The sequence below is a fragment of the Pterocles gutturalis genome, unplaced genomic scaffold (assembly GCF_000699245.1).
Source record: "Pterocles gutturalis isolate BGI_N339 unplaced genomic scaffold, ASM69924v1 scaffold7264, whole genome shotgun sequence".
Taxonomy (NCBI): Eukaryota; Metazoa; Chordata; class Aves; order Pterocliformes; family Pteroclidae; genus Pterocles; species Pterocles gutturalis.
The window spans coordinates 72446-136535 of NW_010130603.1; the positions used below are offsets into that span (position 1 = coordinate 72446).

A 64090-nucleotide genomic window follows, 5' to 3' on the forward strand; every position below is an offset into this window, starting at 1 on the left:
TTACAGTATTAGTCAAATCAGCTTTGTTTTTCAGGGGGATGAAAGCAAGTGATATAATTCACAAATAGTGGGTTTTAGTGGGTGGTAGTATTACACAGAGGTTTTCAAGCTCTTTTTTCTTGTGTGAGCAAATTTTCTTCCTTGGAGAGACATCCTGTGTAATAGCTGTTGAAGGGTCACACAAGGTTTGTTTTTCCCAAGCTCCCAGTCAGAGTGAGCTGGCCAAAGGTTTGGGCTTCGGATGGAGAGGCAGAGCTGCTCCTTTGGGCCACGGCACTGCTGTGGATCTGAGGCTGTGGAAGAAGGGGCTGCTCCGCTTGCTGGTTGCTGCCCTCATTTCAGGACCATCTATTCAGCTTTCCACATCACTGACTATTCCTCCACTGGGACATAGACAGCCTAAAGCTTTTTCCACTGTGCTTTCCAAAGACGAACACCAGTGTCTTTTGTAGAGAACTTCATCCCAGTTTCACCTCCAAGGACAGCTCTAAATTATTAAGACTAGCATACAGCAGAAGTTTTACAGAATATCCCGTTTTTCCTCCTCATTAGCCTGCCAACCTGAGCTCTCAGACTGTGCTAAGGTCAAGGAACACCTTGTGAGAGGAGCAACATAAGATAAAAATGCTCACACATGTGACAGTCTCTGTATTCCCCAAGACTTCTGAGACACAGGAGAACTAGACAGCATGTGACTATGTTGCTGGTGGATCTGTTTTTGATACTTGGCTGTGAGGCATGTAATAGCGGGGTATCGATATAAGCTATAATCTAATGGATGGAGAGCTTTATTTCTGCACCTCTCTAAGCTGGGTCAGTTAGGTAGCCTGGTGTTTTGTAATCCCGTTTTACTTAATTAAAGTATTCCTCTTGGCTGGGTGGAAAGATGTGTTACCCTGTTACTAACACATGATGAAAGGAGGCAGACATCATTAGTGTACGAGTCCTTCCTCAGACCCCATCAGAGCTGGGGCCTCTGTAGTTCCTCTGAAACAGAATTAACATACTTCTCATGGAAATGTTTTTCTCTCATACTCATCTGCATAGATTTCCCCATCACAAATATTAAACAGTTTGGTTATTCACAATGTGCCTAGACTTTTGTAAAGGTTCATTTACAAATGAACCCCTGCTGTTAGGTCAAGGAAGGTTTACTTTAGCACTTGCAGTTCCTATAATCCTGAGTTGTTAATGAATTGATCAACTTTTCATCATCTTTAGCATGAGAGATGCTTTTCATGATCTCGACCCTTACTCCTGAAGAGCAAGATTGCACTGGGGTCCTCTCATAAGTTGTCTTGGGTTTGTGCCACTGGAGGAGGGAGTGCATCTGGCAGTACATCTGCAACCAGTCCCTGCTGACATCCTGGGATGGGTCTGCCCAGGCTCACTCCTCCCCTTCGTACAGAGCTTGACATATCTGGTACCCCACTGCCAGACAACCTCAGAACATACTTCTCTCTCCAAGGGAGGCTGAGTCACTTTTTCAGTGTCTTCATCTTGTGTTATCTCATTGCTAACCCGATGGAAGAGGATGCAGTCTCTTTTCAAACTACTTATGGCTCTCTGGAAGAATCTGCTGAAGAGCCTTGATCTGAGCAAGCCGGAAGGTCTCATCTAGGCGCAGAGATCAAAACCAGCCTTCTCCAGACCAATGACCCTGAAGTTTTCTTTACAAAGGACATGAAAACTAAGATGGTAACTGAGATAAATGTTGATGAGTGCATGTGACAGATCTGTTCCTCAAGGCTTTGCAAGAAGGCAGCAAGGAAGCGCTGAAGGCCCCCGGGCCAGCTCCATAGTTGGCTGATCGGCTGAAAGTCAGTTATATTTCTTTTCTGCTATTCTACATCACTTTGTGTTATACATTATTGGACATATCCTCTGGTAGACCCTCTCAAAGCAACTGAATAACTCAACACTTAACAAGGATACTTTAATTTTCTTGTTTAAGTTCTAAGACCTTTTTGTTGGCAACGATGACCCCCACACTTGTGGTGAAATAGGGGCAATAACAGCTTTGTGGAACCTGCTCTGGAGATCTGTTCTGTAAGGAATGATGAATATATGACAGAGGAGTGGGGCCTATTTTATCCTTTATCAATGTGCAGTGTAATGAAAACTTCCTTTCTGTATTTGTGTTATCTTTTAAATTAAGCATGTTTTATGCCTATGCACAACTCCTGTGCTGCAGGAATGATTCTTGTTTCCAAATGCCCTTGCTCACAGGGAACTTTTTTTTTTCTTCTATCTGTATATTTTACATGAAGATGTACAAAATAGAAGTTATCTTCTTCTGTATGTAGGAATTCATTTAGTAAGATACGTCTCTTCTGTGTATAAGAGCACAGCAGAGTGTAGCAGAAACACTTGCCCGCGGGAGTTTGAGGGTGCAACAATCATAAGCAAAGCAGATTATCTCAGATGTGTTGCCTCTCTATCACCCCCTAACACTGACATAGTCCAGTCACAGCAGTGTGCATATAAGAGGTTGAATAATGCATCTGAAGGGTCTCTTGAGCATTTGTTCTTTTCAGTTGTCTTTCAGGTGGTATCCACCCCATCATGACATCAACTTGAAAATTTCCTAATACAAAAGGTAAAACTCACTGACAAGGAAAAATTTCAAAACTGTTGCTCTTGTTAGAGTCACAGATCTGATATTTCCATGGAGAATTCACCAAATCTGTGACAGCATCACTGTCTTTGTAAAAAGTTCATACACATTCCACATAATTGCTCTTTTTTGAGGCAACCCTTAACTAAAGGGAGGTAATTATAATTCTGTAACATTTCAGATGAGAAGCTACATTTGACCAAACTGTATAAACCATAAACAAAATTACTTTTTCTATTAATTAAAGACAGCTGATGACTGGTTTGTGAGAAAAAAAATTCTGACATATTCTCATGAATAACACAATCATGTTTATAACTTATTTTTAAGGTGAACTCACAAGCCTTCATGTATAGGGGCAAGGACTGTCAAACGGCATTCACAAGAACAGAGCAGGTTTTAAAGGGATGCTCTTAAAATAAAAATCTATATAGAATACTGGGAAAATTTCCCCCCCATATATGGCCTAGCTTTAAATGAGTTTGCGGCTTTGGTAATGATCTGAAGAAGCCGCTCTACTCTCTTTGCTGTTCAGCACATCCTGTTATTACTGGAGCAGCAGAGACACAGTGGCACAAAGGCAAAGCACTGCCTGAGAAGAGCAGCTTGAGAACGGCTATGATTAATGAACAGACAAATATAAATATGATTGTCTGCTTTTTAAGACGGAACAGTCATGATATGGTTGTTAAAACAGCCCTGCTTTAAGTAGACAACTATAGCACCTGAGCTCATATTTTAAATGAGAAGCTGAAGGTAGCCATCAAAAGGGAAGCAAGCAAAACACTGACTTTTACTGTGTGGGCTGCTCTGAAGGCTCCTCAGGCAGGAAAGGCTAAATAAAGCTGCCCTGAATTCAGAATTTGCTGTCCTTCTCAAACCAGAGCAGGTCTTAGTGTATTGCACAGTAATAGCTACTTGAGGTTTCCAGCTTCAGCCAGGAGAGAGCAGGGGAGATGGCAGGTCACCCCCCAGCCCCTCCTTGCAAAAGGATAATGTCCACAGGTTTCCTGCCAAAAGAAGTAGGCATGAGCGTGGCATTCTTTGACTGGAAAGCAGTCCCACAGAGACTAAGGGAAACAACTATGCAGAAACAAGTTTCAAAAGGACAACAAAAAACAGTTTTTCTGGCACCTCTCTGAGAACCTAACAAATAAAAGCCTGAACATCTCAGCTTCTACTTATTTGTGGTAACAAATCAGGCACCAGTGATGGTAGGAGACTCGCCCTGTAGGTTAAGCTCTGCTCTGTTCTTTTTTGTAGCCTGTCCAAAGCAATCCAGGACCACAGTCCTACTCCAAACACCAGCAGCTCCCCACTGAGCAGGGGTGACACTTTAGGAGTGCAGAATCAGCAAAAGGGCTCCCCTGCCATTTCCCTCCCTGTCCCTCCTCTCTGCTGACAGTACCAGAGGAGAAGAAGGTGTCTCTAGAGAAATGGGGACACTGCCAGTATCAATACATTTACCATTAACTCAATAACAGACACACAAAGCTACTCTAGCTTGGGATAATGTGACATTTTTTACATGAAGGCAACAGTAATCAGCCTGATTTACGCCCTGTGTAAATCCCTCAAACCCTGTTTATTCCTTATTTAAATAAATGAACCACTGATTCAATGAGTAGCTCCTTCATTTCAGGTATCTTTATCTCCTCCTGGCCCTTTTCATGCCTTGTGAAAAAGAAGTTGAGGCAGCTCTGATTTGATATCAGAATTAGCTTTTCTTACACCCTCTTTTTTCTTGAGCAACACGGTGAGTTGTGAGGTGGTTGTCTTCTGGAAGAACTGGCCAATTTTCGTTTGGTTTTCTTCCACTCTCATTCCCAGAGGAACTGTGGTAGAAGAATGACATGAATCACCAAACTCCATACTCACCTCCTGTGGCTTTGCTCTTTAAAATTCCTACAATCTTCTTGTGAAATGGCAAACTCTCAAAGATATATTTGCTGCTCAGTTTTTCCAAGGTTTGGCAAAATTAAGTTTTTTGCAGCTCACGTTTATAACTGACCTGCACAAATATCTTTTAGGGAGAACTTGAGCAAGGCATGAATGGTGCTGCAGGGCTCTCAGCTTTTATTTGCTTTTTCAGTGATTCAGAATAAGACAACAGAATCAAGCCTATTGTTTGACTACTCATGTATTTATTTGTGGTTTTAACACGCAAAACCAGTATAACAATTATAGAGGTTAGAAAAAAATATAGCACTGAAAAAAGTATTCATGCAGAATGAGGCTTCTACTTGAACTATCGTCCACAATCACCAGTTAGTCGATTTGTCCCAATATTTATAGTTCATCATTACAACTGCCAAAACTGGCAACCACCTAGATTGTTGTCTCAATTAAGGACAGTAAACAGATTGTCCCATTTTTTAAAATGAAAAAATCTAAAACGTAATACTTCACAGTTTAACATGTTTATTCATTTAAACGAGCTAAAAAATAGTGGTGTGACATCTGCTTGAGAGACAGTGGTACCTAACATTTTGGCTGTCTCCCCACCAATTTGGTTGTGATTAAGGGGGGATAAAAAAGAGTAGAGGATTCTGTCAATTAAATGCATTGATGAACTACAAAAATATTCTTCCCCTCTTGGAAAAGTGTTGAAATACATCTACAAAAAAACACATTACAACAAACTAAGAGGATGATGGGGAAAAGTGTTGCAAAATATCTCCATCGAGTCTTGCAGGGAAAAATATTGTAAGCATAAGATCACAGATAATCTTTGCCAGTTTATTCATCTCATGGCTTCATTTCCCAAAGTGCAGGCATAATCCACTACAAAATCTTTCAAGAAGCAGTTCCAACACCACATTTCTGCTGTCTTATTGATGTGCCATATTGTTATTTTCTTAGTCATAAGCACCGCTAATTATTATGCTACTGTAAGTAAAACTTGAAATGTGATCAAGATCTGTAGTATCCTGTTTGTTGGCACTCTGACTTGCCTAGTCTGTATTTCAAGTACAGTTCTTTGCTGAGAATTGTCCTGAATGCACTTGACCTTCACCAACTGTCTCAGTTGTGCCTTATAGGCACAATCCCATATCAGAGCAAAATGAATCATCATTTATACCGGGAGCTGCTAGCAACATTTTCCTCCCTGGCAGGGCAGCATTCAAAACTTGGCCCTAAATCAGCAGATAAGCCTCTTCCATGGTAACGATTTTAATGGAAATGGGATGAGCAGTTTTATAGGACATTCACTGCACCTTCATTTAGTAGGGTTGTTTAAAAATTGTTTTCAAACACAACTTTTAGGTCAACTGCTCTAGATGACATCTAAGCAAACATGAGTTTGTTCATGTTGTGGATGTTGCAGATACATGTTGCGGCATCATCTCGCAGTCTACGTGTTGCCCCTGATAAAGCTGGTCTGATACGTGGAAGGAGCTACAACAGATCCTGAATCACATGATGTCTATGTGGTATGCAACACTGAACTTTAAATAAAGCATTCTTCAAGAAAAGTTTAAATATATCTCTAGGGTCTATTAGGGAAATGCTTAACATGCCTCCTAAGCTTCCAATAAAATATATTTATGGACTCTAGGAAGTAGAGTTAAAGCCTTTCCTTGGCAATGTTCACCAGCAACACGAGTAAAACTACTATATTGAGGCTTCTGACATGAGATGGTCTATATGCTGATTTTGCTTTTGTAGGATCAAAGAGGCAAGGAAAAATACTGAGAAAAGATTTACTGAGACAAATCACTGCTGGAAGACTGTCGTGCATTCCTAGCCAGAGACTCTTCCAGACAGGACTTCCCCAGCATGAGGACCCAGTATAGGCATCTCCTCCACAACCTTTGCTGGAAAGAAATTCAGTTTATTTCACAAGCAGAGGGCAACAACAATATTGATGTCTACCCTTTCCCAGAGGTGAATATCCTTCAAAAAACCTGCCCTCTAAAGCCAGGTTTGCTCTGTAAATGGTTTGATCAGCAATCTTTCTTTGAAACAAGAATATAAAAGTATTAGTTTTATAATAAAGTCAATCTGTCTGAACTTGATGAAGCTACATGGAACAACTTTGTCTGCAGAAAGAGATCAGCTCTATTGGTACTGGGTGGGATACCAAGGGAAGTTCTCTTTATTGTCTTTTAAGTATTCATAGGCTACACTTAGTCTTAATAAGTTTAGGGGTTAGAACTGCCTAGAATAATCCAGATATTCTACATGGTGAGTATCACTGCTCACATTTGAACATTGTGCTGTTTAGATTGCTTTAATGCCCTTTCAGATGTGTATAATTGTGTCCAACATCAATAAGAGCACCGAAATAGTAAAAATACATTTATTAATAAAATAGACACTAAGCAACTCATACAAAGATAGGTGGTCCAAAAATCAAGAGGCATATTTCAATCTCAGATATAATTAAGGGTAAAATAAACCACATTTTCAAGATTAAAATCTCTCTACTTTAAAATACCAGGCATGGACAATGTATCTCTCTAGAAAGCAGAAATTACTTCAGGTCAGATTCTGATTTCCCCTTGGAGTAAATCAGTTGTAATTACAGTGAATTTAGGCAAATCATAGATTAGGAAACGCAGAATCAGACCTCATTGCTAATATTGTTGTGCTTGTGACTTTTAGACAACCAAGGATGTATAATCTGATGAAAAGTGGGGGCTTTTAGCTTTAAAAAACTATTGACGTAGTCCCATTTGAAACTATTGTACTGATAAGAGAAAAAGCAGATTTGCTGCAATATTTACCATATATTTCCATGTAAGTTGAACAGAAGTCTACCCAGTTTATCTAAGAAAAAGGAAATTTTCTTGTTACATGAGAATGTCTTCAATGTAAATGAAAAGGCCTAATCTAAATGAAGCCAACAGACAAACCAAAAACTATGGCACCTATGGGCAATATGGACTCATAAGTCACAAATCAGGGAAGCTGCTTCAGTCACACATATAGGCGCTTGGGATTTTGTCTATGAGTCATAATTAAGGGAAATGTAATCTTCTTGTTCTAGGAACTTCATGTTCATAAATTTGACAGTAAGAATAGGTTGCTTTTTAATGTAACCGATTCAGAAGCAGGTTACGAGACAACCTGCACGAAGGGGATGACTACACAACCTTCTCAGGCCGCACATCACCCAGAGGGCTATGTGCAGACATAAAGAAAGCAATCCTTCCAGCATTTTATGGAACAAGAAAATTGCTCACGCAAAGTGACAGGAGAGGTCTGCAGCTTCTGTGACATGTGGTGTGGCACTGGTGAAGTGAAAGGCATGTCACATGCAAGGAGACAGCTTGTGATATGCTTTTCCCTCTACTGAAAGTCGGGCCATGTGTCAGATAATGCTTCACCATAAATGCAACATGTTGCTAAGCGCCTGGTCATGAGTGCAAGTATTAGCGGACTATAAGTCATATGAATGCATCAATGTTAGGATTTTGTGTCTGTAACAGTCATAATTAGAAAATGAGAAATATTTGCACATATATGTTTATGCTTCTCTTTCATTTTCTTCTCGGAAGACTGTTGTACTCTGGATTTCTAGAGGAGTTGTTTTGCGTTGCATAAAGTGAACGAGGAATATGACAGATAAGAAGTGGGTCCTTAGGGACTCATAATGTATATGGTCAGTTACTGTATGGTTTAAAAATTAACTGTATTGATCTAAGTTCCTTAAGTGGTGATAATGGGACTTTGTCAATCTAAAATAAATATATTTTCCATTATAATATTTGCTATGATTTGTATCCCTTTGTCTTAAAAATCTCTATAAGAAATTTCAGTCAAGCATTTCTGGAACAAGACAGTAAATATCTCAACTGCAATTAAACCTAACATTCAGCCCTGAAGTTGGTATCAAAGATAAAGCCAAGCTAGTTTGCTAACAGAATTTCAGAATTATGATAACTTTTCTGGAAGTCAGTCTTCCTAACTTCCTTGACACATTCAGCACCAATGCTTTTCTGGGTATCAAAGTGAATCCAAACTAGAGAAAGACTGACCACATTTTCAAAAGGATCAAAACTGAACCTGTACAACCACAAGCTCAGTAATATGCCAAAGCCAAAGCAGAACAGGATAAAGCCAGAATTTTACAGCTCCCTGCAGCTGCTTTGACATACCAACTTCTTCAAGTGGCTTGTGGTTATCAAAGAGATCAGAAATGCTATCTACAGTGCATATTCTGAAAGGTACTTTGCAAGAACTGAAGAACGGCATGGAGCAAAGATTTTCCCAATTATTAGTACGCATGAAGAAAAAGGTTTCTTAATACTTACAACATCTCATGTTAGTTTGATGATTAAAATGACTGTATAACCAGAAAGCCTTTTTTTTTTTTTTTAACAACATCCCCTTAATAGGTAGAGTAAGTTGATACCACAACCACTAGGAAGAGTATAATTAAAATACGATTTTGACTTTATATTAATAATAGAGCAATACACTAATTAAAACCAACATCGACTGAACTTTCTATTTACACTAGTTCAGACAGCACAGGAGGCAAAGAACTGTGTTTCAGAGGCATATGTGAATGTTAGAGCTTCTGTCATCCAGGTGCCATTTCTGACAGAACACATGTGTGCTGAACAGTTGGCAAAAGAATGAAAAAGATTACTGCAGATATATGGGCATACAGAATCTGGGATGACATAAAATTAAGTCCATATAGGAAGTGACAGACTGCTTCGAAAAAAGATATTTTTTTCCTACAATTTCTTCCATCTCCATGCCCGCGCATGTGCGCACATGCACAAGAAAGATTAAAAGGGAGAAAGGGTGAGGGTTTTTTTTGATATATTTTAAATACAAATCAAGGAAAGACTTTTTATTTGGTATTTCTGCTTTCTTTTGGGATAGGAAAAGGAAACTAATTTGGTTACTAGGAAGCTTTGATTCCTAAATTTAGTCAAGGCAGACTCTCCTCCTGTGAAGCTGGCATCAATACCCATGATAACAATAGCACCTGTCTTTTGACATCAAAGTTCTCTGCCTGAGAAAAAAATAATGTAAACAATAAACTTCCATGCATTGTACTGCTCCTCCGGGCTTTGGTGTTAACCAAATACACTTACTGGGCATAACTGTTCTTTTATTTTGGAGATCTGGAATGTAAAAGTGACGGACGTATTGCAAAACTTTCTTATGAATTTGGACTGCAAGAAACGGAATGATTTACTGTCTCACAGTGGAGGGACAGTGTGTTCCTACGTAGTCTTGTTGAAACTGATGAAATCTTGATGATAGATTCATTGCATCTGCTAGTTTTCATCTGGATCCAGATCAAGGTCAACTTCATTGGAAATGTTAAGATAAAAGAAAGCATAGAAAGCCAACAAGAATACCAGTATAGCTGCAAGGACAAGGGCAACTTCCTGTAAAAATAAGAGAAAAAAAAAATAAAACAAAACCTTTTAGAAATAGGACCATGTTTTCAGATAAATCAGGAATAAATATCATTTCCCTTCTATCATGCACATCAAAATAACATCAGACACATACAATTTCATAGGGCATTGATACTTTAATGATTTCTTTTTTGTGGTTACCATTTCAGAATGTTATAAAATCCATTCACTTTAATAAAGATTTTGGTGAGTTTGATATATTGCCAGAAGTAGGATATTTGGCTTAAAGATCTTTTGTCTGACCTAGAAAGAGGAGCTTTATGTCCTTTTATTATGCTATTCCTTCTTTCTTAAAAGAAAAGACAGAATTCACAAACCACAGTTTTGAACACAAATTTAAGTTATGAATTTACACTGTGAATTTTGATGTTTTCTAGCAATATGTTACTGCTTTTTGCCAACATATTTGTAATTTTTTAATGAAGCAAACACAGTATGGTGGAAGTCAATGAAAATTGCTACCTCTACCTCCCAACCTCCTGGTATGCATTACAATATGGAGCTACAAAATCCTTCAGAATTGGATGGAACTTTTCTTCCTTCCCCTCTGCAATAAGGCAAAAAGCATAACAATTTGCACTTGCGCTTGTTTCTCTTCCCATAAAATACTGCAACTTGCTGCATCTTCCTTAATTAACATAAAAGAGTCTTCCAAAGTATACATGATTTATAGCAGCTTTCAGAAGCAGAAAAATGTTTTTGTACTACACGTCATACTCATTATGTGACTGCCTATCATCATATTCTGTCTTAAGGCTGGACTCTGTTAAGCTCCAACTTTAGATCTCAGATATAATAAATCCTAGTATAATCACCCTCTTTACAACACTACCTTTTTCAAAGTCACAGTAATTCACTTTTAAAAGTTTTTATTTTCCTGGAAAGTACAGCACACTTACTACAGCATTGACTCTCATTTTGCTAGACAATGAAAGACGAAACATAAATTTGAGAAACATCCTTACGTTCCCTCAGCTCACAGGAAGTGCCACTAACAGCACACGCTGCTCCATTCCTTATCCTCATGATGTGTTTTTAAAATCATGCACTGAGTGCTCAAAAAGAACAAGTGAGTTTGTGTCCCCCAAACCCATTTTCCCTCTATGAAAAATAGCAACAACCTCCCCTCCAAATCTCAGCTTCATGTTAACCTACAAACTACCCATATCAGAACAGTCCAGCTGTATACTCAAAAGGAGAGAAAAATTGTTCAGCAACTTTATAACAACTGATCTGAATAGGTACAGAAGACGCCATATCAAATCTACTCTGTCAGTGGGACTGAAAGGAGGTGCCTACACCACACCTAGACAACCAGACACCCTTTACCATCCAAGAAGAGAAACTGACACTCTTTGGTGTAAGATCCATTGTGTCCTCTAAAAGAGGTCAGATGAATTCTTCCTAAAAATGCCTATTTCTCCCCTTAGACTAGAAGGGGAGTGGAGATGATATCTCTGGTGTGGAGTCCTGCACTTTAGGATAAATTTTATCCAGTATCTCTAGATTGGTGGTGGCTTTGTGACAAACTTTGTGCATCCATTGCCATGAAGGAGTTAAAACTATGTCAGCTTCATTTTTTAAAGTCTAGCCCATAATCTGGCATTCTTCTATAGAACAGCATTTCATTTGCATTTACATGAATGCATTATATAGTTTATCAGAATGTTGGATCAATAATTCAACATATGCCATCTAATAAACTTTGAAATACTACTGCCTAGTTGGTGTATGCTCTACAGGAGTCTTTGTTCTATAGAAACCTTTGCTTTACATTTTACACAGATGATTAATTGAGATGTACTTAAAATTTATTTTAGCACATTAAAATTGCTCCTGTAAATTTCCTGAGGCTGTTTGCTACAGATTTCAACTTAATTTTCCTCTTAGAATTATATCATCCTCTGAACCTCATCCTCCTGATTTCATCTGATTTGATTAAAAAAAAAAAGAGTACATCTAATTCACTAATATATTAAAGGAAAGTGATTTTTGCTTTGTTGCAGTTGCAACACGTCAGTATCTCACAAAAGGGCATGGCAGCATCAGACAGGTTTCATTTATTTCCTTGTATCCACAGCTGTGCTCCCAGACCCATCTGGCCACACAGCTACTAATCTTAAGAGGATGTAATAAACAAGTGACATACAACTGCAAGCTCCATCTGCTCGGGAGAGTGGACAACAAACCCATACAATGCAGGCACCGTTCACACTTGACACAGAGAGCAAATTCATTCCAGTATTAAAAAGTTTTTTCCCTTGTTTGGACTCCACCCTCGCCATGCTTTCTGCTTTGCAATAGTTCACCTTTCCTCTCCCTCCTCCCCAGTCTCCCTTTTGAAATTCTGTGGTAGCAGCAGCGAAATTCTGGGGACTGTTTCCACTAACGATTTGTTTTCTAGGAAGTGGAACTGGGAAAATCTTCATTTTTATTCTCAGGCTGCCCAGTAACTACTTTGACTGGAGTAATTCTTTAATTCCTCTGCCTAAGTTTTACAGTGAATAACACTGAGATAACTGTACTACTTTCCTTACACAGGCAGAAGGAACTGGGTGGCTAGATTTATTAGCCTTGGGAATGAAAAGCCTTATTGAAATTCCAGGTTTAAGAACTATGCAAGTATCTTAATTTTGAGTTACTGAAGAAGGCAGAGTAACAAAACCCTGAAATAAACGGCCTAACAAAGGACACTCGGCTCTCAGCTAGGGATATGCAGTCTCTTAAGAACCGCATCCAGTTTATGAACTTTTATAAACATAAATTTTGCAACATAAATAGCAAATGAGCTGCTACACCACTATACTGTCTTTGCAACAACAGTATATATTGTCATTTTAATTTGTTTTATACTTATCAGGCTTTGCTATTTGTATTTTAAGCCATGCATAGAAATGAAATGTTAAAATACTCCCCGCTCGGCATATATAGCTCCCTTTCTCTTGCACTTTATGGATCATCCCCATCATCCCTCTGCGAAATCCATTTACTCAGAGGATTTCACCATGAATAATTAACTAACATAGAAAAAGTCCTATAGAAATAAACTTAAAATGATCACAGCACTTTTTCTCCTTTTTTTCTTTTATAACATGGTACAGAACACTAGGAAGTAACATCCCTGCTCTCAAATTTCAAAGTCAAGTCAAAGAAGCCTTTAAAAGGAACAGAATTTTCTATTATATTCTCTTATATTTAGAATAATGTCTGTAGAATCCTACTGATTTCAGCTTGGCTAAGTTTTTCAGAAACTTTTCCATAAAGGAAACACATGTCTTTACAGCATAATGTCGATTTAATTCTCCTATCATTTTTTGTCAGTTTTATATGTCTCATGCCAAAATCCTTGGATAATGTCCTCAGATTCACCCTCATGGAGCGAGTTGTAGAGTTGGGATCTAAATGAGATTAATCAGGAGATGAAAAAATGGGGGACTAGTTGAGGAAAAAATGTTGGCTATAATAACACAAATCTGGACACTATGTATGGTAGCTCATATCCTACACATAGAGAAATATCACACTCTCAGGAAATTTTATATTTTTTAATATTTTTTCCTCCAAGGAGAACCGTACTTTTTTTTATCTGAAACCAGCTTAAAAATAGGTGAAAGAGTACCACAAATTGCTGTATTTGAAATGCTATACTATCACTAGCTATTTCTGGAAAGAGATGAAAAGAAAATCACGCTGACCAAGGATACCTGTAGAAGTAAAACAAACATACATGGACTTGACAATGAACTTTTTAATCTCATTTAATTCCTAACTGGAAGACTTTATCTGGACATTCACTGAGACCATTTTTTAGAGTTTCAACAAAACCATATTGAAAAATGGATGCTTACTTCCTTAATGCAGGTCATTCTACATCTAATACAAGGTAACAAAAATAATTTACTAATTTATCAGTAGTTTTTTATGTTATAAATTTTTTACTGTTAAAATTTTCAGATGGAACAAAGATCATTATGGTCTCAAATAATGAGAACAAACTAATCATGAACAAAGCAGAGAGTTATCTAAAAGGCCTGGCTATATGAAAAAAAAAAAGCAACAGGATTCATCTGAATATAGCTAAATGCAAGACAATACATACAGGTATCAAAGATGTGGAAACTACTTACAAAGAGGGGGACTCTGCCTTGAAAAAATGTGACTCTAAGAAGGTCTTTGGATTTAAGGGGTAACCACTCCCTCAGTGTGATCTCTGCATGTGCAAAGGCAGGCAGATTTCCAGTAGGGAGATGACTGGTATCCATTTTATCATAGACAAGATTAAGAGGTAGCTTGGTTACAGCATATAACTATATATGCCATATACCTGTATTTAAGTAAGGCACCTCACAGTATGGGGACCTTCCGTCTCGTTTACAAGACCACCTGAAGGTCCAGCTGCAGTTAGATTAGATGAGTCTTGAAATATGATGCCATTTCCTAGGAGTAAGAACGACTGAACATGCCAGTTACCTCAGGGGAAATATGGATTTCCATGGCTGTGAGTCTTTTATGGCCAGATCTCTCAAAAAACTGTACATTTTTATTTCGCTTTTGGGAAGAATACTTCAACTTGGGCTTGTGTGAAAAGGAGGTCCTGGCTGGCAGCCTCGAAGTTGGTGAACTCAGCCCTCCAGACTCTTCTCTTCAGGGCCGTGGGAAGACTGGGATTGCTTACACGGTCAGTGCTGCATCCTGAAAGCCTGAAGTACCACACTGTTAAAAGTGATTACACCTCATGCTTCAGCACTTCAGACTTTTCTATAGGATCAGACATTTCCTCCTCTTTCAGGAAATTTCCCTCTAATTGTATTGATCTCATTTCTGGGATTTGAGGTTTTGTCGTTGTCAGCTATCATTTGAAGTGTTAGAGATTGGTCATAAGTAGAGACCAAAGCCTGAGAAAGATGGACTATTGCTCTGACGATGGTACAGAAAATCCTCCTAAGCTCCTGCCTGGTGCATCTTGTTCACATCCTCAAAGCCACCATGATTACTGTACTTATGTGTACAGATCAAGCCAGGGTCAGACGGGAGCAAACTGATTTTGGTTTTCTCTTTGTACGTTGTTTTTCCCTTCTTTTCCATTTCAAGGTCAGGGATCAAAGTCTGACTGCTGGGATCACTGGGAATATCACACTTTGTTCACTGGTGGCACATTAAGCTGCCCTGCTCTTGATGTGAGGCATATAAGATGGTTTGAAGACGTAATATTTTGGTCGTTATGAAGTGCTTGGACTTCCTAGAAAGTATTTGGAAGAAATTTTATGATCTGTAACATCTAGAAGGGCCAGATCAAATGATTTAATAGTCCCTTGTGGCCTCAATTTCTGCAAAGCTATGAAACTATATTCCCAACTTATCTTGGCAAATGTAGTTCACTACCTTAGTAGATCATGAACAGTGTGAAATCAGAGAATACTGTTTGCCAAAATACACTAGGAATGCCTTGTTATCTGTTCATACATAACTTGTTCCAGATGAGATAAACTCTTAATAGTGAGCTAGCAACACAACAGATGAAGTAGATATGCAAAAGAATGACAGCCAGTAAGCTCTCACTTTTTTAGGAAACATTTTTTCCTTAGCTCAATCAATGTACTATGTTGCTAATAATTCTCTATGGAGTGGTATTCTGCAGTCAATTATGTCTTTGCAAGTGGGTGTAAAATACTACTGTTCAGATTTGTGTTTGCCTTTCAACAAGGGAGAAGGCATCTACCCACAGACCACTGATCCATTCTTGCAGCCTGTGAAAAACATCTCTCCGCAAGAACTCCCATTACTTTCGGGCTCTGCATACCAAACCCTAGCTATCTGGGGCTGAAGTTCCACATTCCTCAAACTATTTTCTGCTTGCCACCCCCCTGCTGGCACCTCTTTCCTACCCATTGAGAGCAGAGTTAGCATGGATGGTGCAGACACTCATTGCTGCTTCACCTGGTTAGGACGAGCAGGTGGGCTTCCACCAGCACGAACCCCCTTCAGGGGGACAATAAAACAACCACACAGAGAAGGTTCAGAGACTCCCTTTCTGGTACTGCTACAAATAATTTTGTCTTATCCAAACACCAGGAGACATACAACATACTGCTTTCTCTCTGAGTTGCTTCTTGAGACAAGGGTCCTTCTTTTCCAAGAGACACCATATATTTTGGCACTGTCTGCATTAGCATCATGTATACAAATAGAGACAGCACAACAGCTCTGCCACAATATTTAATTTTTAAACACGTTTAAAGAGCAAACATTATACTCTGAGTACCAGCATGGTCACCCTGTTTCAACTAAGTTTTGATAGTTACTAGTGCTTAGCTGTTTCTCTGACATTATCAAGAGGGATAAAATCTCTCATTGGGGAAATTAAAAAGTACTAAATGGCAGAAACTTTGTTACTTTAAACCTTGCATTAAAATGACAAGGCAATCAAAGTTTGACAAGACAAGCTAATTAGTATGCCAGCAATGAAATGTGAAGGATCTCCAGGGGATTGGTTCTGAAGAGTTTTATGTCATTTATAGGGCCTTTTTTTTTTTTTTAAGCTAATGTTGCCAGCTCTCATGGTGGAATACACAACAGTGGAATTTCATTATCTTCACAGAAATTAAGAACTAAAATGCCTTTACTATTTTCCCGTCCTCTTCCTGTCATGTGTGCCCCCCACCTTACCCATACTACACCAAGTCTTAGTTTACAGCTGTGAATATACCCTCTTCAGGACACTAGTGCAAAACAACTCTAGAGGTATCAATGAGCACTAAAAACCATATCGTTCTAAGTGTCAGTATGGTAACAGAATCGGGGTCTACATCATATAAGAAGACTAAAATCCCAGCCTTTGGAAAGTTAATCATGCCACCTATCACCATCAGAAAACTTCGCTAATATGAAGCGACAACTGTGATGTATTTTCCCGAAGGAAGAGCTCAGGCACACTGAAAAGCTCTGAATATTAGGAAACAATTAAAAGAATGCACACTTAAGCCTCAAAATAGTTTCTTGAATGTACATAACCTGATGGGACCTCAACACTGCTGACTCTTCTGACAGTCAGAGACATGAGGAACAGTTTAACACCCTGCTGTCCCAGCAAGCGGGAGACGTCAAGAAATTCTTATTTCAAAATTTATCCAGAAGACAACAGAGAAGTATCTGGGATAGGTGTGGTGGACGAATGTAAGAAGATTGCTCTTGGACAGCAGGAGGAACTTAACAATGGACTGAGTAAAACAAGCCCTGCCTGAGACATGGGGAGAGGTTACGGGGTCTCACAAAAGGGACACAGAAGCCGTGTCCCTAAGCAGCCTCTCCTGGGGTCGGGAGGGCGATTTCCCTGCAGACACTCCAGGTGCATCCACTGCCCACGGTGAAGCTCTGCTGAGCTGGAGGGATAGAGGAGGGTGAAGAGCTGTCACTGCAAGACGGGACGAGGCGTAGGTTTATTCTGAGATAGAAATACGCCTTGCTTCCATGCTGAGCACTGCAGGGTCTGTCAGCAGAAGTGCAGGGATTGCCCATGTTCTGATGGAAGTATTGCAACATTTAGTAAGCCTGAGGTTGTTGGCATTAAGCAGACTCAGTGAGAAGGATGCATACAAAGGCCCTGCTCTCCTTCCCCCACAAGTATATCCTCAGATTACCTTCCCTTTTGCTTCAGTTCTGTCAGCTTTTCTCAGCAATTAGGAAGCAAAGCAAATGACTGTGATCTGTTTGGGGATCATCCAGAATCATATTGTAAAGTCCAGGCATGCAAAAAAAGGTTAGAGCCAGAAGACTATATTTTAAAGAATTTTGGGGTTTTTTTTAAAGGCAGAATTGCAAACCTGAGACACTGCACACTGCAACTAGGAGAAGCCCAGAAACACAGCATCCCACAATCTGGAGAGCACGTGTGCACCTTGATGGCAAAACTCATTCTTACCTAGAACTCAGCTGGTCTGCTATAACATGCAGGAACATATTTGCACAAAATAAACTGTTCTTGATTTCTTTATTCACTAATAATTGATTCTTCATTATGTGCATGATTACACATATGCTTTCCTAATCTCCCTTATTTTTAAGCAAGAATTACTTAAGACAAAAAGGAAACAAAATAGGTTTTGAAGGACCAAGGTTCATATTTTTCTCATTTGTGAAAGACACGCAAAAAAAGGTGCACATTTTAAAAAACTGGGCTGTACGGTAAAAGTCTGCAAGTAGAACATCACTTTTAAAAGGTCATGTCATTGAAAGTAAAATTAAAAGAAAAAGTAAAATTTAATAAGAAAGGAAGGAAAAAACATTGAACTCAAAAGGTTAATAATCTATCCTTTAAACAAAAAAAGGCAATCTACTTTTTCTCATTAAAACCTGACACACAGCACTAACTGAGGAGATTATGTTGTGAAAACATACTGCATCGCACGGTAATGCTTGATCGAGATCAGCAATCAGGAGCAAAAAGAAAGCACTGTTTCGTGATTATAATAGCAAATTCTGGAAGACAACCAAATACATCATCTGGCAGCTCAACAGCTGTTACAGCTTGGTAGTAATACCTTGGCATTTGCTATAAGCTATAACTTGAAAAAATTGATTTCTCATCTGCCAGAAACAAGAAAATGTTCTCCTTTTAACATTTCTGCAAGTCTCCTTTTAACATTTCTGCAAGTTTCTTTCACTAGACTACCCAGGTATTTGATCCATTTTTTTATTTTGCTTGGTTTTTACCCTTGCTGCTAAGCTAATTGTGTATCGATCTGATTCATAAATAAGTTTGAAGGAGAAACACTGGCTGTAACTTAAGTAAACAATGTGTGGTCATATAAATACTGTTTTGATGCTACACTGCGTAGTAGATAGCACAACATATTCCTCATTGGCCTCCCTGCTCGTATTCACAGCTGTGATCAACTAGTCATTATCATACTTCATACCTGCCTGAAAAAGGGACATTTCCAAAAGAAAGTTCAGTACCTTTCCGTCTGGTTCATTGTTAGTTAAGCCTTCTGTTTTCCAAGTCAGAGGCAGTACACAAGGATGTACACTGAGACAACAATGCTGAGAATTTAAATTACTTAACAAATCCAGTCTTTAAATTACTCCTGGGCATAGGACAGGAAGAGGAAGAAGATATTTATTGCAATTTTTATAACTATATGAAATCATTAAAGTATTTGTTCTGTGTGTAGAGAGGCTCCCTCAGAAGATCAATGTTCTAAGCATCCAGTACTTTATTGACTTAAAGTAAGTACGCATCATAACAAGGACTTGAACTACTTAAAATCTTATAGCATTTCAACTATTCTAGTTATTTTAGGGTTAAGTAAAAGCAATCCATCATAAATATTTTAGATTCTGGCATTCCACTTAGATTTTGAAGTGTCATAAACAATATATCTCAGAAATCAATATTCACACAGTGCATCTATGGGGAAAAGAAACAACACAAACACAAAGGTGGTACGAGCTATCAAACAGATCTCTACCTTTACGCCTACTGCAGTTTTCTTGGCCTCTGCTTTTAATCTTGTAGCTCTTAACATAGGCCTGGTTTTCTTATAATCTTGTTTTCCTAGAGTAAAAAATCACATTTAATGAAAATGGTGCAAAAAGAAGACGAAAAAGAATGTCAGCAATTATCTCAGTTGAAGAGTCAGACCTAACATTTGGAAAACAACCCAGAGCCCAGCACTTCACTATAAGTGCTCTATAAGACAGGGGCCTGATCTGTGGAACAATGGTCCTTAACACAGACAGTGACAGCAACAAGCAAGAGTGACAAATCAGCATAGAACCCAGTCCTCCAGGGAGACATCAAAAGACACATATGGATAGCCATCCACTGGTACAATTTTATTAAATTGTTCATTAAGCATCAGACAGTAAATAAGTAGATTAAAGGTAGATGACGTTTTCCCCTCACATTTCAATCAAAACAAAATTTTCATTATAGTTTTTTTTTGGTTAGTCATCACTAATGCATATATAAATGTTTAATACAGGACATTATGGTGAGTGTAAATGTTTCATCATTCTGAACTGGAACATTATTTGCCAGTAACAGAACTCAGAGATGTGCAGGTCAGCCCAAGTAACTGCTAATAAAACCACTGCTTCACATGATCTGCTTGTAGAAACGTGTTACACAGTTTCTTCAAGAAGTGCCTTAGGTGGACTTTTCAATAAAAAGTTATGGGGACCATCTCTTGCAGCCACAAATAGTGCAACCAAGTTCTTGATTACTGTGAGTACATATGACCTGAGTTCAGAGGAGGACGTGCAAGTACTTGGAAATGGCATAAATCATTTGCCTCAACTTAATAATAAAGCATAAAACACTTGGTATCTCTCAGGGATATTTTTGCTGTCTGAAGCGACTGTTACTACTGTACTATGTGCTATTAACCATAGCTTCCTTAAGTCAACAGAAGTCAAGGTACGAAAGGAGGAGAAGGAAAAGAGGAATCTGTGAAGAAACTGCTCAGAGGGGTAGAGCCTCAGTACAACCACTTTCAAAAAAGTCCTTTCCGTTTTTCCCCCCTAATGCATACATGCCTTTTGCCTATTTCCAAAGCTGAGCTACAATGCTCAAAGCAGAAGTCTTTGGCCATTTTTAACCCCTAATTTTACCTAGTTTTACATTTAGCTTTCATCATTGTTACATTCAAATAATTTAACCTTTCCTCTAAAACTTTGCCCAGTAGTTTTGTGCATGCAACACTCCCATGTGTTCAACCAGATGTGGTCTTACATTGATAACCAACAGTGCAATTTTCTCATTTTATGGTGACCTTCAAAACTGGGATATTACAATGCAGTGGTGAAATTCTGAAACGTGAATTGGAAAAGAAAGGTCTTCTCCAGTGATATACTAGATTCACGGAAACACACCACTGCCTTTGTCAGTCTTTCTATCACTCTGCTCATATTCAATACAGAGCTCTTCTCTGTAGCATATTGTGGCTGCTGAACTCGCATTACGAATTTGCTTTCATTGTATAATCTCTCCTCAGCCCTGGGGATTATATATTGTGAAGGTCTCTGTATTATCCCTTGGTCAGATATTATTCATAAAAGACCTGAAATAACTTAGAAAATACTCCGTGACAAAAGGAAAAATAACTGAAACCATATATTTTGGGAAAAATAAAAGGCATATATCCAAGGAACGTTCTTAGAAGAAGAGAGTAAAGAAAAGATGACAGAGTAACTATTTATGTCTGATGCTCCAATATATTAATCCAGTCAATGTATCTTATTTGCAGGACAGGACCACTTCAGCATTATTCTTCAGAAGTCAATGATATCTGATAATAGGATGCATCAGGAGCACAGTAATTTTTTTGAACAGTTAGGGAAAAAAAAGCAGGAACCACCAAAATGGCTAAGTCATGAGATGAAGCCAGACAGAAAGTGAATGTGTTTCTCCTCCCTAAAGTACTGCAGTTGTACTTTTGCTATGAAATAGTTAAAGAGCTGTCAGAATTTCCATTATAAATGGCAGGAGTTTACAATGCATAAAAATTCACTCCAGGCTGAAATTTGGCATAGATATAACCTAGCATTGAATTTTTTTGTTTGTTTGTTGGGAGGCAACTTTCAATAAAGTGATCCAGATGTTCTTACTTACTTGTGAACAAACTACAGAGATTTATCCATCTGAGATGTTTTAAGCATGAAAAACACCTTAGTTTAGAAGTATACAACTGACAAATATTAGGTTCAATTTCAGTTCTCATAGTTCAGGTTTGCTGTTCTCTCATCTGCGATAAATAAAGCAGGACAGTCAGAGGTTTCCCTTCCCGTGATGCAACGGCATTAGATAATGAAAACTTTGTAAATTAGATAATGTAAGGCCTATTAGGAATGAGAAACAACTCAGCTACTGAAACCCATCTCTCCTTCCTCGCATTGCCCATTCTCCCTCCTCTTCTCCAAGGCTCAGCTGTGAAGGTGACACAAGCAGGGGTAAACATTGCACAGGAGACCCAGCCTATGAACTAGATCTATGGGTAGGACCAAATCTACTTCTAGAAAAGGGAAAGGTTATTGGTGTTCTTTCCCTCGGTTTCAAGCACTTTGGTACTATTTATTGCAGTATCGTGGCTATCACAGAATCATAGAATGGCTAAGACTAGACTCTACTTATCTAGAGAATACTTCCAGATTTATATTAAATCTGATATGAACAACTAAACCCCCCTATATAACAAATAGACTATTTTAAAAATGACTCTAGAGCTGGTAATTCTCCAAATCTATGCACCTGCCATTAATTTACCACTCTGCTTGCTAAATGTGATAGCCGAAAGGAAAAAAAAAAAAAAAAACATGGTAGGGAAACAGTCTGAGTCTACCAAGTGCAAAAGTTTAAAAAAGGGAACTGTGGAGTCCTTTGTAATGAAAACCAGATTCAGCAATTGTACTAAAAGACTCTTAAAACATCTGAACTTTCTGAGGCTTTGGGAAAGACATCTGCACTACAGGACTATAAAGAACTATGAAATGCAAAGCCACTACCACGTGAATACTGATCATTACCACCTGGAAAACAAGCAGAAATAAATAATACAGACTCCCTATGTTCTTTTGGGTCTGTAAATTCAACCGGTTGGAATACATATCTTCACACTCACAATGTCTTCTAGTTTTATCTCACTTGTCCTGCAAGCTTTCTTGTACATTATCTGTCAGAGTCATCAGCTTAAGCTGTTTCTTCTTCACAGGAACTGACCATGAAAGCCATTGAAGACAGACCCATCAGACAAAGCCCCATTTGTCTGCTTTGCCCAAAGCCTATTCAAGACAGACACTGAGTTTTCCTGAGGGAACATATGAAGGAGAAGGAGCCAAAAAGACAGAATTGGAAAATTTCCAGACTAAATCTTACTTTTTGTATTACTTAAGCAAAATCTCTTCCTCTTCTACTTCTCATTATTGGTACCAATTCTTTATCTCATCTCTTCTCTCAAACTCCAGTGTTGCCTTTCCTTAACTTTTTTTTTTTTAATAACTACCCCAATTTCTTTTCTTTTTTTTTTTTTTTTTTTTTTTTTTAATTTACCACTTCTTTCTTTACAACTTTTCCCAAGTCCATAAGTTTCTTTCCATTTTTGGGGTAAAAGATCTAGTCCATGATAAGGCATCTTTCTAACTGCTGCAGCCCTGCTTGTCCTGCCTCCTGCCAGTCCCTCCCAAGACCAGGTGCAAAAATTACCCACCTTTCCATTTCAGGGTCTGAAGAGGCCTTTGCCCTTCGAAAGCTCTCCAGAGCTTATCTTCCATCCCACCCCTTCCTTCCATCATTCTTGCATGGTTTTTACCAGTCCTTTGGTGGCAAAGTGACCTCAGCAGTAGCTGAAGTGAGTTGTGCCCTGTTTACAGATCCTGCTTTGAAAACTTTCCACAGGTAGAAATGAAGACTATTCTACTAGCTGTAGAATTAGAAAAGGGTGAGGGTAAAGGTGAAATATAAACTTTTTGAGCGACTAAACACAGCTGTACTGTGAAAAATGCCAAAGTGCCTCCTTCAGAGCAAATATTAGGGATTCATACAATATGCAACATAATTTCTCCTCCTCTAACTAGGATTAAAAATCTACAGATTTCACAAGAATTTCTATGACTGACTGATCTCTACTCACAAAGGAAACTGAAATCCCATATTATCTTCTATTCAATAATTTTAATAACAGGTTGGAGATGACCTGGCCTGGTATATTCAGTATTCTTTTTAACTAAACCTCAAATGACACCATGCTTAACAGAAAACTTAAACTAAATAATACGTATGTGCTAGAGAAGTTCATTAATCTCTGGGCGATTATTTTTTTTTTTTTTTAACTCTACAGAAATACTGTGACATTCCCAGGAAATACTGTGACATTCCCAGGTAGTATAGGTAACTCTGTACTTCTGTATACATACCAAGCTCTGTTACACATGTAACTGAGAATGCAACATGCTGAGCACTATATTTAAGAAAACTGCCTACATTTAAGATACAACCTGAACAAATCTATAGAATAATTTCACAAGAAAAAAAAAAAATCAAGATTCCCAGCCCTTCTAGATATTTACTCTTTCATTCTAACAATAGCTCATTACTGGAATTGAATAACAGACTGAAGACTGCCTCTCTGCTTTTCAATTCATCAGGCTTAAGCAGAAACAGAACTGCATCTTTGGCCTTTGTTGATGCTGCTGTCCAAGCTTATTATCATATGAATATCTAGTTATTGTTTTATAAATGTTCACATTTCGGGAGCTCCCTGCTTTCTTTTCTCTCAGTAGACTTTACAATATCCACCTTCATTATCATCATGTGGCAGCATTGCTCTTTGCCTGCATTTGCTACTTTAAAAATTAATGCACTGCTATTTTCTGAATACTGTACTGCGTAAGCTGCTTATGAGTACATTATGCTATCAAGCAAGCACATGCAGAAAAGCTTCCTGAACTGTTATTCTTTCAATGAAAATACAGCTGGTTCTGCTTCAAAAGCACTTCTTTTCACCTGCAAATGGACTAGCTCTACACTTATTCCTCAATTCATTGTCTTTTATTTGTGTCTGCAAATCTTTAATTGCCTTTAATTAGAAAAAAGTAAATTCAGTGCTTTAATCTTGCAAATACATTCAATCATAATTCTGTTTGGGATGAATACCAAGTTCTATTCACTGACTGATCTTTATAACAAAGGTATATAAATTTATTGTCCGTTTATATAGACCACACCAATTAAGCCACAATGAAAAAGCAAATAGATAAGAGTCAAAATATTTGAAATGAGAAAAGTGCAATCTAAATTTAATTACTCAGACAAATTATTTGAAGATGAGTTATTTACAGCATGCCAAAAAACCTGACAGATAGCAAAATTTGTTAATCAACATTACAGATTTAAAATTCCTTTCAACACTTGCACTATAATTTGTAGCAACCAACAAACTGCTGTCCTGAATCTTTCTGTGCTGGTATTATAATCACAATCAAAACATTAGTAAGACATTTTCCATACAGTAGGAATCCATTTCATATGTTAAAGTATCGTTTAAGGTGTAATAGAACTACTGTCAAACTGGAAGTGTGCAATCACACACCTAGTTCAGCTGAAGTCAATGTTCTTATTGTGATTATTGATTCAAATGCAGCAAAGGTTCCAGGAACCCTCCACAAAACCCCACAGAACAAACACAGAACAAGAAAATGGTGTTCTGGTCTTTCCAGGGTTTCCACAGTCTGACTTCAAGCATCACCTCCTTGCCCTACTGTCACAGGAGGGCTGGCAGGCGTGAAGGTCCAAGATGAAGGAAGGCTCAGTCTACACTATTTTCCACAACCTCCTTCCATGCAAGTCATAGAAGGTCATAACCATCGCACCTGGCTTCAGTTTAGGTGATTGCTCGTTTAGGTCTGTCTTTACTTCCCATAGAGAGCCTTCTCCAATGAGTGAGTGACAGCAGTCTAGGACAGCCTCGGGTGCTCCCTGGCAGCACCTAGGTTAGTGTTGTCAACAACCTACAGTTGTTCAGCACCCATGTCAGGCGGGCTGGTTTCACCTCTAAGGTTAAGCAGGATGAATCTAAGCCAAAGAAACTAGATCTAAAGGACAAGTGGAAAAGAAGAATGGGTTTCCTACATGATTTTATCTGGACTCTTGGGACATTTGCAGACATGGCCCACTTACCTTTGCAGTAATTATCTTAGGTGTTACTATAGAGAGAACATCACAGAGCCATGAAGGGACTGGAAAATGCATTTAAAATCACACCTTAGCTGGTGGTCCCTGATGAATTCCACCCTTGCTCAGCTATGCTGTGACAGTTCCCAAGCCAGTCAGCTATACCTGTACTACAGAGCACTGTTGTGAAGATGGAACATAATCATAACATTGCTTCTTCAGAACCGTTCCTGTGTGCCAGCTATGGTCCCTGGGGCTTTAAGCTACAGACTCATAGGACAGTTTAGGTTAGAAGGGACTTCTGGAGGTCATCTGGTCCAACCCTCCACTCACAACAGAGCCAACTTCTAAACTGGATCCAACTGGAAACTTATCTCCAGTTGCTCCAGGAGCTAGTGTAGCTAAGCTTGTCTAGCTGAGTTTTGAGTATTTCCAAAGGTGGAGATTCCACAATCTGTCTGAGCAACTTTTTACAACATTTGACCATCCTTCTGGTAAAAACATTTTTCTCCTATCTAATTGGAATTCCCATGTTCTAACTTGTCTCTTGTCCTACTATTGTGTACCTCTGAGAAAAGCTAGGCTTCACTCTGTCCGTAGCCTCCTATTAAACATTTGTAGACAGCAATAACATCTCAGCTGAGCCTTCTCTTCTTAGAGCTGAACAAACCAGCTCTCTCAGCCTCTCCTCGTACACACTGTGCTCCAGATGGTCATCTTGGCCCTTCACCGGACTCACTCTAGTATATCCATGTCCTCCTCCTAGTGTTTTTGAGGATGAGCACCACACTTGCCTTTTTCCATTCATCAGGGAACACCTTCCTGGAACCAGCTAAATGGCTGACAGCTCAAATCAGTTTGTACTTTCAACAATTCCATAACTTCACAGTAGTTTGATTTTTGATAGAAGTATTTTTTTCCTATGTGCCCTGGGACTCCTCAAAAGTGGGCTCTATCATCTCATACACAGGAGAAGAATTTTTCTTTATGTGCCTTTATTAATGCCAGTAAGTTCGGGGTCTAGCATGGGGAAAGAAGTGTTTTCTCAAGGGCTTTGTAACATCACCCAGATCCATAAAGGTACTTAGGCACCTAGCTTCTAAGATGCATGTACAGAAATATGTGATTAAACATATTTGAGAGATTTTAAACAAGTCACTGTATGTTCATAACAGAATTTCAATTCAGTGAAACTCTGTGAAAGTCTCCTCACACAGGACACATCTCAAACACGCGTAACACTGTAACTCATCCATAACACTATACTTCTAAAACTGGAAATAACTGTTTATTTAGGATGTTAGAGGAATCTCAGGAAAACAAAATTCCACAGGAATTTCAGGCCCAACCTCAGGTAAAATCAGGTATCAAATCACACATCAGTAACAGTGTTATAATCTATGTTTGAGAATTGGCGACAGAACTCCAGCACACGTCTACGGAAACAAGACCAGGCTCTCAAGTATTTATTATTGGGTTTTGTGCTCTTAGTGTCACACAGAATTCAGTGACCATTCTTTTCCTGAGAAGCAGAAGTGAGATCTTCTCATTTTTAATTGCTGTGACTCCAAATGGAGTTTTTGGAGTCTTAGGTTAACGGGAACATTTTGATATGTCTTATACATACTCAAGAGTATGTCTGTACTCAGAAAAGGCATGAAAACCCCCCACAGCCTCTCTCTTTTTTATTCAGGTTTAATGGCAGCTCAAATCACTGACCATTTTTCAATCTTGAGAGACGGAACAGCTTGACACTAATAATACATTTGCAAAGGACACATCATCATTTAACACAACATTAAGTGCTCAGGGACAACTTTCTACCGTAGACACAATGTGCTTTGAGCTCAGGGTTGACATTTAATGCTACAAAGATAATCCAACCAGTCATTCATGAGGGGTAAATTAATTTTGAAGCAACTATATTTCAGCTTTAAGCCAACAAGAAGGATGCATTAAAATGAATAAGTTCCTTTTATGCTACATGCAAGATTTAAAAAAAACTCAAAATATAAAGCATACTTAAGTATACCAAAATATACCCATTTTATTATTGTATCTTTCCCTGATTCCAAAACAGAAGTCTGGTAATATTTGCTAAATATAATATTCTGACTGGAAACAGAATCCCTTAGAAAATCCCTCAGAATTTGCTATGAGTTGTCATGAAAAGCAGCACTTCATTAAAGAAATGCTTTACATTTAAAATTTGTATTAGACATACATTGATTGTAACGAGTAATTAAGAACATATATAAATTAGCACCTTTTCTGATACTTATTTTACAGAATATTTTTCAATCTATATAAGCAGTTAAGAAAAGAAATTCAGAAAACTAGCTTTTAGTAACGTACAAAACAAAAAATAACATTAATAATTTATATCAGCTAATCAGTCAGGTAATTCCATTGTTTTCAATACCTGCAGAATATACTCAATTAACTGCAAGACCATAATAAACGATCTGAAGAACAACACTAAAAATATTGATGGTTACTAGATGCTATTTGATGGGCAGTCCTTTTTCACCTCTTTCAGTGCTAAATCATCTTTTACAATCTTTTGCTTAAGCGCAACAGGTGCATGCCTACAGCCATTAAAAAGTCATAGCTCCATGTAAAAGGAGTATCTACAACACACACGACGGCAGTTCTGCAATTAACCTTTCCAACAATCTCTTTAACATTTCATACTCAAACAGACAACTATGAAAACATTAAATACCTTTCTTAAGAAGAAATTAACACAATTAATTTGACACAGACAACTGAGTGGGTGTTTCACTTCTTGTTCATCTATACAACATACACATGCATTAATGTGCACATGCAGCTTTGAGCACATTTTAAACACTTTGCTATGGAACAACTACTAGCAGTTGCACTTTCATATAAACAACCATGTTTTACATAAATTCTAAAAATGAGAAAAGCAAAACAAAAACACTACTGCTTAAGAGTGAAGTACCCAACATTAATGCAATTAAAAGCCATATCTTCATCAAACATTTGATTAGATTATTTTTGGACAACGGAAACTATCATCCTATTTCTTTGATGATGAGAGGTGTGAAAAAGGCAAGAGGGGCACATTCATCACACAAGAAGCCTTTCTGCCTTACTGAGACAGACTGTGCCCAGCCCCAACTTGGCTCACACTGATTTTATTAACTTTTTTGGCTGCAAATAGAGTAAAATGTAATCTACCGTGAAATAAGTTGAAACAGACTTATGGAAATAGCTTTCTAGGAAGACAGAGGCAGCATGCAGCACCACTGTTCCAGAGGTGTGCAAGTCCTGAGAGTCCTCTTCAGGTCTTTGCCATCTCAGTCCCTAAAAGACTGTTTTTTTAATATATCCCATTTGAAGATATACTCATAGCTCACTTAATAAGGGAAAAAGCTGAACAGAAGGGGATACGTCAGATAAAAGCTAAGTAGCAAAGACAAGAGAAAGAGAGATCATTGTCACAGATACCAACCTGAAGATCACATCCAGAAATCTTGTTCCAGACAGGGACCACAGAGTTACAGAAAAACAGATCCTTAAAAATGGAGATGGCACAGCCTCATAGCTTTCCCCCGCTGCTTCACTAGGTTTATCATGAAAAGTTTCCTCATGCCCAATATCTAACTTAAATCTCTCTTATTGAACTCTTAGTACATTACTTTTTGCCATATCAACCATAGACTTGGAGGACAGTTGATTTATTCCCTTCTTCTTTCCATAAGGTTTTTATATATTTAATGACTGCCATTATATCTCAAGTTTTCTGCTCTCCAGATTGAACCAGTCCTTCAGTCACAGTTGTTTAGTCTTTGTTTTTTGGGATCCTCTTGCTTTCCTCTGGACTTTTTTTTTCTATCTTTGTACAAAACTGAACACATCACTTGATCTGAAACCTTATTGGTATCTTTTATATACTTTCTCCCTACATATTCGATCACAGTCTGCCTGTAAATCTGCTCACTGTTACAAACCCTTTCTCTGCAATCATTGCCTAAGCATTTCTTACCCATATTCAGTCTGTAGGTTGATTATTTCTACCAAAGTTAAGAATCTTTCCCTTTTCTTTGTTGGCTTATATTCTGTTTCCCAAGCCATTTCATTAATTTCTAAAATTCAGTTTGAATTTTAATCTTAAACTCTTACCTCTTTACTGCCTCCCATATTGGTATAATCTGCAAACTAAATTCATCATCCTACTTGCAATTAAAATATTGGGTCCAGGACAGACCACTATGGACACCTCATTACACCTTTACAAACAGACAATAAACCATTAACAGCTACCGAGGACAGCTTTTGTACCAATTTGATACCCATCTTGCAACAGCTCCATATTCATGGATCTCTAGTTTGTTTACCAGAATACATTGTCAAAAAATCTTGACAGGGTCAATACATACGGCACCTCTTCCTCTTCCCCATCAATAAGGTTTGCTACTCTGCCAGAGAAGAGACAAGGACTTGACAAATCATGTTGACCGTTGCTTACCTCCTTGTTGTACTGTAGGTGCTTACAAGACACTGTCTGTCCCTGTCCTGAAGAGCTTACTGTGAAGGATGAGGAAACTGCCTTCAATAATTTATGAATATTATATGTCCCATCTGTTTGCTTGTTATTGTGATGTTGGCTTTATAATTACTAGAGGTTAGCTCCAATAAAAGCTAGCCTGTGCTTAGGCAGGAAGGTAGGAAAATGCTACTAATCGTTCTCCACTGAGAGCACTTAAAGACAATAAAAGAAAATATAGAGACTGATGACCACGTCATCCAATTCAATTGCCCACAATAAGGCATATCCATGTAACAGATGTCCCAGAAAACATCTCTCTTCTTCTTATCCCTGCAGCTAAATAGCCAGAAATTTCTCCCGTTGTCTTACATAAGTTACTTTCTTTTGACCTAAGGAGAACAGGAGCAACCGAGGTCAAAGATTCCCTACGAGGCTGTTTTTTTTGGAAAAAAACCAAACACACATATAAATTATTTTAAGACAATGATCAAAAGGAAAGCAATACTCCCTTCCCTCTTTCCATTCTGAAGAAAACCCCCTCAAACAGCCCTAGTCTATCTGAACCAGAAAGAAACTTTTCCAGACCATGTCTCTGGCGATAAGTTTAACCTCTTGAGCACATAAACAGAACCAAACCAACCACTGCCTGAAAAATGTTTTCAGTCCCAGTAATTTGAAATTCATTCCCAATTACTCTGATGTATATCATGCTATTGCCAGATAACATCACTGAGTCATTCACAACAGTGACTGCTGAACAAGCATCGCAACATCACCAAGTACTGTAACAATAATATTAAACCTTATGGATAAAGGGTCAATGGTGTTTCAGGAGGGAAGGATCTCTTTCCTTCTGCTGTATTTAACCCCACACTATCTGGTGGGGATGTGACAGTGGGACTGTGGCACCACACGGATCTGGAATCATTCCTTCTCCTGTCGGCCTGCTTCTCCACAAGCACCCTCCAAGGAGCCACCGACCTCCACAACCACACCTGACCAGCCATGCTGTTGTGAGGCTCTGCTTAGAGGAGGGATGGGGACAGCTAGACCAGGAAGGGAAGGACACAACCTGTCACCCATAGCTTCCTTTTCCCCAGCTGGAACAGAGAGGACTTGGGGGTGGCACGGAAAACTTGAGCCACTCGGGGAACAGACGAGGCCATATGAAACAGAGTACAGGACTTCTGCTGCAGATACCACATCACATCCATTTCTAACAGCTTCACAGTTTTCTGTTCTCACATACAATAAGATGGCAGTATTTGAACGGTATTAGCACATCACCCAACATTAAATAATATATCCAATTTAATGAAAATCAAAAAAGCCTTGTGGCAAACAAAGAATGTGGACAAAGTCACACGATGAACCAGAGCCAGAGCCTCAGGGACAGTGCAGCTCAGGGTAAGCTAGGGTCACTTCTCTCTAATGCCTGTCTTGTTCACCTGAAATCCCTTTTAACATCAGCCTGCATCCTTGCTGCCAAGATTAAAAACATTCTTTGCTTCAGATTGACTCACTGTTAATTCGCCACCGGTCACAACTTGGTAAAGAAAAGCTTCCCAACTCTCAACCACACAGAGCCTGGACTGGAGCTAGATCTTGTGGGTAATGGATTAATTTATGGATTGAGTCCAAGTATGGGATTCATGGTGTTCACCTAGGTGCAGAGAAGCTGCAAGAGCTTAGGGGGACACCCTGTGAACGATCACCCATATCACACCCCAAGGATGACGACACAGTCTAAAGAGTGTGGGAAGGAACAAAAGACCTCTGGGTGAAGAGACTTGCATGAGGTCAGGCACCAGAAGAATGGCACAACTGTTATCCTGGATATCTTAACTCCTGATCCAGTGTCCTATCCAGTGGATAATGCTTTTCTCAGAACTGAAAATAAATTGGATGCTGTCTACCAAGATGCAGTAATTCCTTACCAGTAAGTCATATCATTCTAGACTGTATAGTACAAGACCATCCCAAAATAGAAGTTGTAATTTATTAATTCTGCCTAAGTAAAAGGTTTCCGGTAATACTATCAGCATTTGCAGTTCTCACTTCAATGAAGCATATTGCAAAGGATGCTTTGTCAGACCTATATATCACTGCCATTCCAGGAGTCAATGTACTGACAGTCTTAGCAGAGGTGGATGTTACAGGATCCTGTGAAAGTGATTATATAAGATGGAAAAGCAGGTTTTTGGAGTCTCACTCCAGCAATGCAGAAATCAGAGGCTTTTAATGGAATTAGCGGAGAAGGGAACATCTCTTGTACACATCACCATTATCCCTTGAGATCCTAAAATTACTTGTGAGGAATAATCTCTCCAACTCACTCATAATTTTAGCACTCCTAAGAACTACACATCTTCAGTTCAACCATAATTTAAACTTCTTTCCTTCGACAGCAACACCACCTGACAGGTCTTAACTAAAAGTGAATGACAGCAATAGCAGCTTACTTAAAAGTGTGAAGGAAATGCATATTTATGAGCACCCAGAGTAATGGTTTATGGACCTCAGAACTAAAGGTGTAATAATGTCTTGAAGGCACATTAGGAGTCACACTTTTACATTCAAAAACCAAACTGGGCTACAGCCAGTGATGAGATCCATGTTTATGTTAAGATAATAGGATAGAGGAGCCTGGCTAACTTTAAAATTTTTATTTTTTATTTATTTTATTAAAATTTTTATTTTTCCAAGCATATTATTCCATCCTTTTCCCTTTCTGAAGGCTCACAGAAAAGTAACTATGTGCACGTCCACATAATGTATTAAAACATCCAAAATAATGGCATCTTACTCCTGACTTCAGGACTGGACTTGCTGCCTTCAGGTGAACGTCTGGTATCGTTCACAAATATTGCAATCTTCAATATACAACGAAGAATAGCTAGGCTTTACTTCACACCGTCTCCTTAGGCACAAAATTTGTCAAGTAACTTAAATGCTGTACATTTCCAATCACCTTGCCATCAGAGAGATGATAACAAGTTTATCTGAGACCTTTTGATTTATTTCATCATTTGCACCAGCATCACTGCTCTGTCAATGTTTCAATGAGTAAATTTTCAGTAATAGCCTTATTTTGAACATGACCATATTATAAACAATTTAAACAGTGAAAGACCTGTATTAGGGCAATTTATTCAAAGAAATAAGGATTGCTCTCAGCATCATTTTTTTTCCCAAAACTTTATTCCATGGGATGATATTTTAAGTATGTTGCCTCTTGTAGGAAACACACAAAAGCTGGGAAGACTGCTGAGGAAAATAGTTTACCATCTGGAAAACTGATCTGTTAGAGCAGATAAAGCATGGGAAAGCATGGAACTGTTTTCTGTTCCTGAATCTTCCATAAAATTACTGTATGACCTTGGGAAATCTCCTTTCCTTGCAAGACTTTGGTCAAAAACTGAGATCCTGGTCTAATCATGTTAACAGAAGTGAAAAAACCACTCATGACTGTAATCTATTAGAGATGATTCTCTGATGGCATATATTAATTTCTTTTTAAAGATTTTTAAATTACATTTACAAATATAATGAGAAACAATTAAAAAGTACCTGAAAAAATAACCAAATCTGCTACTGACCCTTAAAGTCAATTTCTTAATCATTAAAAATGCATGTTAAATATTTATAAATCTATGTATAAAGCAATTACAGTTTCTGGAATTAAAAGCATACAAAATTAATCAGAATTAAACAGAAAACTAACTTTTAGCTATGCCTGTTCCCTCACAAACTGTTTATATGGCTCACAAAGGTCCTATGTAATCCCACACCCCACTCTCTCTTCCCTTGCTGAAGAAGAGTCCCTTAGTGTGGTCTAGCATGTGATACAGAACACAGATCTTCAACCATCACCATTAGGTGACGAGCGACTTGGTCCTAGTTCAAGTGCATCTCCTGCAGGAGAATCCTGATGTGCAGCATCGGCAGAGAAAATTCCCCACCTCCCATGACGGTGGGGTCCCAACAGACAGCACAGGTATTGCTCAGGACAGATGAGAGAGGTTATTTGTAAACTACCTGAACAGTTCTCTGTTAACATTTCTTGCTCTGAGTCCATTCTTTAAACATATCAGAAAGGACACATTTATTATACACAGCATGCAGAGTGAAAAAGTTTTTAGAGTCATTTTTCAGTTCCTCACAACCTCCAGGTTTGTCTCAGATTTGGAGTAAATAGTTTTTCTTAATGTCTGCTTTCACAGATAGATGTAAAAACACAGAAGTAAACAAAGCCAGTAACAACGCAGTCCTTATGACAGGCACACCTTTCCAAGAAAAAAGTCAGTGGATGTGATTATGCCAAGTTCTAAAAATTCAGCAATGGGATTTTGCATATGCAGAATAAGGGATAATAAATTATTAAGACAAAATTACTGCAACTAACGTTTGAGTGAAACATGCATGAAATGGAGATTTACATCAAGTTAATTCTTAGTTCTTCTGGTCACTGAAAAACAAAGGTTAATGTTATGATCAAAATGTGTCCTTTTTTCCCTCATCTCTTTTTTTTTCAGCCTGGACGTTCAGCATGAATTTCATATTCTCTTCAACACAGCAGAAAAAGCCTGGGAAATTCAACATCATGTTTTCAGTTCTTCTGAAATCGATTTTGGTGAAAATACTCAGTATTAATTTTTCCACAAGTAAAACTACAGTCAGAAAGTTATGGTAATCCTTCCAAATGTATTTTCTAGCTATAAATATCTCGGAAAGCTGCTCCACTTCACAGTGAAACTTTGTCCATATGGAACATATGACTAGGAAGGACTTGGTGAACTACTGAAATCCAGTTCTCTGCTAGTGAGGGCACTCCTTGCATTCAGTTTTGTTCAAAAAAGATCATAGAAAAGATCAGTTGGAAAACAAGTTAGAGTTTTGGGGTTTTTTTGGTCTTTAGCACTACAATTAGGACATTACTCAAGAAGCTCAGTCTCCTATTGGTAGAAAACTACCTTCTAATTTCCAGCTGTTTATGGACAATTAATACACAAACTGGATTTATATGGACTGTTTTCTCTCCCAAGTGTTTACTCCAGAAACATTCACTGAAAGGAACCATATTTGTCTTAGTTCGTGTTCAGCTGTGCTAAACAAGGCTCTTGTTGGTCACCCCAGTGGTTCTTTCAGCATCTCTTTCACTTTTGATTTATCTCTTACACATGGATGAGCGAAGCACACTCAGTACTTGAAACACACTGTCTCTAGTGCCTTATTTAATGGCTTTAATATTTCCTATCTCTAAATATATACAAGAATAAACCACTCTTTTTTTCATGACCGTACTTTGGGTGATCATCAGAAACAAGGAAACCTTTCCTCTAAGATTTCCAGCTGATGAATTGACAGCATTGACATTGAGCTAGCTGGTCATCAAACTAAAGACACAAGCCAGATTTTAGGATGCTGATGCAACCCACCCTGACATTCTCACATAGTGGTGTATGAGAATTAGCGCATCATTAGTTTTCTGCCCATGCAAAGGAGCATACTGAGCAGCTCTAAGAACCTTTTCTGTGGTAGGACTCTGTAACGATACCACTCTAAGCAAATATTCCCAGCATTTGAAAGACAAATGAGAATACTGGCAGAGAATGTCAGAATCATTCAGGATGGAAGGGAGAACAACTTCTCTGGGCAACCTGTACTGGTGTTTAGCCTCCTTTATAATGAAACTTTTCCAAAAATTATTACTAAGTTAGCAACATGCACTGTTCTTTGATAGTATTTTAACAACAGACAACAAACAAAGAGGGAGGAAACATAATAAGCCTTTCCAGTATCTAAATGTTATTCATTTTATCTTCACACTTACAGATTGGATTTTGCTCCAAGTTACAAGGATGAGAATCTGAAATAACTTTGCTAAATTCAGCAGTGTGATACCTGTCCCAAATCTCCACCACCACAAAATCCAACCTTCCTACTTACGGGCTCTTGACTGTAGGAAGTGTTTCTCTTCGGACTAAAAATTACCTGAAAAGGTAGCTGGATACAGCAAAAAAGTTAGCACTGTACTATACTTTTTAATTTCTCTTTTTGCATCAGTGATATAAGCAAGACGGGGAAGACAACTCTCTGTGGACTATATTTTTTCTGCTTTTGCCACAGCCAAAATATTTTATTCTCCCTCTCTGAAGAGTGCACGAAAGCACTTCCCTCTTTGTCCTTTTCATGACAATTACTCACTAGAATTCGATATTTTCTATACACAAACACAACACGTCGCATTTGCTTTTTCCATTAAGCCATTTGGACTGAAAATCATCCATGGAATACATGCTATGGGGTCTGTGCTTTTCCAAGCTGCCTACCAAGATACATGGAGCCTCCTGTGTTACAGACATGAGGCTGATTTTCTTGTCACTCTACCAATCGTTTCCATCTGGTATTGTACTTAACAGGTTGATTTTCTGAGACACTTCACACTATGAAGTATGTTAGGGATTGTACCTTCAGTTCTATTTGATTTGCAATTTATTCAATGTTTCTCCCTGTGCCGTTCATTCTAGTCATTCTAGTTTGCGCAGTCCCCAACTATTCCAGAAAAGACTGCAGCCTATCTTTTCTGGAAAAGTATTTCTTCAGAGATAAACCCACTAGTCACTTCACTCTATTTCTTTCTATGTTCAGTAGGCAAAATACACTGTACTATACCTGAACATTATGTGACACCCATCTACAAGAAGGGCCGTAAGGAGGACCCTGTCAGTGTAGAAGGGCATTCAGGTTTTGCTGTGCCTTCCACATGTATGGACACCATAATTGTTCACTACAGACAGTGTAAAATACCTCTAAAAATACATGGATTTAAACTACTGTAGTTATTATTCATAAAGTAATTCAGATAGTAGGACTGATCTGACCTACAGATGCCACCAGACTGAAATAAAAAGTGTTTCTAAGAAGTTGGGGGAAGCCTACAAAGGAAGTGAATCCTTCTTACACTTCCTAATCTGTTCAATCTGCATGTTATATGGAACAAAGACACTTTCTAGACTCAGTCAAGGTATGGTTTGGCTTTGCAATATGTTCAACAGCAATACTGGCTTATGGCAGTTGTTGGCCTGAGTTTTGCCACATACTGGAGAGCCTGCAGCATGCCGTCCTGCTCTTTGATGCATATTAGCTCAGTATGTGCATGCAGCCAGATGATGAAGCAGATCAGGGAGTTGATTTAATTGAAAAACTGCCCAGCACATCTTTTTTTCAAGCTGGATCAAAATGGCACACAAACAGCTGTGCCATCCCAGAGGATGGTACGGTGACATTGTGACATGGTGACAGGAACAAGTAGAGAGAAGTAGGTGTTGCGAAAGGTCACCTTGTAATGTCAAACTGTACCCTCTGGCTATCTGGTTGCAAGTGTACCAATATATTCTGCAACATCAACAGGAACTGGAATTCGATGGTCTGCACCCTCCAATTGTTACAACAGTCCTTGGCACAATTTGTGCCCAGAGTAGCCCTCTCCCAAGCAATTCCTACACATGGCTCAAGAGCTAACATGGGCCTGGAGCAATTTTCAATAAGCAGTTTGCAAGAAGACACTCTGTTTTGGGGATAAAAGAGTTCAACAGCGTGGTCAGGGTCATTTGATGTCAGTTGGCCTCTGTGCCAGAATGTAGTACCAGGCTTGCTTAACCTAAAAGCACAGACACAAATCACCAGCTCAAACTCAGACTTTTCATTCATCAGAAGAGAAGCCCACAGAAGGTGATTCTTACACACCCCCACTCAATGCCTGCAAACTCCTACGGTGCCCCACCTGCATTCTACTTTAACTTAAAACTTCTTCTACCTCTTCCGTGACAGTGACTGGAGGTCCCTCAGGCCAGGTCTACACAAACAGTAGCACACTCATGTGACGTGAACTGGTTAGGTGCAAGCCAGCCTCCAACCAGAAGATGCACTGCCATTATTCACAGCATTGTCGCCAAGTTAATTAGCACCACTAAGAGGCAGGTCAACACAGGCACTATGCTCAAGAGGTCCAAAGCTGAAGGATTTAACGCACCCTGAGTTCAGACTTACTCACAACAGCTTCAGTGAAGCTGTGTAATGCTCTTATCAGCATGCCATAACCTTGAGCTGAAGGGTCCGTGTCTAAGGCTGAGACACTGTTTCATTCCCTATGCTAGTTCATTATCCAGCTCCTCTCTGTTTTGACTGACAAAAAATAACGATGTTTTTCAACACTTCTCCACTAGGAACTGAATGTACAAACATCACATCATAAATGCCACCCAACATCTGCCAGGTAGTTACCATCTTCCCACGAATATCACCTAGGCTGAACCTAAGCAAGTGATTTAGTGACAAGCTGTGTCACATCCTCTTACCTATCACACCCTAGATCATCCAAACCCCAAAACTTAGGAATGAGAAAGCCCACAGTTATTTGATTAAAATACCCTATGAAAAATAATTCTAACAAAACCCCTCATGCATTTAAAATTACTGTTACTTTGTCAATGAAAAATCAAATATTACAATCGAGGATATCAGTATTGCTATAAATCTTATAGCACCAATGCAGATACAGTTATAATGATAAGGTAATCACAGAAAATAAACTAAGGAAAAGGTAGGCTTTTTCCACCTTTCCAATCTAACAGACAGTCAAAATTCTTGAAAATATTATTTAATATATGAGTTATTTTAGAACAGTACCAATAGCCTCAGCAGAGCAAAACTCACTCAGTTAGTCCCATGGCAAATAGGTATCTGTGCAGCTAGGATAATGACAAGGACCAGATTTGAAGTAAAGTATTTCAGAGATTGAACAACAGATTAGTGACTTGCTTTAGATTATCTGTAAATTTATTAACTGCAACCAGAGCACTCAATCAGGGCAGAGTATTTGACTTTCCCCATTCCACTTCTTATTGTAGAGCTCTTTGTTCACTTTATGGTGCTCTTTGCTGTACTGATCCAACTGCTACACAAATTTCACCATCGAGTAAAAGCAAAAGATAGTCGCATGATGTTTGCAATTTCTGCAACAGTAATTCAAACTAAGCAAATGCCTTTTTACATTTTCATTCTAGCAATCTGAACTTACTGAGATAATTCTGCTGCCCTGTTACTTCATTTCCCATCCAACACTTAAAGCCTGCAAGTAATGTGTAGGGCCTAGCACACAATCCCATAAATAGTTCAAGACCTTGAAAACCACAGCGTAGCCAGTGCCTAACTTTCTTCCAAAATAAGGCATAATAGAAGCAAAAGCTTCCACTGAAAAAAATATTTTTAATACAAACCAGTTACAGAAATCCCTGACAACATGCAATTAATGGACCGCATGATAGCAATCACCAATGTGAACACATCCATTACAAAAGCCAGATGACTGGTCTATGCTCACGCTTACCCTTTACACAGACATCTAACACATTTTTTTCAAGGCCATAAATAGGCGCAATACCTGCAATGCACACGGTCACGTCCTGAAGCGTGAAATACAAAAGCCCCTTCAGTTAAACCTCTTGAATTGAGCAAAGGGGTCTACGTCTTTCTTCTTAGACCAGTGCCCCTGCAATGCTCACTAGACTCCTTGCTGCCTTCATTTCAGACAGAGGAAGAGCAGCGGAGATTTAACATTGCAGGACAGTGGCTGGACAAAACCTAACCCCACCAAAACAGAAAAAAGCACTACATCTCACAGCGTTGTAGCTGAAGAAAAGCAGTTTGTCCACCTTAAAGTTCCATCAAGCACATCTTGATAGATGCATGTGCACTGGGCATTTCATTCTTATGCCTTCTGCACTGCTGCCTTATGATGAAATAAGAGGAAATCAGATTTGTAGTTTACTGCCCAACTCCCCATTTATATTGACATAATTTTACTTACAAATACAAGCATATGCACCACATGCAGAGAATGCATATACATGAACACTGTATACATAGAAAAATTATGTCTGAGATTTTTTAGAAATGGGTGTCTAGAGTTAGATTTACAGATTCACATTGAGATGTGAGTACTTTGAAGTCCACCCTTCACACATACAAGCTAAGATTTTCAAAGCCTGCTGAAAGAATTTCTAAAAATGTTAAACTACTCTGCCTCTGAATGTAATATATATGCTTATGTGCTTAGATATGTAATATATATGCTTATGTGTCTATAGTGAATTTTTTCTTTATTTTGGAGAAGATGCAAAGAGGTTGGTTTAGGTTGATTTTTTTGACTGCAGAAATTAATCCATTGAGAATGGATCAGAAGCTGAGAATAAGTACAAGCACAAATATGTATATTGCAAGAGCCCTGAAGACACCAGATACCTTACAGGAATTGGAAGTGCTTGAAATAACACCATACTGAAATGCAGTTCAGACAGTGTGTCAAATTTCACTCCCATTTACACCTATGAAAAAAAAAATCATAGCAACTTCAATGAGTGAAATAGTGATACTGTTGATGAGATCAAAATAAGAGCAGACTATGAGCCTCCATCTGTATAAAAGTATTCAACAAGCGGAGTATAAATGTATAGTAAAAGTAGTATAATCAAATAAGTTCAAAGAAACTCTAGGCTTTTGCTGTGGAGCAGGGATGGGAGCCAAAGGTCAGATACACCACCTTCCTCCTTAGCATCTCCGCATGGTGTGTGTACATGCTCCCATAGCCCCTTGGCTCAGCAGCTGCCTCTCCTTTTATGCTGGAAGCCAAAGCAATAAAACATATTTAAAAACATCCCAATCATCACAAAACGTGGGCTAAATTATTACAGCCAGGCAAGGCTTCACTTCACAGCAGTGCTCTCCTCAGCTGCTTTAGTTTCCAAGAAGTGATGCCACTGGCACAAAACTGAAATCAAAACAGTAATCACTGACCAAAAGATCTAGTTCAATTTGGTGATAAAGAAATGAATTCTTCATACAACCTCCTCCCAAACAAAAGAAAAGGGACTACATGTGATACCCATGGCATATCACTCTGAGGTATGAAACTCAGCACAGGAAAAGATTCCAAAATTTGCCAACAGTCACACTTAATAGCAAAAGGAGAGGGATTTTTCCTACTTCTCTTTATTAGGTGCTTAATAGCACATTTTTATTAGAAAAATTCATGAGGGTAAATGTAATGTTCTATAAGAGAGAAAAAAAAAAAAAAAAGGGGGGGCATGCCATGCACTGGAACTGCCCACTCCTTGGATTGTTTTTGCACTCTGAATAAATAGTAGGAGAGATCTCTTCCCTTTTTGTCTCAAATTAGAATAGCAAGTATTTGTTTCTGTACTCTGCCCCTCCCTACCTTTCCCCCAATAAACAGGCAACTGATATCAAATATGGGGCGGGAAAAAAAAAAAGACTGATTAAAACAATGAGTTGGATAATTTTCATTCCACTGACATCAGTCCTGCTATATGTTTGCTTGTGACAGTGGAGACCGATCTCGATGATGCAAATTCTGCCTTCTGGTCCTGTGCCTTTTCTTAACAGACAAAAGACACAGAAATCCCTGTTTCATGACAAATGGTGCAATTTTGAAATTTCCAGCACAAATCAGTCCAAATATTTTTGCTGCTGTTGTTTCACAAATGAAATCTAAAATTTTGATGCTGATAACAAACATTTCCTGATCCATAACAAATCAATCACATTTCATTTCAAAGTATGTAACATATTTCAGAAGAAAGTATCAAAATGTAACACTTTTCCTTTTTTTGAGCTGAAAAGGAAGACTGCTAGTAGTCAGCTTGAGTATATAATGGCACTACTCAGGATAAGGAAGGCAGAGGGACATTAACTGTAAAAGAATAGAAAAGGTGAACAGGAACAGAAAACAGAGAAGAAGGTGAGGTGGTAGAAAATAAAGACACGTCTTTTAGCAGTAGGGCAACTGGAGATGGCAATCTGCCACATGAAGGGCTTCCCTCTGGAGACAGGGAGGCAACAGGTCCATGCTCACGACTGAGCTGGTAGCTGGAGGTGGGAACCCCAGAGATGTTCTTGCTGCTGCCAGCCCAGCTCTGCCCACCAAGCCCACGCTGAGAGACAAGCTCAGGCTACAGTGGGACTATAACCCCCGGCACTAGGATGAGGTGCCTTTCTTCTGGTCAACTCACCGGTTCCCCACAGCGAGGAGTTTTTTAAAAAGGGGCAACTCTACCCACAGAGTTTTATCTGTTAGTTCAGGTGGGCAGTTCTTTCTTCTCTCCTGTACTGCTACAGCCGTGGTCTCAGGACTCCCAGTCTCCTCCACCGCCCCATCACTCTGCACGTGCTATGCCAACGAGCACCACCTCCGACACTGAGCCATCGTGCTAACGAGCAACACCTCCGACACTGAGCCATCGTGCTCAGCCTAGAACCTTGTGCTTTCCAAATCAAAAAAGATAATTGATTTTCATTTGTAACTTTTACTCCTTCCCAGGAGACGGAGGAGCCTTGTTTACTCCAGAGGTCCCCTGGGCTATGCTGCCCCAGCCCCTAAAGGGTAAAGCTGGCAAGTCAGAAGACAGAGAGCAGACAATAAGCAGACCTTTGAGTCTACAAATTGGAGGCTGAATGATTGGCAAACAACCTCTCATCATGAAAAATTATGCTATAGCAACACAATAGTAATGGGAGCCAAAAGTATGTCTATTCATGATTTGTAGACCAGGTTTTAGTTACGCTATAATCCTCTCAGTATGCCTGCTTAGGATCCCACAATCACACGAGGCATGAACACTACCCAGAAATCCTGCAGCTTCCATGCCGAGCAAAGCGACACACCAGACGAAGAAGGATGGAAAATATACATGTGGAATTGTTCTGGGAACTTAAAGCGCACATAACAGTAAACAAAGCAAATATGGTGCAAAACCTGTTGCTATTTTCACAGCATTTGCAGAGCAAAGCTGTATAAACGCAGAAAGATGCATACTGCCTCACACCTTTCCTCAGATCCCAGCAAATTAAGCACAGCAGCACAAACAGCAGCAGTGAGAAGGAAACACTGCATAGAAGAGCTGCCCTGTTTGCTGTTGCACCACAGGTATATGTTTGGGTATGTGAGAGAGAGATGAATAAAGAGTGTTAAAATTACTTTTCCTCATGCCTCCTCCGGAGCCTTGGCTGCTCATGGGGAACCAAACGGGGAACAGATTCCCTCGGTGCCATCCTTCCTCCTCCAGCCGCAGTCTAAGCCAGTTTGAAAAGGTTGCTGCTGTTGTTCCCTGTCCCACCTGGGGACGGTCTTCACGAAGCCAGTGTCAGTTTGGTTTGATAACTAAAAGGCTGCCTCTGCTCCTCGCAGAAAAGGCAGCGCTGCTGTCGGATACCAGAGCACTTGCTGAACACGAGGCACTACAGACGAATTCTGGCTGGTGGCAGAAGAGATGGCTGAAAGCCAGCTGACAGAGAAGAGCAATATCAATCTCCGTGCTGGGGGAATCCTCTGAAAACGCTACTGAAGCAAACAGCAACCGCTAACGGCACAGTGGCAAACAAGACACCAGCGCTCCTGTGCTCATGAAGGAGAGAAAAAGGCAAATGGCTGCACTGAAGTGATCAGCAACGTGCCACAGGGCAAACATGTGGCACGCCGTATGGAAACCCAGAACAAAACAGAAAGCTTGGAACAAAATGAAATTAAAAATCTGCTTTTATTTCAAATTACTCCACTAAACATCTAACTGAAAATTGTGTTGAAGTTGATATGACTTTGTGACATGTTGTTCCTTGAAGCCTGGCATTTTCCATCAAAAAAAGTATTAAAAATATTGAACTCTGGTTACGTTTTATCCAAAAAGGCTAGAAGACATTAAATCATGAGCTAAAAAATAATACCACACCATTAGTCAGCAAGAGATAGCTGTTCAGACAGCATTCATCGCAATATTTTCAAGAATCCATAGATACCAAAGGACAGTATTCACTCCAAGCATGGATTTAGAACTTTAAATGTGTTTGCCCACTGTTTCCAGATGTAACCTATCTGGGAAAGAGGGATCAAATGTCCATCTCCAAAACAGATGAGCCTGGAGCATGCCAGCATTCTGTATTCTGGGGGGTCTTCTACTGAGCAGCCTCGCACTTAAAGCATCCCTGCAGAAGTACCTCAGCTGCCAAATCTGGGGCTTATTTGATGAACTGATTTTAAGAAAAAATTGAAATTCTTTCTGTACAATTTCTAATAAGTATCTGAAAGAAATCAGATCATGAAGATCAAGAGGAGTTAAAATTAAGGATCCGGAGCATCTCTCCTATGAGGAAAGGCTGAGAGACTTGGGACTGTTTACCCAGGAGTAGAGTAGGCTCATGGGGAACCTCATCAATATATCTAAATACCTGAAGGGAGGGTGCAAAGAGGACAGAGACAGCCTTTCTCAGTGGTGCCCAATGGCAGGACCAGAGGCAATGGGCACACACTGAAACAAGTAAGAAAAAAACCTTTTTATTTGAGGGTTGTCAAACGCAGGAACAGGTTGTCCAGAGAGGTTGCAGAGTTCCCCTCCTTGGAGATATTCAAAAGCCATCTGGACACTGTCCTGGGCAACTGGCTCTAGGTGGCCCTCCTTAAGCAGGGGAGTTGGACCAGATGGTCTCCAGAGGTCCCTGCCAACCTCAACCATCCTGTGATTCTGTGATAAACAAATGACTTATCATCACGCAAAACTAGATCAAAAAAAAAAAAATCAAGAAGCAATGTCAAAAAAGAAGAAAGATTTCCATATTTATTATGGCAAGAAAAGTTATATATTGGACAATATTTGTCAATAATACACTTATTTCTCTTACAATACACCTAAAGACATAATGAGACTAGAGGTATCATCCACTAAGTTCAGTGACCAGGCCTAAAGCTAGCCCAAAATGCTTATGAATAAAACTCAAACGTGCCTGCAACATTAAAGCATAAAAACGTATCCATAAATTTTCAACACCGCACCCCCCCAACCCTTTCATTAAGTTCTGAGAACTAATTTCCATTGGCAAACACTATGGTTATATCAGTGAATGACCAGAGTGGGAGCTGAAACAACCATCATCAGAGCAAAAGGCAGTGGATAGTCTACTTTAGTTCTTGTTCTCTGTCCTCTAAGGAATACTACAGTCACAGAAACACCTCCTAGGTTATATAGTTTATTTTCCTGCCAGGGTGAGATTCTTCCCTACGATAATTTTTAACACTTGCTTTTGCCAAGTTAAGAGCAACGCATTGCATCTAAGGAAAATGAGCTTATTATGAGCCCCTCAGACACTGTATTTTGCAGTACCCAATGGATCACGGTCCTGTATCGTATAACAGGGAAGGTGCCAAATTGTTCAGGCAACACGCTAGCCTGAAAACGGTGAGTCAGCAACATAACGGGATCCCTCTGAGTGCTGAGCCCTGATACAAATACTTTCGACCCCCTGCTACAGCACAGTGTCCTCTCTCCTGCTCAAAGCACTGCTGATCAGTTCTGGCACCTCATGGGTGTGAGATGTGCAACCGTGGCACCGCATTGTAGTAACATGCAAGTAACCCAAGCTGTGGAAGAGAGGGAGGTTAATTTTGTGAGTCTCAGAGGCAGCTTTACACCACCCTGGTCCTCCAGCAGCCCAGCCTGCTCTCCAGGGATCCCACTGTCGATCACCAGTCTCGTTCACCCTGCGGAAGACTTTAAAAAACAACTCCAACCTGAATGCGTGCATAAAAGGAAGAAAAGCAACCCTAAAGGAGGTGGCTGAAAAAGAAGTGACCACGATGAAAACATGAGGAGAAAATGCCAGAAAGCTGATGCAATTATCCTCTCTCCAAACACCCAGTTCTATGGGGTGAGTTGTCCCGAAGATGAGCTGCAGGGCTCCCACTTCTCAGCAAACTCATTTGGGTAAAATATTTGTGGTGTCATCTTCTGCTGGGTAATAGTTTCCTTGCAAGGTTTTCTACACAAAACCTAAATCACACAAAAGCAGAGAGCCCATATATTTAAACATTTTTCCAGTATATCTGCTTCTCAACCATAAAGGTACTCGGAAGCTTTCAGCCATGTTTCTAACTATCTCGGAGAATGAACCAAGGAAGCCAGCCACACAAACTGACCAGAGTTAGGAAATACAGAGCACTCCACAGCTATCAAAAAAAAAAAAAAAGTACCTTACTTTCAACTTTAAATGAAGAAAAGACCATTAAAACAGTTATATTAAAATAATAAGGCAGCACTAAAAATTAAGACATTATAAAAACATGATTTTTCACATACCCCTACCTCTTTCACCATGAGAACGCACATTATAAACAGCCTTTTTTTCCCAGACACTTGCTATTTTTCTGCATATTTAAACACAGATGTGGGTGCTTAGCAACTGTAAAACAAAGTCATTTACTTAAATAACTGAGTATAGATTAAGGTACTTCATTTTATATACATACTTTTAAAATATTGTGTCTGCTTTATAATATTATTTAACACCTAGAGAGACAGAACCCTCATATATGGATTCCAAAAATAAGTCACTTACCTTTGCATTTAAGCAAAGAAATAGGGACTGGAGTCTGCTATGTAAGTACCTGTGCACGTGTGCATTTGTGTATGTGCATGTGCAGACTTTGTGCACAAGTTACCTACACATACAACGGGCAAAAACAGAAAAAGACCTAGGAAAATAAATTATTAACATCTTGAAAGTATTCCATTAGTGTGAGAATAAATGCAGTTATACAATGTAAAGGTCTGTATCATTCAGTGTATCAAAAAATGTTACAAAGCAGGAAGAGTATTTTTTTTAGAAATGCCCGTATTTTAAACTGGAGACAAGCAGGAAAGTTTCAACAGTTCAGAACCATCATGGAGCTGCTGCACTGCAGTAATTCACTAGTATTTCCAAATACAGAACAGGGACTTTATCAAGTTACTTGAAATACTGTCTACATAAAGGGTTTTGCTGAATGAATTAGTTAATAGCATAAAAAAAAATGTTTCCCTAGAGTGTGTGTTATTTTGCACCACTCTCAAGCAAAACAAAAAAAGAAGAAGAATATATTTTGTTACAATAACTGGTCTGGCTGAATAAAACAGATTATTTTTAAGCACACAAAAACATTTTTTCAGATCTCTTACCTATCTGTTTCCTGTACTGGTCAACAGGAGTCCTTGCTGTGGAGGCATCTTTTCTACCCATCGTTTTCAATCCAAAAATCACTGTCAAAAAAAAAAAAAAAAAAAAAAAAAGAATTTTCCCAAAAAAAATTCTAAAAAAAATAATCACTGGAAAAAAAAAAAAAAAAAAAAAAAAAAGGCATTATTCCTAAATAAGTTACTAAGGAAATCAATGACTTACAACATCAGAAAAAACTGTAACAAGCAACATTTACACGATTATACAGAAAGACATAAGCCTTCCCAGAGTACAATGAGACAGTGGAGTTAATCATCACTAGTCTGAAGACTATTAGATAAATTCTAAACATACCTTTTTCCCCATTGCATCAGTTATTAACATTACAGAATGGCTGTTCGTTTGAAACTAAAAAAAAAAAGGATATAAACTGATTGCACTGTAATTCAGCATTTGATAACACTGAATTACATTCCTACATAATTTCTTTCTTTAGTAAACCGGGAAGTGAATGGAGTATTGTGAGCTGCTTGTATTGTTGGCAAACACATTTACACGACACCCAGCAGTCTAAGGCAGGACTAGGCGTGTGTGCAATCACAGGTGTAGCTGCTCAGGAAACCCACCTGCAGACACAGCCCTCCAGCCACCCTGTGTGAGACAAACAAAATCTCTAAAACACAGCAACCCCACACTCTCCTACCTTCCCGCCATGGGCCCTAGAGATCTGTAAACGAAAAGAAAGTAGGGAATAAAGGTGAGAGCTGGGGCTGTGCCCATTTTACAGCTCCCAGACAAAATACTGAAAGTTTAAATCACCTTTAATGGATTTAGGTAACAACCGCCCTGACTCTTGAATGGGCTTGCACTGTGCAACATGAGAAGCAGGTGACACCAGGATTGCACAGGGAACTGCACTAGCATTCATCCAAAGATGCCAGATTTAGTAATTTGGTGCTCCCACACCATCCATGTAACTGAACAAGTGTCATCTGAGTAATATGTTAGCAAACTCCCAATATACTCAATATCCAAAACCTTACTGTCTTTTATTCATCCCCTTGCAGGGCTGTCACTCAAAAAATACAGTAGGATTCTACAAACATGCTCATTTCACCTCTTCTTCCATAGTAAAAAAATACCTGGCTTTTACAGTCACACTCATTGCCCAAAACACTGGTTTTCAGCCATTCCATCTGGGCTGAAGACATCACTCATCACAGTGATGATAAGCCCCACCATTTGACCATCGCTACGACACAAGCATCCCAACATCAACCCTTGTGCTCACCCAAGGACTGACATTTTTCACAAGTGCCAGATTTACCATGCGAGTGCAGAAGACACACAACAGCCAACACTGCCTTTTCCCAACAGGACTCGGCACTGACTTGGCAAGCACAGTGCCAAGGGCAAACTGTGGCTGAACCGTCCTGGGTAGCCACAAACCATCTGCAGATTGTGCACATATGGCCTTGGAGTATCTGCAAGAGCTTTACTTTTCTGTTAGGCATAACCAGCTGCATTACAGCAAGACAAGCTTCCCCAGGCTCTGCCAAGGCACGCTGTCTGGGAAACACAGCTGCAGGAATTATCCCACTAGTTATTCATCCATTTTAAAACAATAAAGTTTCTTCTTTTGTGTTTATTTATTCTATAAGAATTACTGGTATTTAATGGCAAGTGACAAATCTAGAACAACAGAGATAGAACCAGGCTGCTTAATTTAAAGTGTAGGACATAGGGCAAAAAATGAACTTTGGTGCTCAAAAACCAGACACCTTCTCTAAAAGTATTCAGGAATAATAACAAGGTATAAAAGACTGCCATTATTTTTGATCTGAAAATTCAATTAGAGTGTTCTAATGTTTCCATACATTACTTTGTTTAATTCAGAGAATATTCCCATTTTATGTGAAACACATAAGCAGTGAGCTATAATCCACTGGGTTTTTTTTTCCTCTCTATTATGCTTCCCAGCTATTATCTCGACTGAGTTGTATTTCTCATGTAATGTTCACATCATAATACAAGCGGAAAATAAAAGTACCATTTGAGCTTTCAGCTAGGTGAGGAGACAACTGATGCATTTTACACTGCAAAACTAGTTCTTGGCTTTTTTATGCCAGTGTTAGAAACTGTTTTGACTTGCCTTTTACAATTTCAATAGCCTACTAATGTTTTGCAACAAAACGACAGCTGTGAAAGACGTTTCCAGTTTTAGCAGTGACAATAAAACACAAGAAGAAAACACGGGCAAAAATTATCTCCTGACTCAATACGAGCCACAGAGATGTTCACATTTGCCCGTGCGGCTCGATGTCACCGACTCCTACATCTAGAACTTTGACTCCTCTTTGTTCTTCAAAGGGATGCAGTAATCATCATTCATTTCCACTGCTTTGATGGTTAGATAGCAAACGCCGAGAAACCCACGGAGACATTAGCACATACAGCCGCAATGTCTAATAAGACAGCTATTTGCATAAAAGATCAGCCACAATTTAAAATGTGTTGTGATAGATGTGGAAAGGGAATAACAGATCTATATTAGCATGTACGAAACCGAGATTGTTTTCACAATTTAATTCCTCGGAGAGCGTGGCTCATCACCTTCTCTTGTAAAGAATCCTGCATTCCCTGAGGAAGCAACTTGCCATGAGCCAGAGTTAAACTAAAATATGGATTAATAAGATATAATATTTATTATTTATGAACCTTGCTGTAGGAGTGGTTTCCAACACAACACTGATCAGACTTCCATAAAGGAAAAGCCTGGAATCTTTATGAGTCAAGAAGTGATTTGAAAAAGCAGTATTGCCTCACTTAAATAGCATCCTACAACAGTCGGTCATCTTATCTTTACTGAACAAAATTTGCTTTCGCTCTTTACCAGCTGCCTCTGGCCGCTCTGCTGCCTCCAACGTCAGTGACTGAAGGATCTGGCCTCTCCTCCATTGCCTTGCCAAACTGAAGGGATAGGCAGCACACCATGCTACCCAAGCAGCCTTCCTTCCCTGGAATTCTAATGACCACATACCCATTTGAAAAACATGTAAAGGAGCTTGTCACTGCTCTTTTTACAGACTGCTAAAATACTTCCAGAGTAATTTCAGATCATTCGAAGGCAATGTGAGCCCTCCTCAACTTCCAAGCTTCTATAAAAGATGGTTTTAAGAAAATGAACCAAGGCTCACTGGAATTATTTTTTGTTTATTGCTATTTCAGAGATACTACAAAGTCAAAAGATGTATTTGTTTTTGTGGTTCCTTTCACTGTTCCTTCACCCTCTTCCCCTCTAGTAATTCACCTGTGAAGGCTTACACCCTCAAAAAAACACATTTTTGCTTTTCCTCCTCTTTTGTTTGTGAGCAGTGACTGATAATAACTAATACACACAATAAATTGCCTATAATTGCCTCCAACTGTCAATAGCATTTTGAGACGTAAAGACCAGTTCTGAATGTTCATTCGAGGTCTCACCACAGTAGTGTTTAAATGCCAACTCACTATTCTCGGTGCATACACCACTTGTATCAACCAAAAAAAAAAAAAAAAAATTTTGAAGCAATTAATTTAATGACATAGAAACACAGCTTGAATGACTTTAGAAATACTATTAAAAATAAGTACAGGGACTATGTAGCACAAAGATTGCACTTTGTGCATTTGTGGTGCAATACAAATTATTAACGGTGACAAGGCTGAAAGCGTGAATCAGTGAACATACAAAGATCTACGTATGTGCACATGTACAAACTTTCTTAGTGGTGATATTTGATAGTATGTCTGTATTCTTCAGGAATAAGCTGCCTACTAATAGAGAGCACCTTAAAGAAACAACCCATGCAATGACCGGTTTTGCAGCTGAAATGTCTACCTGGTTGTGAGAAAAGCAAGTAAAACCTCACAACAGACAAGAACCACTACAGAACATAAAAGTCCTGGGCCAAGTCTTCAGCTGTGAGAAATATGCAGGTGAACGCATAGTGGATATCTGCATATATGCAAAAGTACCTTACCCTTAATTGCAAATGGATATCTAACCTAAAAATCCCTATTTTTTCTTTTTATTTGTTGGAGGCAATGCAGGTTGATAATTTGAACTCATAACAAATAATTTTAAAATATGATTCAAAGCTTACTGAGGTCAGTGAAAGAACTGGTCTTTTACCAGTTAAATCCACAGCTCATAGTTTAATAAATAACGGATATTAAAACCCTTACAAGTTACAAGAGAGCAAAAATAGCTTCTTATCCTCCTCAGGTAAAATCCAAGGAGCACATCAGATCCTCTGCGATTATTCCAAAGAACTGGCAGCACTGCATTTCAAGTGAGAAGCTATCTGCATGTAGGTATTTTGGAGATAATTGCTGCTGGTCATTTTAATTGGCTTTTGGCTTTGGTGTACTGCTGAAGTAGGGTAACTAAGGTCTGTCTGTACAGCAGTGGAAGAAATGCAGTGGAAATAAAGTGCAGCCAAAATGGCAAGAATAATACAGCTGAATACTTTAGCCAAGAGAAAGAATTTAAAAACCTTTGTTACTACTACTTATAAAAAACACACAAACAAACCAAAAACTGAAATAAAATCATGTCCTACTGATAAGTCTTACAGTAGTCTTTACCATTCCTCTGGAAAGTCTCTCTCAAAGGATGAGACTACTATCTCAAAGGAAAGAGCACCTGCCCGTGGTGCTTCTTACAGAATCTAGCTCTACCTTCTTTGGGGATTTATTTCATTTTCTTTTAATAAAAGATACTTAACATTTCTTTACTTAATTTAACCTTGAAAGCAGCAAAGGTGATTTAAATTCAGTTAATTTTGGGAAAATGAATAAAAAAAGTGAGATATATAACTCCAGTTGGAACAAATGATGCTAAAATAATCTCAACATTCTGCACAAGGACAAAAAACACTGTACCATACCCCAAGATTAAAATCATCTAGGAATTACAACTTTTATTCTGACTTCTATCAGGCTATTTCACAGCTTCATGTAAGCACGAGGAACAAAATGCACATTGTTACTTCCAGTAAGTGCCCTTTGCACTCTACAGAAAGGAGCTGCTCTGTTGTTTGTTACTTATACAGTGCCTACAAAATGCATGAAATTAGCTCTGAATTTATTTAACAAAAGTAGTACACAGGTACTACATAGACCATATGTATACTCAGCATATTCTCCAGGACATTTTAAAATCCTGAGGCAATATTTTATGAAAAAAATAGATTTCATCAACAAGCCAGATTAGTCCCACCTGTTTACAGGAAGGTAAGTGAGACACCCAAGTTATGCAGGAGGCCACCTCAGCTCCCTTTACAGCAAAGGAAGAAAAACATGCAATGGTAAGGAATCCAAATCGCCTCTGGCAATCCTGCTTTCTTGCTATGCTCCTAAACCTCCCCTAAGTACCTACATTTTGGTGGGATTTTTTTAATGCCCAAATATTTGCATTTGGTCCTCTAGTAAAAAGTCTACTTACTTTTGATAGATGTAAAATGTTCTTAAATATCTGAAGAGTTGAAAAAAATTATCATTAAATGTATTCATGACAGTCAGGAAAAACTGAAAATTTCAAGGACTGCGAAACCCAAGATTTTTTTAAAAGACTTCATACTTATGTAAATTTGGGTTTTTTTAATCAAAAAGAGGCTATTAAAAATGTCAAAGGTTCCTTTCATTCCCAGTAGGCTACAGCTTGTCACAGCTTCTATGGGAAGAGCCAAAATGTACTAGAGCAAAACTTACTTATAAAAACATCACTTATACAGAAGATACCTGTTTAGCAATTGGTTTTACGCTTGTTATAAAAACAGTATGACATTTTGCAGAAGAATATTCCTATTTGTAGCAATTCTATGCACCTTACGTTTACTTTTCATTATTAGGATTTGATATTTGCCTTCACAACCAAATTCCGTATTCACTTCAGAGCTGAGAAGAGCTATACCATCTGTGAAACATATATTCATTTTAATATCAAGACAGATCTTCATCTGAACAAATTTAAAATTCCAAACGTTCAAAGATGAACATTTTTTTTAAAATTTTTATGAATATATGATGGCATTGGTGCATCAAGAAAATATCCTTGACAGTTCATGAAGGTAAAAAGCATACATGTGGTTCAATTCTGCCTTGCCACATAGTTCAAAATGTAATACTTCCCAGCGGAAAGAGTAATCTCTGCTAAAGGGAAAACTACATGATAAATGACACCATATGCAGTATTTCAGAATAACATTCTTCAAATTAACGGACTCTGTTTAAACTTTTTTTTTTTTTAATGGGTCTATGGCAGAAATCAAAAGGGTGGGAAGAGAAGAGGCATCCAGACCACCCCAGTGCCCAGAGGCACATCCACCAAGGATGGATGCAGTCTGCATGGGAGCTGCCACAGATGCTGTACAGCCACCTCTGTGGTCTGAGGGCAAGGACGGAGGACACCATCACCACCACAACTGCGCAAGGTGGAAACAAAGCACACGCTCTCTGCCTCGCCTGTTAAAAGTTCATCAAGAGCAACGATGAGGAACAATTATTTGCTCCATCTCAGTAATTGAGCAGCAGCAGTGAAGGTTTTGCGGTTCAGTTAAATCCAGGCAGTTTTATTCCCTCTTTGATTCCTGCCAAACACCCCTTCAGCATTCATTTCCTTTGATGAAGTAAGGAATAATTTAAATAACAGGTATAAAGCTAGAGGTCATAGACCTTAAATTTCCAAATCAGCTAAGTCTGCCTAAGCACTTCACTTCTAATATGCTATGAAGTTACAATTCTTGAATTTAATACAGCGCCACGTGATTTCACTGAGGTCTTATTCCAAAACCTCAGAAACTTTGTTTTACCCTGATAGGTGTTACAACAGGGGAAAAAACACTTCTTTCCCTTCTTTAAACCTGAAAATAACCCCTCTACCCTCCCCTCTCATTAGTTTTGGGAAGCAACAAAATTCAATTTTTTCCAGATGTTCCTCCTTTCCTGGGACTGCCACAAGTCATAACTTGATATAAGCCTGGATGCTTTAACTATATACACTTGTTAACTCCTCATTTGTAGATTTTAAGCTTGGGCTCATTTTTGATTGAAAGGAAATTATTATTTCTTTCTTAAGTGAGAAGAGATATTTAGGGAGTAATTACACTTCCCTTTAGCATATCCAGCTTAAACTACAGTTCACAACTATCAAGAGGACAGAAAATCTGTTTCAAAACATTTTCAGTATTGCAAAATGGGATATAACCTTTTATAAATCTTTTAACTTTTGAAGTTATTCACACACACAAAAAAAAATCAGAACATTAGTAATTATATATTGAGCAGGGTTTTTTTGTTTCTATTGTGCCTTTTTTTTTGCTCACACTATCTTGGACCATTAAAAATCCAGGATTTCTGAATGAATTATTTAAAAATTGAACTAGTTTCTTTGAAGAAATAGGTCAAAACAAGACATTTTGAAACTGCTGGAATTTTTCCTTTCCACTCACCCAGTTTTTAAAAAATTGTTTTTTAGAAGTATGTCAGGCTAAGTTTCAGCTTTTTTCCCCATTAATTCTAATATTGATATCCCATCAACAGCAAATGACAGCAGCAAATAACACTTCATTACATGTAGACCTAGTCGTAACACTTCAGCAAAACTGAATTATTAGTTCCATTACTAAACCTGGCGTTCAAAAGGACTTAAAAGGTAATCTCTCCATCCAGCGTTCAGAATGAATGTGGATTTTTTTTCCTTTCTCTGGAACTATTGCAGCTCAATAAGTATTAACTAGATGGATTTATGAATGAACAAAAATAATTTAAAACTGTTCCCGTTGCCTCACATGCTGTATTAGGCATTCAGGAAAGCAACTCAGTCTAAAAAAAAAAAAAAAAAAATTCTATTCTAGTTACCAGGCAAAAGAAACATTAAAGAGTTTTGATTTGGTCATTTTGGCATCTATGTTTTCTTCAATTTTTTAGTAACTGGTTAAAGATGGAATAACCTGTCAAATCTTCCCCATAAAGATCAGAAGACAAAGCTGACATCCATTTCTATAGCCTTAATGCATACACCATTTTTTGTATTTTTTCTTTAAAACTGTCTGAGGTGAAAACCAGTAGATAACTTAGTGTTAACATATCAAATGTAAAGTTCAGCCTTACAGCACTTCGTAATGGGCTTAACAGTCAGGCTTAGTGAACAGACCCATAGATGTTAGCAGCAGCATTCTCAAAACCAAGGTTTTGAAGGATTAGGCTATAACTGGGTGAAGAGTTTAATATGGTTTAAATAACATCGACTCAGTAGTTTCCAAAGTAGTTCAAAACAATAGGCCAAGCACATTCACTGCAGATTATATCTAAATGGCTCACGACTTGGCTCTCCTGAAACCTACCTCGAGATCCCATTAAAGGCAACGATTTTTAAGATAAAGAATAAAGTAATAGGGTACATGATACCATCTCTTGAGGAGCTTTCTGTTCTATTTGGGCAAAAAGGGAATAGAAGATCATTGATATATCTGTCAAAAACCTGAATCTTGTACCAAAAATTGAATTAAAGGAGTGGATCAAAATCAGGCTAAAACCTTTATATGCACCAAATGAAAAAATAAGCTTTGATAGCCATCAGAAAAATGTGGTAAACTGTTTACTTGCCTCACTTTAAGGCAGAGGAGACAAGTGTGGAGTGCAGCTGGGAAGAAAATGCAACAAAAAGAAAAATCGTGAACCAGCAGAAAAGCATCAGTTTCAATAGCAGAAAGTCATGTGAACATCTGACGGTCCCAGATGCAACCATTTGTGCAAATGTCTGCCAGGATGCTTTCCATGGCTTTCCCTATAAGACCACGGGACAGGAGGAGACTACATCCCCACCTATTCCCACTGCTCCTGAATAGTGTGTGTGTGTCGCAAGGAAGAAATTTTGCTGCAGGGTTCACTGTCCAGGAGAATGCCAAAGGAACGGATGACACCAAACTGAGACTAACACAGTGAAAAAAAGTACTCCTTTGGATATTTCAAGTCATGCAGTCACGTGAAATTCTATTTACTGTGAAAACGTCAGTGAAATACAAAATTGAACACTTTTCCTTGGGTTGCTGCTTTTGGAGACAGCACATTTTTAGGATCCTGGGTTCTGACATGTGAAAGGTTGGCCTTCTCTGGCCTAAAAGATACCTCTGACGAGAGATTCCTACACCTCAAACTAGTCAGGAATGGAATGGAATAGTTATGAGACTCCTAGAAGAGAGCATTTAATGAATAGCTATCAGCTCATGAGCATCTCTTCAGAAACCCTAGCCTGAGATAAAACGGCAGATGACAATCCACTCCATTGACTCCAATTTCCTGAGTGCATCTCTCTAAGGACCAGGGGTTTGCACATGCCCTTGGCTAGAGTCAAAGGAGAACGCATGCTTCAGCACTGCCGTAAAGTTTTAATAGGAGGAGGGGGATATACCGACTGAAATCTAGCCTTGTAGACTGCATACCCCTGCTAGAGCACACAGGAAAATTGGTTCAGACCAGTTTTCAGAAGGACAGATTCAACACCAACATCACAAGGAACTGCAGGTCTGTTCTCCTCCTGCTACCCCCACTCAGTCTGGCCACTGTACCAAAAGCTCTACAACCCAGTAACCAAGCTGAAGAAGTTTAAGGAGAGCTGGGTCAACCCTGAAAAGGACTTGAGCTAAGTTGCTTCTGCTTTTAACTTCCAAAATACTCTATCCCATGCACTCTGCTTTACTGCCACCCCAGTTGTTTCCATACAGATTTTTTTTTTTTAATTTTTTAATAAGGTGAGTTAATGAAACTGGATACACAGAACAGGAGAAAAACATCTTTCCAGCTTTTCAGCTTTTCCAGCACTGGCAGTGCTTCAGTCTGAAGGCTAAAAAACAGACAAGTCTGGTCAGAGAGAACCATTGCCCTGAGCTTTTTCCGACACACACCATTCCCTCCCCTTGAAGGTCTCCTCAAGGTACAGTACATATTCTATAGAGTCCTTCTATGGTCAGGACACAGAATTGAACCGACCCTACACAATATACATTACTTGTGTGCAATAAATGACAGAATGCAAGTGCTTTGGATTCTTTACTCTGCATATATGGCCATGTTTTAGTACAGTACCCACATTTAGATCATAATTTCCATAGGTCTGTGTAAACACGCATGAAGATAAACAGGCTCTCTTCCCATGTAGAACTGGAAGAATTCATCCAGAAGCTTTGCTTTGTAAATCATTTCAGATGTATTTTACTGAAGCCATAAAATATATTAGCAAGTGCACTGGGACCTTTTGTTTTAAATTATTATGACCTGTTACTTTAACAGAAGTTACTAATATTATTTAACCCCACTGGTGTACTTAAAATGAAAATAGGTTGAAGCTTTTTTAAAATAGGTTTTGTCTCTAAAATAATCATTTTTCCAGAATATCCTCTTCCCATTTAGCCTGTTGGTCTGCTGCTTTGTACACCCAGAAAGATACTGAAATAACCCAGGCTTTCAAATTATCCTATCTTTCAGAATAAAAAGGTAAACAGCAATCTAAGAATGCTTAGTTAACCTTTTCATTACAAATTACAAAATATTCATTCACAAATTAAACAGCACATGTCTAAAAATGCCAAAGAAAGCAACATCCATCCTTGTTCTGCACATCTGCTGCAATTCTTTGTGGTTCCATTAAAACCATACTTAAGTTTAATACCACCAAGGTCTAAGGTTGAAAAAATGTATTATAGAAAGCTTTCCATGATGCATATATATCAAAAAAGAAACAAAGCCTTCCACGCCCTGTGTAATGGGAAGAAATGACAAATTCACATACACGCAGCATAGCCTTGCTTAGGACAGCCGACACTATGTAGGAGGGGCTCTGCAGCAGCCAGGTGGGACAGATAGCTCATGGGGCTTGCTGAGGTCCAGCATGGGTGAGGGAAGGAGACATGCGGTCGGAAACATCACAGCAAGCTTGAACCCACTCTCAAGCCCACCTACCAAACGTAATATCATTAACAGAAGTACGTCTGTGTCTTCCAGGGCCTTGATCATGCTTTCAAATTTTTCAGGATGTGTTTTTCATAGAAACAGAAGTGGATGCAACATTCCACCACTAGTCTTATTAAAGGGATTTAAACCACCCTCCCACAACTCCCCCCACTTCTACTAAGCAGCACCAGCCCTCCTTGCCACTGCCCTGCACTTCAACCCCCTTTGGCTCCAGGTGACTCCTCACGAACCCCAAGTCCTCCCGCAGTCACAGCTTTACAAGATAAAAATCTTCCATTCTACACACACATACAGCATTCCTTCTTCCTCAACACAGTCCCAGACAAACTGCATTCTAACAGACTCGTGTTACCATGATCTCAGCCCCTCTTCATCAGTCCAGTGATCATCCATCGTCTGTCACTATTGCTTTTATGTTTACACACAGACAATTGCCTATAACAGCAAAAAGCATCACAACAGACACTAACGCTGGGGAAAGGCCCCACAAGCTCTCAACTGTTGACAGTGGCCTCCAGCCATTATTTCTAAGCGCTGGCAGCTCACCAGCTCTTTATCCATTTTATTGTTACTGTACACTCCTAATTTTTAAATTCATTTTAGCTGAGTACCAGTAAATCAAGGACCTAATCAAATTTAAATGTTAGCTATACAAATAGTGTACTTTCAGTTTGACAGTCAAGACACAAAACCAAAACAAGGAATACACTGCTTCAGGTTAATTGTTTCCTTTTGGCAAGAACTTAAGGAATACAAAACTGGTCTAGCAGAGAAGCGATGTAATCTTAATTGGAGGCAGCGGAATCAGCTCCACACACAATGAGTGCAACACTAAAACCACCTACTGGACAATTTCTATGGCTTACTTACTACATGAAAGAAAGATCTATGTTTTTTAATACGAGCTTTTAAGAAGAGACAAAACCATGAGGTGGGAGTTTAAGTGAAGATGGTGATATGGTAAAGCCAAGTACTGAAGCATCCTCCACACCGAGGCGGTACAGTAACAAGTTGAAAGCATAGGTAATTTATAATAGAAAGCTTAAAACATGTTCTACTTGAAACTACAGGGGAGTCTCATAATCCACCTTTGAGTACCTGAGAGGCTTTAAGATGTTGCTGGCCCTGGGGGTTTAATCACCCTTCTGCCAGGGGTGAGCAGCCAGTAAGAAAGGGCAACAAGAGGGGGTACATTCTGTCCCCAGGGCCCAGGGTCCCATTCCCAGCCTACACATCGGTTCAAGCCACCCAAAAAAAAATGTGAGTTAAGGTGAGGGAAGCGAACTGAAGTGCAGGTATTCTAGCTCTTCTGCACAGATTGCAATCTGAGGGGTGGGGAGAAGGCGACCAGCTGGCAGCATCTTAAACCGCAGCATCTAAGGCTTCCAGAGCACATCTGTCAGAGCCATTCGTGAATAAATTTGAGCACAAGAGTTTGCAGAATTGAGAACTTCATATGTAAAGATTACAATAAAAACACAATAGATAAAAGCACAAAAAGCTACAAAGGCTGATTGATAATATAAATGTGAGAGGGAATTATCATGGGTAAACTTAACCTTTCCTTCATTTACACCACACAGCACAGCCGGAGAGAAAACAACTGAAACTTTGAAATCTACTACATTTCCAACCCAATCTGTTTCCCCACTATAAAACACAGTTCATAACATAAAAGGTTATTTTTTTCCATTACTTATTCTATTTAAGTAGAAATACATGAGGATAAATTTGGCTTTCTGGCTAGAGGCAGCCAGCTACAGGCGATGTAACCCCATCTTTTATTTTGTTGTCCTACTTAAGAATAGAAATAACAGCATTAGTAGCTGACAACAAACTTCTGTACAAAATGGCATGCTTCAGTTTGCCCTCTGGATTTTAGCTTCCCAGTACCATTCCCAACATTAACCTAGTGTTAACCTTTGCGCTTTCCCTCTCTCATACTTGCCCTTTCTTCTATGACTTCTCTGCCGTAAGCTTCTGCTGCCAGAATAGTCTTTCCCCATTTATTCCCTTCACCAGCTCAACATCTATTCCCGGATTTATATTTCACTCTTCCTTTCCTGGCTACCTCCCATCCTTCATTGCACCTGCTATTGGGTCTACATTTGCTAATTGCTTTCCAATTCTGTGTTGGTTTTGATGGTAAAGCATACTGGATGAAGCATGAAGAACAATCACAACACATGAATAAAGAATATTTTGTTGATGTATGAATTATCATATTTAACATTGCAAAAAGTCCTGGGACACAATAAACTATATTGTATAAAGCTCTGGTGTATCATTGTAATATGTGGTTAGAGACACAAAATCAAACCTAAAAATCACTAATGCTGATTTTAGCCTTGCTGCTAAGAAAATGCAGAAGAAATCGGAAACAAAGGGATTAGCACTGTCCACATCAAGAATGCCTGAAGTAAGTGTTTACTCAAGCCACCGAATTACAAGGGTATCTATGCACAGCTAGTGATACAAAAGCACCTGGGGTGCCTTGACATTTTCCCATGACCTTCAAACATAATTCTAATGAATAAAAATGTATCAGGAATCACCGGCTGCTGCAGATATTGGGATATTAAAGCTGCGTTAATGCAAGTCCTACTTGGAAACACATGCAAGTGCTTTTTCTTCTTCTGTAGCAGTAACAGTGACCATTTATGTTTGTCATTACAAGAAAGAGAGTTCCTTTCTAAATGGCAAGAAAAGTTTTTCTGAAACCATCTTTCCTTCTACCTTCTTTCCAGAGGAAAAAAAAAAATCTTACCTGCTTCTTCTGTGTGTCAAAAAATACTTCAAGACTAAAACTGATTATTAAAGAGCTGTAACATAAATTGTGTTTCTTCATCTCCTCTACCAACGACACCATGATGTTTATGTTGTGCATAATACTGCAATGATATATGAGATCATCAGCTTGGTAACTAAAAACAGTTTCACTGTGCCTGTGATTGATAAACTATGGAAGTATTAAAACATTAAAAATGTTAATCTTTGTAATAATATCCTGAAAAGTTTTTATATTAATTTAAACCATCGATCATTTTAATATTTAATCATTGCAGACTTCATCTGAAATGAGGATAGCCATTCACTGAAAAGCACTTCATTTTTTATTTTAAAAAATGATCAGCTTGTATGCGTTCTGTAAATCTCTTCACATTTTTTCGTCAAGAAAAAGTAAAGCTGCAAGAAAACTAAAAAAATCTACAAGAGCAGAAAAATTTAAAGCAGAGTTTGTGTCAAAAAACATACACTTTCACAGTCCTGTTTTCCAGGAGTAACTGTATTACAACAGTAGCATCACAAGAGGGTTGGAGAATTGAGGGAGACTTCTATGGTAAATGGAAATCATTATCTTGTCTACACCTTGCAACCATCCATGTTTCATTCTCTTTATGTATCTCATAACACACAAACATGACGATTTACTTGTGAAGGATAAGTACTTATTAGAGTGACTTGGCTCTCCAAGACTATATTAAACCGGGTTAGGTTTTTTTTAACATGTAACCCGATTTTGTAACATTAGCTTGCTTTAGCAACATATAAAGACTTTCCAAAGTATCCTGTCATCGTCTATAATTCACAGCTTGTCTTGCCTAATGAAAAATTTAGATTAATATGGAAATATCTCAAAGGAAAACAAGAAATTCCTAGTTACGAGGAAAATCTCACAGAAGCTCTGAAATTCCAACTGTGATCAGCTATAACCAACCTTGAAGGTATTTGGTTTCTTTTGAAAGATTTTTAAAACTATCAAAAACTAACTCATGGTATCAAGAAAAAAAGTCACTGAAAAATCCAAGGAAAATGTCTTCATTGCACTTCAAAAAAACCCCTCATCTTACTTTCTGTGTAGCGACTACTGAAACTGGATGTTTCCTGGAGCTACTGCCACAGAGTGCATTGAGCTGACTTCATCCTTTAAGACTGGGATGCAGGATTTGGCTTAAATATTTCAACAAAGTAAGCCCTAGGTATACACCAGGCAGCATCACAGGTTACTGTAGTAGCTTACATGACTAGTCTTCATTCTGTATTTGTGACCAATAGTGAGTTAGAGGATTTTCCCATACCTGATATAAAACTGCCACACAAATTGGCTCGCTTTTCTGAAGAGGCTGCAGAGTGTAAAGGCAGGAGTGGTGAAGTTAGGGAACTGGCAGAAGCGCATGTGGAATCTTCCAGTGCATATAAACTTACTCTGTATAGTTCAAGTTTATGAAAATAATTAAAAAAACCCAAACAGTAATAAAAGCACTGCCTTTATTCTTGATCTTATGAAGAAAAGCATGTATTTGGTTGGATATTACCTTTTGCTAAGGTCTGTTTTTAAGGAAAGATGTATGGGTAAATCCTGTTCATTCAATGTGATGCAGTAATTGAATTCAGGAACTCAGCTGCTTGCATCTGAAATGTTTTTATGCAACTTAATAGAAACACATATATGTGCTTGTATGTATATTGTTACAAGATTTAAATTTAATTACAGGAGGAGTTTGACAATGTTAATGGGAGTCTCTGTTTCAGTAATTTGATTTGAAGTAATCTTTCAAAACCTAGATATTTGAGGAGCTCCCACATCCATGTTGAAACTACTGAGTATTATCTATAATGCTTTTGCAAATACAAAAGACTGTTTTAGAAAAAGAAGTCAATTGTAGAACATTGTTGTAATCTCCACTTGGTTAAATTAATAAATCAAATTCACAGAATTCCAGATTGTTGATGTTGGAAGGGACCTCTTGCAGTCACCTACTTGGGCTCATCTACCCCTGCTCAAACAGGTTCAGCTAGAAGACTATACACAAATTATAGAATTATTACCTATAAAATAAATTACAAAAAGGATTTACATATTGAAGCAAGAATAACAGAAAAAAAGTGATCAACTGCCCTTTCCTAAAAAAAAATAAAATGTGTCAACTGCTTGTATTGGTGTGATTAATTTATTTCAAAGTCAACACTTCTTTTTTTTTTTTCTCTATGCTCACACTTACAGTACTGCCCTGAAGTAGGCTGACATCTTCACAGCTTCCATGAAGACATAAAACAAGTCCTAGAAGGGTAAATTGTACTAATTAATGATCAAAGACAATCATGCCAACAAAAGCATCTGCCGATTTTTTCCTTAGTGAGCAGAGAAGCTATTTTCTGAACAACAAAGTTTGTCCCTAGCCCGTTTTGTACCAAGAGGTGAAGCGATTCAGCCAAGGAAGACATGCCAAACAGCACCACTTAGGAAATGGTTCAATTTTCCCCACACTTGTAGATTTTTGTGTATCTGCTAAACGTCCCTTTCTAGGGTTTTCCACTATGGAAGTCATGCATCATTACCAAAGGCTGAAAGCAAGCCAACATGTCTCTAGTAACCCTTCCATTCCGATGAGCTCTTCGGGAAGGAGCCTGGTTCCCAACAGCAAGGAACTGGAGCCCTGTATGACATGTAACGGAGCCACTGTGGGTGAAGGCGTGTGCATGCAGCCCAGCTGTACCATGAGCTCTTTGAAAGGGGCTTTCTGGCACTACACCCCATCCTCATAACTGTGTAGGCTGACCTGAGGTGGAGCAGTGCGAGAGCCACTCGAACACGCTGGCACAAATCCCCGCCAACGCTTCCCGTCTAGAAATGCTGTGGCTCCCACATTTCTGCCCAGGATTTTCTGAGCCCGAGTGTGACCATCGCGCTCTGCAGTGCACACAAAGGAAGTTCAGCGTACCCGGAACACCCCACGCCTGCAAGGTGAACACAACCAGCTCAGCAAGCCGGGCTGTGCGGATGTAAGGCACACGCACCCCCCGCCCGCTACAGCTGCCCCTGGCAG

The 64090-nt window shown here is 38.8% G+C and overlaps 1 protein-coding gene across 1 annotated transcript; it reads right to left on the reverse strand.

Moving 5' to 3' along the window:
- Nucleotides 1-9433: 9433 nt before the first annotated feature.
- TRIQK (triple QxxK/R motif containing) lies at nt 9434-47329 on the reverse strand. Its single transcript, XM_010080272.1, has 3 exons — nt 47252-47329; nt 19476-19561; nt 9434-9975 (listed from the first exon to the last, which is right to left on the reverse strand). The coding sequence occupies exons 1-3, from the start codon at nt 47310-47312 to the stop codon at nt 9862-9864; spliced, it is 261 nt and encodes an 86-aa protein (XP_010078574.1). The 5' UTR covers nt 47313-47329; the 3' UTR covers nt 9434-9861.
- Nucleotides 47330-64090: the final 16761 nt, after the last annotated feature.

Bases quoted from the DNA above. Each gene is read 5' to 3' on its own strand.
- TRIQK (XM_010080272.1), bottom strand. From the start codon at position 47,312: ATGGGTAGAAAAGATGCCTCCACAGCAAGGACTCCTGTTGACCAGTAC. The intron at 19,562-47,251 runs GTAAGAGATCTG...TTTTTACTCTAG, and splicing joins CCAGTACAGGAAACAGATAG to GAAAACAAGATTATAAGAAA. The intron at 9,976-19,475 runs GTAGAGATCTGT...TTATTTTTACAG, and splicing joins AAACTGCAGTAGGCGTAAAG to GAAGTTGCCCTTGTCCTTGC.